The following is a 72,089-nucleotide window of genomic DNA, read 5'->3' on the forward strand; positions in this document are numbered from 1 at the left end:
ATCATGTATAGAATTTCATCAAAAAGTAACCTCCCCATTAGTAGTAGCTTTCTTTTAATAGTTACTGTTCTCCATAATCATCTTTCATTGGAAAAAGAATTTTGCTGCTCTTTACAAGTACCTTTGCTATGTAATTTCTCAAATTAATGAGTACACAAGACCTAGATCTACTTTATTATCTGTTCTAAGGTGATACCAAAGGCCTCCATCTGAAATATAAACACATGGTCTACAACAATCTCAACAATGCCTTAAATTAGATTGAAATATAATTGGTAAATAGTTAACAAAAACAAGAAAATATAGATTATATAACAATTAAAAATTAAGTCAATATGAGATCTGAGAGTATTTTTTTATTAAAGCTTTTTTTTATTTTCAAAACATATGCATGAATAATTTTTCAACATTAACCTTGGCAAAACCTTATGTTCCATTTTTTCCTTCCCCCATCCCCTTCCCTAGATGGTAAGTAATCCAATACATGTTAGACATGGTAGAAATATATGCTAAATCCAATATATGCATACATATTTATACAATTATCTTGCTGAACAAGAAAAATCAGATCAAATAGGAAAAAATGAGAAAAAAATAAAATGCAAGTAAACAACAACAAAAATAGTGAAAATGTTGTGTTGTGAACCATAATAAGTTCCTATACTTCTCTCTCTGAGTATAGATGGCTCTCTCCATCATAAGATCATTGGAACTAGTCTGAATCATCCCATTATTGAAGAGAGCCATGTCCATCATAATTGATCATTGTATAATCTTGCTGTTGCCATATATAATGATGAGAGAATTCTTATAATCTAGATTAGTGGCCCTAATTTCTGAGTTTGACACCACCACTCTATACTACCTTACTTGGTAATTTCATGAGCTTCCTAGGTTTAAATAACATTTCTATGCAGAAGACTTCCTGAAATATATGTCCCTGACCAACCCTGAGCATCACCTAATATATATTTAACATTTCAGACTGAATATTTTGTAGGTATCTCAAACCCACCAAATCCAAAATAGAATCATTATCTTTCCCCAAAAACCTTCTCCTCTTCCCAACTTTCCTGTTACTGTTGAACATATCTACTCAAGCTGCAAGGCTTACACTTTGCATCAAACTTAAATACCTCACTTTCATTCACCTTAAATATCCAAATTGTTGTCAAATGTCATTTTAAAATAATATATCTTTGGTATATCCTTTCTCTCTACTCATATAATCACCACCCCAATGCAGGGCTAATCACTCTTCAATTAGGCTGTTTCAGTAGCTATTTTTCCCTGGTTTCCCTGTCTCAGGTCTCTATTCATTCCAATCCAATTTTCACTCCAAAGTGATATTCCTAAAGTGCCTATGCAATTTACTCTATAGCCCTTTTTTTTTTAACATCCAGAATCAACTTTTTAAATTATCTATTTGGTATTTAAAACCCTCCAAAATCTTGATCCTTCTTACCATTTTTGTCATTTTACAGCTTATTCCCCTCCACAAACTCTACAAACTAACAACACTAACCTACTTTCTGTCACCGACATCTGACACTTCATCTCCATTCTCAGTGTCTTTTCCTTGGCTGTCTACCATGCCTGGAATGCTCTCCCTCCTCACCTCCACCAATTGTATTCCCTGACTTCCTCTAAGATTCAGATTAAATCCCATATTGTGAAGGACTTTCCTAGTTCTCCTTGAGATGACTTTCCATTTATATATCCTTTATCATGCATATAAAAAGTTATCTGCATGTTGTCTCTTCTATTAGAATGTGAGTTCTTTGAAGGCAGAAAACATTTTTTAACCTTTCTTTTAACGCTCATACTTAGTATAATGCTTGAAACATATCAAGTGCTAATAAATGCTTTTTAACTGATATATGTGAGGGTTGCCCACACTCATGATAGTGACCTATGGAACTACACAATCAATCAAGAAAATGGAGTTCTGGGGGTAGAGCCAAGATGGCAGAATAAAGTCCAGAAGCTGCTCTGGCTCTGCCAGTTTCCCTAAAAAACCACATGAAACCAAGCCACTGAACAGAGTCTGACAGAATGAAACCACTCTCCAGGTCAAGATAGACTGGAAAAAAAAACTTCAAGAAAAGTAGATCTCACTGAGGTAAAAAAGGTGTTCAGTCCAGATCAGTCAGACTCTGGGAAAGCTGATGAGAGAGTCTGAATCACAGCAAATCAGCAGCTAGGACCCTCAGTCCTAACTCAGTAGAGGAGTAAATCAATGGGGCAGTTTCCAATTCCCCAAGGTACAAGGTACAAGGTAGAGTGTACTCCAAGGCAAATTCTGGGAAACAAGGCTATTTCCTGAAAACAAAAACAAAAAACAGGCAAAGTGGACCCCTCCAAACAGAAGAGGTCCATGTGCTCAAAGCCAAGGCTCAGAGAGGCACAGGAAGTTGGGACAATAACCCTTTTACCCTGGGAGCAGAGATTCAAGTAAAGTAAAAAAAAAAAAAAAAAAAAAAAAAAAAAAAAAAAAAAAAAAGGAAAGAAAATTGTAGTGGGCTGAAACTCTCGAGTGGATGCACAGCCAAGCACTTGAAGCTATTGATTGGACAAGACTCTATGGGCATATGCTTTGAAAATGGCCCTTCCCACTATCCTGTGCTGGCTTGATGATTGGTGTATACAGAGAATTGTAGGAGGGAACTAGGGAGTGGAGCAAGACTAGCCAGAGTCACTTTGGCAGTATACAAGGAAGAAGGCAGTTGCAGAGATTCTGCTTCCATCCTGTTCACTTCTACTGCTAAAGACCAAGAATAAAGACCAAGGATTTTTGCTTATCCTGACTCTGGCTGATTCTAAGGTATCCTGGGTGCTAACACGGTCATCACAGAAATTGAGCAAAAACCAAAAAAGAACCTTGACCATAGAAAGCTACTATGGTGACAGGGTAGACCAAAACATAAACTCAGATGAGGACAGAATATCCACAGTAGAAATCTCAAAGAGTGATATGAATTGGTCACAAGCCCAAAAGAGGCTTTTTGGCAGTGTCCATAGAAGACTTCAAAAGGCAAATGAGAAAAATAAGAAGTATCTATAAGAGAGCCAAAAGTTTGGAAAAGAAAGGGGGGAAAATTGTCTGAAGGAAATACTCCTTAAGAAGTAGAATAAACCAAATGGAAAAAGAGATACAAAAGATAACTGAAGAAAAACACACATTAAAAACTAGAACAGAACATATGGAAGCTACTAATTTTGTAACACAGCAAGAATCAATCAATCAAACTAAAAAAGAATGAAAAAAAATTGGAAGAAAATGTGAAATACCTTACTGGCAAAACAGCCGCTCTGGAAAATAAATCAAGAAAAGACAAATTAGGGAGCAGAGCCAAGATGGCGGAGAAGACACATGCTTCATTCTAAGCTTCTCTTCTACCCTCACTACTAATTATCAAATTCAGCCTCAGAAATAGTGATTGACTGTTAAAATCCATGAATATTGGGAGTACAATAAATTACCAGCCTAAAATAATCTGGAAGATCACCAGAAAAGGTTTGCCCTGATTGGTGGGAGCAGGCCAATGCAGGCAAGGATGTAGAACACAGAAGCTAGCACACTGAGCAGACTGGGGAAGGGGCAGTATCTGCGGGTGGAAAATTTGCAGGGAGGACTCTACCACAGGTTGGATGCTCTGCTTTAGTTGCAAAGCAGTAGATCAGCAGAGAAGTGACACAAACACCAAAGGTAGAGTGTACTCCAAAAACCACGAAAATTTAACAGGATCTGACTACACCCACCCAGCATCAGAAGTGACTCAGCATGGACCACAGCACAGCTATGCAGCTGCATTCTGCAGCACAGGGCTTGTACCCAGGGCACTGACACTTCTGCACAGCAGAGGGACTCTGCCCAGGGCAGCCACAAATCTGCATAGCAGGGGAGAGGGGCTCTGCCTGAGACAATAGAACTTCCATAGCATAGCTGCACTTCCCAGGGCAGAGACACTTCAGGTACAGGACTTTTGCCAGACCACTTCCACAACTCGGCTGCTCTATGCAGCCTGTTTGCAGGACAGCTGCTGTCCATATATCTATCCCTGCTCTGCAGAGGAAGCTGGTAACCTCCTTACCCTGAAGGCAGACCCTAAGGGCTTTTAAAAAATGAGGGGAAAAGCCAAGCTTACTCTAATCATTGATACCTTCTATACAGAAAGAGAGCAGGTTTTCAACCCCAAGGAGACTAATAACAGACAGTCTCCAGATAAAACCCCAAAGGGGGATGTAACCTGATCCCCATCACACAAAGATCTCCTATAATAAATTATAAAAGCTCTTAAAAGAGAGTTAGAAGAAAAATGAGGAAAGAAAAGAGAAGCTCTACAAGAGAGTATGGAAAAGCATATAATTCACTAAAAGAAAAATTTGATAAAGTGGAAAAAGAAAACAACTTCCTGAAATGTGAATTGGAAAAAGGTAAAGAACTCCCAGGAAAGTAGGATTTGTGAATTGGAAAAAGAAAATAATCCAGTAAAAAAACTTTAGTGAAATGGAAAAAAATTCCATAGAGCAAAACAACTCATTTAAAAACTCAGTTGGACATATACAAAAAGAAGTAAAAAAAAAAAAAAAGCTAATGAAGAAAACAACACATTAAAAATCAGAATTGAACTAATAGAAATGAATGATTCATTGAGACATCAAGAATCAGTCAAGCAAAACCAAAGAATAAATAGGAAAAAATGTTAAATATCTGCTTGGAAAAACAACAGACCTGGAAAATAGATCTAAGAGAGATAATCTGAGGATTATTGGCCTGAAAATTATGATGAAAAAAAGAGCCTAGACACTATTTCACAGGAAATCACTAAAGAGAACTGTCCAGATGTAATAGAATCAGAATAATAATAGGCATTGAAAGAATTTATCAAATTCCTTCTGGAAAAGACCCTAAAATAAAAACTCCAAGGAATGTTGTGGCTAAATTTCAGAACGATCAAACTAAGGAAAAAAAATTACAAGTAGCCAGAAAAAAAAAAAAAAAAAACAATTCAAATACAGAGGAGCCACAATAAAGATCATTCAGGATCTAGCTGCTTCCACATTGAAGGATTGAAGGGCCTGGAATCTGATGTTTCAAAATGCAAAAGAACTTGAAATGCAGCCAAGAATAAACTACCCAGCTAAGCTGAGCATTTTCTTCCAAGGAAGAAGATGGACGTTTAATGAAACAGGTGAATTCCATTTGTTTCTAATAAAAAAAACCAGAGCTAAACAAAAAATTTGACCTCCAACTGTAGGACTCAAGAGAAATAGAAAAAGGTAAAAAGAACTCTTGAGAACTGTATTTCTATTATGGACATACATAAAGAGTGCATGTATAATTTGATTTTACTGATATAATATTTAAAAAAGGGAAGTAGAAGTGGAAAAGGGGATAGTATCAGAAAAATGGAAAAGGGGAGATAAAAAGAGGGAAACTACATCCCACAAAAAGGCAAAGGAAACCTATCATATCTGAGGGAATTTGGGGAAAGGGAGGAACATTGTGTGAATCTTATTCTGATCAGATTTGGCTCAAAGAAAAATTAATTGACATATTTGATTTATAGAGAAACTTCTCTCACCTTATTAAAAAGTGGGAGAGGAAAAGGGAGAAGGAAAAAGAGTAATAAAGGAAAGATATAAGAAAGGGGAAAAGACACAAAGCGGGTGGGAGGGATTCTAAAGAGGGAGAACTGTATGAGGTAAGTAGTGCCCATATGTTTAATACTGGGGAAGGGGAGAAAGAGGGTAAGAAAAAGAAAAGCATAAAATGGGGATAATAAGATGGCAGGAAATACAGAATTAGTCATTTTAACCACAAATGTGAATGGGATGAACTCTCCCATAAAGCAGAGGTGGATAACAGACTGGATCAAAAGCCAGAACCCTACAATATGTTGTTTACAGGAAACACATTTAAAGCAGGGAGATACATACAGAGTAAAGGTAAAAGGCTGGAGCAGAATCGATTATGCTTCAGGTGAAGTCAAAAAAGCAGGGGTAGCCATCCTTATCTCAGATCAAACAAAAGCAAAAACTAATCTAATTAAAAGAGATAAGGAAGGAAACTCTCTTGCTAAAGGGTAGCATAGACAATGAAGCAATATCAATAATAAACATATATGTACCAAGTGGTATAGTATCTAACTTCCTAAAGGAGAAATTAAGAGAGTTGCAAGAAGAAATAGACAGCAAAACTATAATAGTGGGAGATCTCAACTTTGCACTCTCAGAATTAGATAAATCAAACCACAAAACAAATAAGAAAGAAATTAAAGAGGTAAATAGAATATTAGAAAAGTTAGGTATGATAGATCTTTGGAGAAAACTGAATGGAGACAGAAAGGAGTCCACTTTCTTCTCAGCAGTTCATGGAACCTATACAAAAATTGACCATATATTAGGACATAAAGACCTCAAAATTAAAGGCAGAAAGGTAGAAATAGTAAATGCATTCTTTTCAGATCACAATACAATAAAAACTACATTCAACAAAAAGTTTGGGATAAGTAGACCAAAAAGTAATTGGAAATTAAATAATCTGATCCTAAAGAATGATTGGGTGAAACAGCAAATCATAGAAATAATTAATAATTTCACCCAAGAGAATGACAACAATGAGGAAACATACCAAAATATGTGGGATGTAGCCAAAGCGGTAATAAGAGGGAATTTTATATCCTTAGAGGCTTACTTGAATAAAACAGAGAAAGAAAAGATTAATGAATTGGGCTTGCAACTAAAAAAAACTAAAAAAAGACCAAATTAAAAACCCCCAATCAAATACTAAATTGGAAATTCTAAAATTAAAAGAAATTGATAAGATTGAAAGTAAAAAAAAAAAAAACTATTGAATTAATAAAATTAAGAGTTGGTTTTATGAAAAAAAACAATAATATAGATAAATCTTTGGTAAAACTGATTAGAAAAAGGAAAGAGGAAAATAATTTGTTAGTCTTAAAAATGAAAAGGGAGAACTTTCCACCAATGAAGAGGAAAGTAAAGCAATGATTAAGAGTTACTTTGCACAACTTTATGCCAATAAATTTGATAACCTAAGTGAAATGAATGACTATCTTCAAAAATGTAGGCTTCCCAGATTAATAGAGGAAAAAGTAAATTGCTTAAATAGTCCCATTTTAGAAAAAGAAATAGACAAGCTATTAATCAACCCCTTAAGAAAAAATCCCCAGGACAAGATGGATTTACATGTGAATTCTACCAAACATTTAAAGAACAATTAACTCCAATGTTATATAAACTATTTGAAAAATAGGGAATGAAGAACTCCTACCAAATTCCTTTTATGACACAGACATGGTACCAATACCTAAACCAGGTAGGTTGAAAACAGAGAAAGAAAATTATAAACCAAGCTCCCTAATGACTATTGGTGCTAAAATCTTAAATAAAATATTAGCAAAAGATTACAGAAAATCATCCCCACAATAATACACCATGACCAAGTGGGATTTATATCAGGAATCCAGGGCTGGTTCAATATTAGGAAAACTATTAGCATAATTGAATATATCAATGACCAAATTAATAAAAACCATATGATCGTCTCAATAGATGCAGAAAAAATATTTGATAAAATCCAACATCCATTCTTATTAAAAATAATTGAGAGTATAGGAATAAATGGACTTTTTCTTAAAATAATCAGTAGCATCAGTAAGCATCTTGTGTAATGGATATAAACTGGAACTATTCCCAATAAGATCAGGGTGAAACAAGATTGCCCATTATCACCATTACTATTCATTATTGTATTAGAAATGCTAACTTTGGCAATAAGAGTTGAGAAAGAGATTAAAGGAATTAGATTAGGTAATAAGAAAACCAAATTATCACTCTTTGCACATGATATGATGATATACTTAGCTTTTTAGTAGAATCTCTGGGGTTCTCTATTAGAAATAATTCACACTTTTAGCAAAGTTGCAGGATACAAAATAAACCCATATAAGTCATCAGCATTCTTATATATGACTAACAAAATCCAACAATTAGAGTTACAAAGAGAAATTCCATTTAAAGTAACTACTGATAGTATAAAATATTTAGGAATCTATCTGCCAAGGGAAAGTCAGGAACTATATGAGAAACTACAAAACACTTTCCACACAAATAAAGTCAGATCTAACCAATTGGAAAAATATTAAGTACTCTTGGATAGGTTGAGCAAATATAATAAAGATGACAATATTACCTAAACTAATCAATTTATTTAGTGATATACCAATCAGACTCCCAAAAAACTATTTTAATGACTTAGAAAAAAAATAACAACAAAATTCATCTGGAAAAACAAAAGGTCAAGATTTTCAAGGGATCTAATATAAAAAAAAAATCAAATGAAGGTGGCCTAGCTGTACCAGATCTAAAATTATATTATAAAGCAGTGGTTACCAAAACCATTTGGTATTAGCTAAGAAATAGACTAGTTGATCAGTGGAATAGGTTAGGTTCAAAGGACAAAATAATCAATAATTTTAATAATCTAGTGTTTGACAATCCCAAAGACCCCAGCTTTGGGGATAAGAATCCACTGTTTGACAAAAACTGCTGGGAAAATTGGAAATTAGTATGGCAGAAACTAGTCATTGACCTACACTTAACACCGTACAACAAGATAAGGTCAAAATGGGTTCATGATCTAGGCATAAAGAATGAGATTATAAATAAATTGGAAGAACATAGGATAGTTTACCTCTCAGACCTGTGGAGGAGGAAGGAATTTGTGACCAAAGAAGAACTAGAGATCATTATTGATCACAAAATAGAAAATTTTATTTATATAAAATTGAAAAGCTTTTATACAAACAAAACTAATGCAGACAAGTTTAGAAGGGGAAACAATAAACTGATATATTTCAATAAACTGATATTATATTTCCAAAATATATAGAGAATTGACTCTAATTTAAAAGAAATCAAGCCATTCTCCAATTGATAAATGGTCAAAGGATATGAACAGACAATTTTCAAATGAAGAAATTGTAACTATTTCTAGTCATATGAAAAGATGCTCCAAGTCATTATTAATCAGAGAAATGCATTTTTTTATTTTTTTATTATAGCTTTTTACTTATAAGATATATGCATGCGTAATTTTTCAGCATTGACAATTGCAAAACCTTTTGTTCCAATTTTTTCCCTCCTTCCCCCTACCTTCTCCCCCAGATGGCAGGTTGACCAATACATGTTAAATATGTTGAAGTATATGAAGTTATATGAAATACACATGTCCATACAATTATTTTGCTGAACCAAAAGAATTGGACTTGAAATAGTGTACAATTTTGCTCAAGAAAATTACAATAATGAAACAACATACCAAAACCTATAGGATGCAGCCAAAGCAATTCTTAGGGGAAAATTTTATATCTCTAAATAGTTACATACATAAAATAGAGAAAGAGGGGATCAATAAATTAGGTATGAAATAAGAAAAAGAACAAATTAAAGATTCCAAATTAAATGCCAAATTAGACATTTTGAAACTCAAAGGAGACAGTAATAAAAATGAAACTAAGAAAACTATTGAATTAATAAACAAAATTAAGAGTTGGTATTGTAAAATAATAATAATAATAATAATAATAATAACAAAATAGATAAACCTTTACTTAATTTGATCAGAAAAAAGGAAAGGAAAAAAACAAATTATCAGCATCTAAAATGAAAGAGGGGAACTTAACACCAATGAAAAAGAAATTAAAGAAATAATTAGATTTTTGCCCAACTCTATGTCAGCAAGTCTGAAAAATTAATTGACATGGATGAATATTTGCAAAAATATAAACTGCTCAGGTTAATAGAAGAGGAAATAAAATACTTAAATAGTCTCATTTTAGAAAAATCATCAATGAACTCCATAAGAAAAAATCTCCAGGACCAGATGGATTCACAAGTGAATTCTACCAAATATTTAAAGAACAATTAATTCCAATACTATGCAAATTATTTGGAAAAATAGGTAAAGAAGGAGTACTGCCAAATTCCTTCTCTGACACAAATATGGCACTGATATCTAAACTAGGAAGACCAAAACAGAGAAAAAAAAATTACAGACCAATCTCCCTAATACTGATGCAAAATTTTAAAATAAAAATCGGCAAAGAGATTACAGCAAGTTATCAGTAGGATAATGTACTATGACCAAGGGGGATTTATACTAGGAATGCAGGGCTGGTTCAATATCAGGAAAACTATTACCATAATCAATCATATTAATAACAAAACCAACAGAAATCATATGATAATCTCAATAAATGCAGAAAAACTTTGACAAAATACAGCATCCATTCCTATTAAAATTACTAGAAAGCATAGGGACAAAGAGAGCTTTAAAAAAAAAATAATAAGCAGTATCTATCTAAAACTACAAAAAGTATTTTTTGTAATGGAGAGAATTCTGCTGGATAAATTCCTAATAAGATCAGGGGTAAAATAAGGATGCCCATTATTACCACTATTATTCAACATTGTTCTAGAAATGTTGGCTTTAGCAATAAGACAAGAAAAAGAAATTAAAGGAATTAGAATAGTCAATAGGGTAATAAAACTATGATATACTTAGAGAATTTTAGAAAAATCATCCAAAAATCTACTGGAAATAATTCATAGCTTTAGCAAAGTTGCAGGTTATAAAATAAACCCACACAAATCATCAGCATTTTTATATATTACTAATAAAGCCCATTAGCAAGAGATAGAAGGAGAAATTTCATTTAAAATTACTATAGACAAAATAAATACTTGAGGGGTTTAGCTGTCAAGCCAAACCCAAGAACTATATGAGCACAATTGTAAAATACTTCTCACATAAATAGAATCAGATCTAAAAATTGGAAAAATATAAATTGTTCGTGACTAGGCTGAGCTAATATAATAAAAACAATAATTCTGCCTAAATTGGTCTACTTGTTCAGTGTCAAACTGCCAAACATTATTTTATAGAACTGGGGAAAAAAATGATCTGGAATAGAAAAAGGCCAAAAATATCAAGGAAATTAATTTTAAAAAAACATATAAAAATAATAGTTTAGCATTACCAAACCTAAAACTATATTATAAAGCAATGGTAATCAAAATCATTTGATACTGGCTAAGAAATAGAATGGTGAATCAGTGGAATAGATTATATATACATGACACAATAAGCAAATACACACGACAAAACAGCAATCTAGTATTTGATAAACCTTCACACTCTAGCTTCTAGAATAAATACTCATTATTTGACAAAAATTGCTGGGAAAATTGGAAAATAATTTATCAAAAACTCAACATAGATCTACATCTCATACCCCATACCAAAATAAGGTCAAAATGGAGATATGATTTGGGCATAAAGGGTGATACTATAAACAAAATAGGAGAACAAGTGATAATTCACCTATCAGATTTGGAAGAAGGGGGGAATTTATAACCAAAGAAGAACTAGAGAAAATCATTAAAGGCAAAATTGACAATTTTGATTACATTAAATTAAAAAGGTTTTGCACAAACAAAACCAACAGAAACAAGATTGAAAGGGAAGTAAATAGTTGGAGAAAATGTTTATAGGCAGCATTCATGATAAAGGTCTCATTTCTAAAATATATGACAACTGTCTCAAATTTATGAGAATACACATCATTCCCCAATTAATAAATGGTCAAAGGATATGAACAGACAATTTTCAAATGGTGAAATTAAAGCCATTTATAATTATATGAAAAAATGCTCTAAATCACTATTGATTATAGAAATACCACCTCAGATAGGCTAAGATGCCAGGAAAAAAATAATGATAAATGCTGGAGGGGGTGTGGGAAAACTGTGATGGTAATGCATTGTTGGTGATGCTGTGAAATGATCCAATCATTCTGGAGAGCAATCTGGAATTACGCCCAATGGGCTATAAAACTGTGCATACCCTTTGACCCAGCAGTGCCATTATTGTGTCTGTATTTCAAGGAAATCGTGAAGGAGGAAAAAAGACTCACATGTGCAAAAATGTTTGTAGCAGCTCTTTTGGGGGTAGTCAAGAATTGGAAAAGGAGTAGATGCTCATCAATTGGGGAATGGCTGAACAATTTGTGGTACATGAAGGTAATGGAATGTTATTGTTCTATAAAAATGAACAAATTGATTATAGCAAGGCCTGGAAAGATTTAAACAAACTGATACAGAGCAAAACAAGCAGATCCAAGAATACATTGTACACAATAACAGCAAGAATGTACAATCATCAACTATGAAAGGTTTGCTTCTTCTCAGTAGTTCAATGATCCAAAAGAATTCCAATAGACTTTGAACAGAGAATAGCATCTGCAACCAGAGAAAGAACTAAGGAGACTGGATGTAAATCAACATATGCTATGTTTACTTCTTTTTTCTGTTGTTTTTTTTTTTTTTAATTTCTCCCATGGTTTTTTTTTTCTTTTGGTCTGATTTTTTTCTCCCAATATAATTCATAAAATAACATGTATTAAAAATAAATAAAATAAAATAAAACAAGAAAACATTCCTGCAGCACTACTACAAAATCACTAGTATCCTCTACTGAAGCCATCATATACTATTTTTTATTGGACATCACAATCACATGGTCTCTACTTTATTGCCTATTGAGTCTCATTGTACGTATCCATTGGTCTCTAAGTTACAGTGTTTGCTGAGCCACTATCTTCTATCATCTGCTAGTCTTTTACCTCATTGAGGACACCTGTTGCTCTCTCATATCATCTACTAGGGATATGACAGCGAAATTCTCCTTATAAGGGAGAGCTAAACTATTTTTGTTCAAATAACCTAAAGCCATGACAGTTGGCAGTCTTCAAAAGTAAATAGACATCCTCTAAAACTGTCTTTTTGACTAGTTTTCTCCTACTATTTCTGTAGCAATGCCTAACCCTAAACAACTCTTACTTGGGGTTAGAAAATTCTCTTTAATTTCTCATACCCTTTTGTCTCCGCAAAGCACTTTAAAAACCCTAACCAAAAACAAAACCAAACAAACAAAAACACTCAAGAGCTGTGGGGGAATGGAAGAAGACCTCTTCTCCCACATTGCTTAGTGGCATATAAACTTGAAGCAACAACATTAAAGCCCTGCTATCTTTACCTAGTTATCTGCCATCATTTTAGATCTTGTTTTCTACATTTCTATCATCATTGTACATGCTTGCTGCAACAAAAATTCCATTCCTTGTTTAGCAACCATCCTTTTTAATCTCCCTACACTAGCTTTCTACTAGGTAGTATCTCAAGGACTTAGGGAAACATTGCAGATGTTCCACAAAAGCTAAGAGAAGTTGGTCCCTAGCATTGTAGTGAAAAGCACTGTGGATATGGGATTCAAAATTCAGGAGACCTAGATTAATTTCTTATTAGTTATATTGCCTTGGGGAAGTTATTTAAGTTCCAAAGAGCCTCTGTTCCTTCACCTGTCTAATGGGTATAATATTTTTTCTTTTTTTTTAATTTATTAGTTTGATTTTTTTTATTTTATTCCCATTATTTTTCCTTTCCTCCCTTCACTCCTCCCTAAGACATCAATCAATATGATATAGATTATACATGTATAATCATATTAAACATATTTCCACATTAATCATGTTGTGAAAAAAAGCATCAGAACAAAAGGGAAAAACCATAAGAAAAAAGAACAACAACAAAAAAAAAAAAAAAGAAAAATAGTATGAGTCAATCTACATTCAGATTCCACAGTTCTTTCCTCGATATGAGTAGCATTTTTTCATTTTAAGTCTATTAGAATTGTATTGGATCATTGTATTGCTGAGAATAGCTAAGTCTGTCTTAGTTGATCATCACACAATTTTGCTTTTACTGTGTATAATGTTTTCCAGGTTCTGTTCATGCAGGTTTTTTCAGTCTTTTCTGAAATCCATCTACTCATCATTTCTTATACAATAATTGTATTCCATGACATTCATTCCACAATTTGTTCAGCCATGCCCCAATTGATGGGCATTCTTTCAGTTTCTGATTCTAGAAAGAAAACAGCTATAAACATTTTTGTACATGTGGATCATTTTCTATTTTGTATGATCCTTTGGTGATACAGACCTAGTAAAGATATGGGTCAAAGGATATGTACAATTTTATACCCCTTCAGGCATAGTTTCAATGCTCTCTAGAATGGTTGAATCAGTTCACTACTCTACCAACAATTCATTAGTGTTCCAATTTTCTCTTATCCTTTCCAACATTTACCATTTTCCTTTTCTGTCTTCTTAGCCAATATGATGGGTATGAGATAATGCTCAGAGCTTTAATTTGCATTTCTCTAATTTACAGTGATTTAGAGCATTTTTTCATATGATTATAGATGGTTTTAATTTCTTCATCTGAAAACTGCCTCTTCAATGATATTAATTTCATTACTTACTTCATAAGATTGTTGTGAAAAAAGTTGTTTGTAAAACTTAAAGTGCTGTATAAATTTGAACCATTAATAATAATTATAATAGTAATAATAGTAATTTCAAGAAATATAATGGGAATTTAATCTTGTACTTATTTTCATATCACCTTCACTTCCTAATTATTTTCATATTACCTTCACTTCTTAATATATCCCTCACTCCTCCTCATCTTAAAAAATCATCCCTTTCAAGAAAAAGAAGGGGAAGGGGAAACAGTTGAACAAAAATAACCAAACCATCAGCTAAGTCTGATATTTTTGGAGGGCTGTACAGCTATAGTAACCCAGAGAAGAAGATACATTTGTATCTCTCTTCTTTGAGACCAAGTATGGCATTCTAATTTCACAACATTTAAGTTCTGACTTTTGATGTTGCTGTTTTTTTTATCTACATTTGCATAGTTATCATACATAATTGTTTTCCTGATTTATTCATACAACTTTCCATATTTTCTAAGTTCTTCAGAATCATCATTCTTATCATTGTAATAATATTGTATTATATTCATTTATACATTGCCAAATTGATGACCATCTACTTAATTTCTAGTTCATTAGTACCAGAAAAAGACAAACATAATGTTTTAAAGAACAAGATTTTTTTAAATATAAGTGAAAAAACACTTTCAAATTTCCAAAAGCAAAACACATTAACTTAAGTGACTGAAAAAAAGATATATAATAAATGCTAAACTTTATAGGAGTGGGGTAGGGGAAAGTAGGTAGAGATGGTTATGAAAATCTTAATCATGGGACTACAAATTACTATTTAGTGGTGGTAAACCACGGAGCATATGAACAGAATCAGCCAACCTCCTGTAATTACTGTAACTCATTCTTTCAGTGATGCTGAGTGGGAGATCAAATGGAGAAAGTTCTCCAAATGTCTATCGTCAATGGTTCCTATGTTGTTTGGTGGCCTAGGAGATGGAATATGGGTTGATAAGGAAACTTTCAAGAGGATAAAGGGATGAAAACTTTGCTCTAGGCAATAGTGGAAAATATTGGCTGGATTTCACATTTGACAAGTAAGTATGCAATATTGTATTATTAATTATCAGCTACTGATAGAGTCGTGAGTTTTAAGTTTTCAATTCATTCCTGTTACCATGATATTTGACCCAGAATATTACTGCTCTGCCACACTTTACTGAGCAGTGGTATTTCCTTGAATCATTTTTTTTTTCATCTGTATTCCAAACTTGAATTTTTTGTTATTATAATTCAGAGATAAATTATTTTAAAGCACATTTTGATCTTAATACAGTTTAATCACAGTTAAAAATGAAACTTTTCAAATAATCTATTTAAAGGAAAATATTAGTATTTTCTGATAAAAATAACAAAAATTCTATTCAAGATTATTTTGCTTTGAAAAATCAATGCAAAGTACCTAGGGGTAGCTTTCTGTTTGGCACAATAGTTTAAAAGGAAAGAACAACATCAGCTTTGTTGAAGAGAACACACTGAATTGAAGAGTCCCTCTGCTTCCATCAATCTCCGTCCCCAATATTCTACAGCAGGACAACATAGAAGGCCGCCTTAAGAAATTGTTGAAAGAATTAATCAGGCTCCATCCCCATGCTTCCTTTGGCTTTCTGGTTCCCAAGGCCAAGAAAATATAAGTCTCTACCTATAGCAGATATGCTCAGAGATTCTCCTAGAAACATAGGTTTCCCAGGAAAAACAAATTAGTAAAAAGAAAACAAAAAAAAGGAGGCTGGGTACATTTTGCTTTCTTTAAACTCATCCCCTGATTTCTATCTGGCCTTCTGCCTGATACATTTGTGGACATAGACCTTACTTAGTCATCACTAAGAAAAACTAAATGAGAAATACTCATGTGCTAATCACCAGCAAAATAATGCTACTGCCTTATAATTGTCCAGCATTTTTACACAACTCAAACTGTCTTTAAGGATGTTGCTTCACAATAAGGACCACAGAACAGGGATTATTGCCTTCCTTTCACAGATGATGAAACTGAGGCCCTGAGAACATCTGACTTTCTCAAAGCCATATATCTAATTAATTGGTTTATAAATTGGTTTAAATTCTAAGCCCTAGGGTTTTTTTTCCCTTAAATATTTTTGTTAATATCTTTTGTTTTGGTGTCATCCATATTTCTCAATTTGTTACTGCCCTTTCCTTCCAGAGAGTCATTTCTTGTAGCTAAAACTAAAAAGAGGAAAAAATAATTTAGGAATGCTAACCAGTATATTGAAAATGTCTAACATTATATGCTATGTTTTACATTTACAATCCATTCCCTATACAGAAAAGAAAGGAGGAGGGTATGGGTTGGAAGTACTTTTTTATATCTCTTCTTTGGGAAAATACTCAATCATTGCAATTTCTTAGCATTCAGTTTCAATTATTTGTTGTTCTTTCCATTTATATTGCTATAGGCATTATGTATAATTGTTTTCCTGAATCTTATTACTTTACTTTGTATCACTTCATATACCTTCCCATGCTTCTCTGAAGTCTTCAGTTGTTTTTTTAGGAACATTATTCCATTTACCTCCATGTACCATACCTTGTTTAATCATTCCCCCAAATAGATCAGCATTTACTTTGTTTCCAGTTCTTTGCTATTACAAAAAGTCCTACTATAGATCTTTTGTTGAATGTAGGAGTTTTCATTTTGCCCAGTATAGAGAAATATTTAGCAGTAGAATGTCCTCTCAGTTTCGGGGATGTTTCCTAATACATCCTTATTCCCTTTGGCATGAAAGACAAGTTAGGGTTACATGGGAATTCTCAATCCTTACAGATTATGCAATCAATTAATAAGGGAACCAGATTCAAGAATTAAGGTGATAGACTACCATCCAATATACACTTTTATGAAGTGCCTGCTGTGCCATGAGCAATGAAAAGCAAAGATAGTCCCTGCTTTCAAGAAGTTTACAATCTAAAAGGGAGGCATGTTAAATATATATATATATATAAAAGATAAATTGGAAATAACAGCAGGAAGACCCTAGAAAAAGAAGTTCAGGGAAAGCTTCCCATAGAAAGTGTGATTTTTAGTTGGAAATTGAAAGGAACCAGGGAAGCCAGAAGGTAGAAATGAAGTGGGAGAGCATTCCCAGCAGAGTGAAAATGCTTGTAGTCAGGAGTTGGAGTGTGATATTCAAAGAACAGCAATTGAGACTGCACCACATCAGACTGAAATTGATAGTTTGATCTCCATATAAGCCAATTAGGATGTCTTTGTTAAGAAGCTACAGTTACCCCAAGTCCAAAAAGTTAAATTCATTGGATTGTAAGCCTCACAAGGGTAGGAACTAAGTGTATCTCAATCAGCACTTAGTAGAGTGCTCTAGAAATATGAATTACCTAAAACAAAAATAATGGCCTGGAAAGAAAGTTAAGATGGCTTTGAACAATGTATCCTTATTAATAAAATACAAAGAGCTTCTCCAGGTGACAAGGGATTCAAAATAACTGCCTGAGGTGCAAAGATTATGTTTTAGTCTTTCCTCTAAGCAGTGAGAAGAAAGGCATATAGTCAATCAGTATCAGGTAACTGTAAACAACTTTAGCAAAAGAAACAAAGTAACAAAGGCTCAGTGCTATTAGTTTTTTTCAATATGATATAGGCTTCAAAGAAATTCAACATGGTGGAATAGAATAAAGACTTGGAATGGGAAGACAAAAAAAAAAAAAAAAAAAAAAAAAAGGTTCCCACCTAGACTCTGCCACTAATTAGATGTGTAGCTTTGGTCAAGTGAAGCTACTTTATAATCTCCTTATTTGCAAAATGAGGAAGTTGAATAGCTGGATACAGAGCTCCTTTTTTGTATTTAAGCAAAGGGTTTTTTGCTTTTCCCCTAGAATCACTCTGAATAGTTTGGTTGCTTGTAAATCAGAGATGAGGATTGGAAGCAGATACATGCCGATGTCCCTTCTCTGAGCCACCGTTGTCGTCTAGCTTTCTCCTCTCCCAGAGCCGTCCAATTATCAGCTAATCATCAGGTCAAAAAGAGAGCCACCAGATTGGCAGAGCAAGGCCCACTTGTGATACAATGCAAATTTGATTAATCGCCATATACTGAGACACCTCATCCATCATCACCTCTCAGAGCAACCAGAGAGAAAGGGAATAGGTCAATGAGTTCTTGGCTGAAAATGAGTGGAGGGTCCAGTCATTCAATAAGGTAAGATGCATACACATAGCCTGCAATGAACAAGGTCGGGACTGTGCAACATTAGGAATTCACTCCGGCTGCTCTGATTGGTAATTAAGTGACTCGTCTACTGGCGGACAGTCCTGCATGTTTCCCCAGGCATTTGTTAGTTCTTCGAAAACCACTACTGACAAAATGAGGTTTGCCCTTGGTACACAGATAATGAGACTGAGCTTGACAGGTGTGGCACGATTGGAGAATCTCTACATGAAGCTCATTCTGCTAGCCACTCTACAGTAAACAGACTCATTAGAACTTGCTGGTCCCTAGAGGCAAAGCATGTTTGACATTATTAATTGGCTTTTCTGTATAAGGAGTCAAATAGATGAAAAGGTTTATCAAGCTGAAATAATTAATTTTGCCTGAATTCGCTGACAGTTCAGTTCTCCTGTAAAAGACCATTTTAAGGTCTTTTTTTTTTTTTTTGAATTTCAAAGTTCAAAAGACATAATAGTGGTAAAAGTGAAGCTTTTTAGTAAATTATAATTAAAGGGAATTTAATTAACTTAGACCTGAGGAAGGAAAAAAAAAGAATTGCTATCTGTGTCTATACAGAGGTCTAGATGGTTGAACATATCATGGCTTAATAATGCATTAATTTTAATCTAATCAAAGTATAATAAAAGAGGTAATTATATGTTTAAAAAATTACCAGACTCCAATATTAGGATATTTAAACACTTAATATTCACACTGCTTAGAGTTACCAAAAGTTATAATTGTACACTCAAATTAAGCTTATTTAACTATGGGGGTTATATGCAAGAGGTTAATTGAATATATCATTGTAAGAATCCATGTTGAAACTATGATTTACTACAGAGTTCTCATTCCATGCCTGCAAAGCCTTTTTATTCCCTCTTTTTCCTTTGAGTTTTTCATTTTCCTTAAAAAATAATAACAACAAATGTTTTCCAAGTCTTATTATCTGATGCTTCTGTGACCACTTTTTTCTTTCCATTTGAAATTCCAAAAAGTTTTCTCTTCATCTACAAAGTTTACCATGGACATCATCGGCAAACCTTTTTGTAGCTCTGCACTGAAAATTTCAAATGAGAATTAAGAGACAATCAGGCAGATAATTTCCTTTTCCTTTCCCTCCCCCCCACTGGTGGCTCAGTGAAAAGAATCCTTGTTCTCCCAGACAGGTCATAATGCATTCAGATTGTGATGTCAGAATGGCCATTGTTTCTGTCAACTTCATTCACAAAATACTGAGAATTCCTTAGAAATGCATAGGATTACACAGCTGTTTTCTAGCAAAAAAAAAAAAAAAAAAAAAAAAAGCCATTTGGATACATCTGCTGATACTAATTTTTCTATCTAAAGATAGGCCAGCTTTTCTTAAATCCTTCTGATACTGGTATCAGAAGGGAGATAGGGCAAACATAGTACTATTCCCTGAACCTTTGTCATGTTGTTCTAACCTTCTGTCCACTTCATGTCCTACACAGAGGACACAACAGCAGGATGCCTGACCACTTTTTAGACCTAATGACAACAATCACACTTCTCAACACTTCATTTGTACCATTATAATCCAGAAATGCCTGTTAGAGTGCCCCAATTAGCTATCAGAGGAATGTATAAATCATTGCTTGTTAATTATTCTTTTTCTTCATTTGGAGCAGCAGGGGCCTTGGAAAATGAGCACATATCCTTGGGATCCACCTAACTTTAACATCACCTGAAAGCAAAGTCTTATAATGATTACCTCTTTAGAGTACACACTAAGTTATAAACCATGCTCCACTGTCTTTGAAAGTGACAAAACAAGACATTTTAGTAACTTGGCAGCATACCAATGCCCAAAGCATTAAGTTTTTCTTATATTTGAGAATAATCTTATTTTTTAAAGCATCCTTGTTGATGCTCTTTGTTGGGGAGAAGGGAAAAAGATGAAAAGGAATGGGAACAGGTAAAGATACCCTAAAAAGAGGAAGAGGATTTTTGAAAGGGAGTAAAAGTAAGAACAAGAAAAAATTCTTAAAAAAAAAAAATCTAAATAGTTAACCTTCTGGTAAATGCTACAACATTTAAATTAAAAAAAAAGCTTCCTCATTCCCCACCCAATCTCCAGCCCCCAATACCACCTCTGAATATCTGACTGTTCTAAGGTTTGTTTTTGTATTTTTTAAAATAGATTCTGGATAGACCTCTAGTTCTCTAGAACCACCTTTCCCTGAATTTATTGTTTATCACATTTCCTGATCCTGCATCATATTAGTTTTTTTTTAATTATCTACATAATATAGCACAGAGGATGTTATGTTTAAATAAACAGAAAAAATGATTGGCAGTGGGGTCCTCATGAGCCAAATTTTGGCCTCAGACCATCATCATTCACCAGCATGTTTTCTCATGAAGTCAATATGTCGTTCCATTCCAAACATGCTTAAAGAAAATATGAATTGATTTATTTGCAATTCTGAACAACTTATCAAATGGTAATGATCATCACTTGATAAATACATAGGTTGAAAATATGCTTTGCAATGCTTAGTCATTCTGCTGATGGAACTAATCATTCTGGGCTCCTCTGATCTCCCTCTGAGTTTCTGTTGTGTTTTGCTTTTCCTTTGTTAATTTCACTTGATAAGACTTACCAACCTAGAAGGCTTCTGTGTCAATGTGGTCAGTGAAGGAGGCTCCAAGGGGAGCACACATCTGCCCAGCACCTCCCTTCCATTCATTAACCCACCAGGGGCCAAGACTAATTAGATCAGGCTGCTCATTTTAAGCTGATAATTGATTTAGATAGGTTGCTCATTTAAAATAGAAGAAAAGCCTGCTAAACATTTGGTGCTTGAATTTTTTTTTCTTCTTTTCCTTGCAACTTTCAATTGCCTGTGTAATGTAGCATAAAATGTCGAGGTCTCCCCTTTCTCTCCTTTCTCCTTTTTAAAAAAAAAAAAGCCATAAAATTAATTACAATAAGTATGCATTGCACAGGGGCATGGGGTTAACTGATGATTCTAATGAGCAATCACTCCTTTGCAAAGGTCCACTGCCAAGGCTGCTTGTTTCCTATAGGAAACATTGCCGAGGAAGTTGAGTCCAAAGTATCCTGTCTAGTTTAAAATTTTTATCCTTTCTAAAGGTATTGGTTTTGAAATATTTTTTTTTCAAACCACTAGGTCTAAGATAGGCAGCCGCAGGAATGGTTTCTTGACTGACAAGGAAACAAGTATTTCATCCTTGGAGGAGAGGACTCCCAGATTGTGTGCAAAGTGGGCATTTTCCTTTCTGCTCAGAGTCCAGGATTACCACTGAGCCCCAGCAACCAGCCTTCAAATCTGCAGGACTTCTTCCTTATCAATGGGTCATTCATTACCAGCTTCACATTATATTGATTTATTTCAGGTGCTAATCAAAAAAGTTTAGACTGCTGTCCCATTTGGAAACTAAATCTCCCTGCTAGTTTACACTGTTCAGCTGCCTGTATCCTTGGGCCCACAATGAAAAGAGCTTTTGTGTGCAGCCTAGAGGGCGATAAAGGAAGCAGCTCTTGTCATTGGCTATTTAAATTTTACTGTTTAAAAAAAAATGTTCAAATGACTAGAGGAGATGGGATAGTGTATGGAGGATGTATACTACAGAGTCCTGAAAATAGTTTGAAAAGGAAGGAGGATAGTCTTCCTAAAGCACACAAAATTATATGGGTAGGTAATCATCTTCTATCAGAGCCTTTTAATCTACTTTCCTAATGGTCAAGAAAAATCAATCAGCTTAAGTTTACTTCCTGGGCTCGGTGATGGCTGCTCAGAGGTTGTAGTAGGGGTTATCACCTGTCCCCCAGCCTTTATTATCTACTCTTCTCTTCCTCCATTCATTTTTGATGTCTTGAAGAACCAGTTTTCTGGGGGTTGTGTCTGTGTTGGTGGCATAGCGTTTTCACAGTTATAAATTGCATTCTTTCTGCTTCTCCTACAAATTAGAACCAGAGATTTCGCCTTTCAGTTCATATGGGCCCAAGGCCTAGCTGCTTTGAAAAACTATTCAAGAGCACTTGCTAGTGGCTAAAGGCCAGTATCACACCTCCCCAGATTCCCACTAGTCAGCTTTTTTAGAAGTGGTTTAAGCCTTTCAGCTGATGGGGCACTTGCCCAAGAAATGACAACAAATGGAAAACATCCCTTTGTTAATTCCCTGGCCTGTGGTAAATAATTTTCACCATTAAGGAAGTACAGCTTTAGATGTTTATGTCCTGGGTAATTTTTTCAAAGCAATCCGTTGTGAAGTGTATTGAGTAAAACATTTCTAGTTTTAGGCACTAATGAAAAAAACATATCAGGGCTTCCCCAAATATCAGCCTTATTGCTCATCATTTCTAGATAGTCACCCAAGACAAGCATTATTAAGCATTCTCTATGTGCCAGGCACTGTGCTAAGTGCTGTATCTGATTGCTTAAAAGAGTTCCCTAAAGTATAAATAAAATAATGATATGAAACCTAATAAAAATTAGTACTGCCTACAAATAAGGCAGTAGTCCTTTTATTTAAAAAAAAAAATGGACTGAAATTTGTTTTCTTAGCTCATAGGATCATAGATTTAGAACAGGAAAAGATCTGAGATATTACCTAGTCTCTCTTTTACCAATAAGGAAACTGAGGCCCATAGAGATTAAAACTAGTTGACTAGTCATAGGTAATAATTTGATTACACAGTAGGATTTGAACTGATTTCCTCTGAACTGTTATGATTTCCAGTTTGTTTAAGGCAAAGTAGTTAGAACAATTCTTAAGTGACATGTCAATTCCCTATTTTAATAAATCTATCAAAACATAAATGGAATTTGGGGTGATGGTATTACAAAGAAAAAGCTGGCAACATTCACCTGAAGTCAATCCAGAAAGACCTATCTTTTATCCTTTTTATTCTCTTTTTCTTTAATTTTGTACTAAATCTGCAAATAGGCTGAGTCCTAATTAAGTATTTGAGCATCTTTCTTTTTATTTCTTTTTTCATCTTTTTTTTTTAACAATAATAATGGAATTTGTTTTGCATGGCAATATGCATGTATAAAGTCATGTAAGACAAATATATACATATATCTGTGTGTGTCTGTGTTTGTGTGTGTGTGTGTGTGTGTGTGTGTGTGTGTGTGTATGATGAGCCTAATTGTTCTTGCCTTCTCAACGGAATAGAGAATTTGACATTGAAAATAAAATAAAACTGAATTTTTAAAAAATGTTTAGGATGTTACATGTGACTTTATCAGTGTAGGAACTATCTCTTATCAAGCATTTTTGTGTGAGTTCGATGTTGTAATCTTGAGAGTTGCCTGACACTTAAAGGAATTATGTGACTTTTCCAAGAACGCACGGTAGCCACGAGAGGTAAATTTTGAACCAAAGTCTTCTTACATATAAGTCTGTCTATTATACATACCTGACTGCTTCTCTTTAAGCAGTTATTCCTACAAGAAATAGCACTATAGTCATAGTAAGCTCATCAGTGTCAGAATGTAATTTTTTTTTCAATTAAAAAAGTCTAATTTGGAACTTCATGTGTGTGTGTGTATATGGCAAATCCATTTCAAATACCAGTAATTTATTTTCTGGATTTTTTTTTTTTTACATATCAGTTTTACAGATTTAGATTTTGTATGGAGAATATAAGAATAAGATTTGCATAGCATGTTAAACTTTTCCAAATATGTTCACACATAAAATTTTAAAGGCCACATGATATAATAACTAAAAAGCTGAAAATAAGGAAACTCAGATTCTGGCCTTGCTTCTGACTGACACATACTATACAGGTTGTGTATTACTTTTCCCATTCCCAACCTCCTTTCACCCAAAACATTTTTAGGTGACCCTGGGCATATAGGTATATAAATCAAACACTTAATGATAATAAATCCAAATTTCATGATACCCACATTCAGTTATGAGATCCCATATGGGACAACTCTCTAAAATGGTTAATTACAGATCAATTGCTGCTTTGAACTTTTATAGGAAACACATTAGAACAAAGAAATTATATCTCTGGATATGTAAATATACATAGTGTATATGGAGATACAACTTATATAATAAATAGGAACTGTGTATGTACATTTATGTATAGCTATGTAAAATGCACACTTATATACATATCCCCTTCCCCACCTTCCCCGTTCCCAATGCCTTCTCTCTGAGATGATCCTATATACATCTCACATGTAGAGTTGTTTGCATGTTGTTTCCCCCATCAGAATGTAAGCTCCATGAGGATAGGGATTCAGCATTTCATATTTCTTTGTATGTCTTGCACTTAGTATGGTGCCTTGTTCATAGTAGATACTTAATAAATGCTTTCTGATAGACTAACACATGCCTTCAATGGTCAAAGGCAATGCTTTGAGCCATCATTATTGGTGGGTATAGTTGAAAAAGGAAATATGTCTGTCATCAATAATCCATCATGCATATACAAACTGGTCAATGGCTTGTGATTACAGCTGCTGTTTATAGCATTTACCATGGTTTCCAGTTTTTTTTCTTCACTTAAGAAGCACACTCTGCCTAAGTGAAATCAAACCTTCAATCTCTGATCAACATATACTAAGAGGGTTGGTCAGCAGGCCTTCTGCTTCCTAGGTATCTGCCAAAGGACCTATGTCTTATTGCTGTGTATGCCTCAGGGCATAAATCTTAAGGTGATCACTCAATACTTTCTTGTTATGAGTGACATCAAGAAGTTAAAGTAAAAGGGTCTGAGTCTACACTACTAAGAAAAAACCACCCAGGTAAGGTAAAAAAGAAAGCTATATTTTACAATATAGATTGAATCTTATCAAAAAAATAAAACAAAAACCCAACCCTAAAGATATCTGTATTATTTTTAAAAGATAATAGATAGTACCTATAAAGTAGGTAATGGATTCATGCATTCAAATATTTACTGGATCTCTCCTAGGTATAAGTCAAAAATAGATAATATGGGGATTATCTACCACATTTTTGATGGAAAGTGCTTACTAGAGACATTGTTTCCATCCAAGAAGATTATAAAAATGCCTTTTGTCACATAGCTCACAGTTACATGAGTAGTGTGAAAGCTGGGATGCTCCAAAACACAGGACAGGATATTAACTGAAGAAGTAAGAGAAAGATAGTGATAATGGGGCCACACGTCTTCAATATGGAATGCCTGGAAACACTTTTGTGCAAGTATTTGAAGTCCAAAAACAATAAAGATGGCTGAGAAGGTCTTTAATACACCTAAAGGAAAACTAAACCACTTATAGGACACAGAAAGGGAAAATGTTCAGTAGGTCTGTTTGATTTGGATTTTCTTTTCTTCTTGTTTTCTCAATAGTACTTTATTTTTCCAAATACATGTAAAGATAATTTTCAATATTTATTTTTTAAGACTTTGCATTCCAAATTTTTCTCTCTCCCTTGCCTTCCCCCTCTCCAAGACAACAAGCAATCTGATATAGGTTAAATATGTGCAATCCTTTTAAACATACTACCATGTTTGTAATGTTGGAATGAAAAATCACATAAGAAAGGGGAAAAAAAGGAAAACTGACAAACAATAACAAAATTGTTCATATCCTTTTTTTTTAAAAACAAATAAGTAAATATTGCAGAATTACAAAGACAACACAATTCCCCAAAGAAGAGTTATGAGAAGATACCTCCCCCATTCCTTTGCAATGTTAGAAGGTCAATGGATGTTGAATCTTGCATATATTGTCAAGCTTGACTTGTTCTTTTTCCAAAACCTCACTGTTCCACAGTGTTCCTCTTAGGCTCCCATCCCACACCCCAAATAAACATACAACTACCAGAGTTCTATGACTAGGACAAAAAATAAGACTCACTATTATTTCCAGCTTGTCTTTACATTCCTAGATGCTTAGTCATGTAATCTTTTGCTCTAACAATATTTTAAACTGGGAGTACTTTGTAATTCTGCAATATTAACTTAATTATTTAAAAAAGAAAGAAAGAAAATAAAAAAGTAAAGAGAAGAAAATGAGCCAAAGTCCAACTATAGAAAACCTGGATTAAGAGTGAAAAAAGTTGATTTCTGCCTCATGTTGACTCTGGGCAAGTCATTTTACTTCTAGACTACAGTTTTTTCACCTATAAAATGATAAAGTTGAATTAGGTCATTGCAAAAATCCCTTCCAATTCTAAAGAGATAATGGAAAGAACAAGGGTGTTCAGAGGACTGAGTTCAACTCCTGACTCTCCCTTTGAACATTTGGGGACTTTAGTGTCTCACCTGTAAAATATGAAGATTGGACCAGATTACCTGTGCTGTCCATTTCAGCTCTGATTGTGTGACTCCTGTTACCAAAATCTATGATACACTAGCCCTTCCTAAGGAGATTCTTACTATTAATAGCAAACAGTTCTCCAAAGAAAATAACTTTTATATTTCATCTTATACACCAGGTGAGCCCTAGTGCCAGACAAGGACCCCAGGAAATGAACAAGCAGTTATTAAATGCATACTACGTATCAGATACTGCATTAAGTGCATTTTGAATATTGCCTCACTTGACCCTCACAAGAACTCAGCAAGGTGGGTGCTATTATTATTCCCATTTTATAGTCGAGGAAACTGAGATAGACAGAAGCTAATTGGTTTGATCAGGGTTACAGATAATGTGTGTGGTGAGATTTGAACTCAGACCATTGTATCTGAGCCCAGCACTCTGCCTACTAGACACAAAATTATTTTTTTAATAACTTTTTATTGACAGAATCCATGCCAGGTTAATTTTTTACAACATTATCCCTTGCACTCACTTCTGTTCTGATTTTTCCCCTCCCTCCCTCCACCCTCTCCCCCAGATGCCAAGCAGTCCTATACATGTTAAATAGGTTACAGTATATCCTAGATACAATATATGTGTGTGCAGAACCGAATAGTTCTCTTGTTGCACAGGGAGAATTGGATTCAGAAGGTATAAATAACCCAGGAAGAAAAAAAAATGCAAGCAGTTTACATTTATTTCCCAGTGTTCTTTCTTTGGGTGTAGCTGCTTCTGTCCATCCTTGATCAATTGAAACTGAATTAGATCTTCTCTTTGTCAAAGAAATCCACTTCCATCAGAATACATCCTCATACAGCATCGTTGTTGAGGTATATGATGATCTCCTGGTTCTGCTCATTTCATTAGCATCAGCTCATGTAAGTCTCACCAATCCTCTCTGTATTCAACCTACTGGTCATTTCTTACAGAACAATAATATTCCATAACATTCATATACCACAATTTACTCAGCCATTCTCCAATTGATGGGCATCCATTCATTTTCCAGCTTCTAGCCACTACAAACAGGGCTGCCACAAACATTTTGGCACATACAGGTCCCTTTCCCTTCTTTAGTATCTCTTTGGGGTATAAGCCCAGTAGAAACTGCTGGAATCAAAGGGTATGCACATAGACACAAAATTATTGAACAGGGTTTAAATTCTGATATCATAGGAACAGTAGGAGCCCAGCAAAAGCAGATGAGCATACCTTCACTAGGGAAGGGATGGGATAGGATGAGGAATTAAATACAGAATGTGTTTAGGAAGCTTCAAAAGGAAAGTCTCAGAACCTAGTCAAAGAGTATTGACACAAGCCAAACTCCTTTGGAAGCCAATTTCTGAATGCCTGGGAGACAGCATCTCTCTCTAAAGGTTAGAGACCCAAACCAGGGTTACACAGACCCACCTTTGCCCCCCAACCTGTAGAATCATTCATTTAGCATGTTTCTTGGGGTACTGGGCAGGGAGGACTTCCTCAAATATCAACCTTACTGTTTGTCATTCCTAGATTACAGCTTCAGTCCTTTGAGTCTTACTGTCTTAAAAGTAAATCCTTTTGGAAAGAAGCATATTCACCATCATCATCTAATACTCAAGTCATTCTTTTTTAAATTATTTTTTCCCAAATACATGCAAAGATAGTTTTCAACATTCACCTTTATAAAGCCTTGAATTCCAAATTTTTCCTCTCCTCTGCTCCCCTTATTCCTCCCCAAAACAGAAACAATCTGTGCAATTCTTCTAAACTTATTTCAATATTTGTCAGGTTGTGCAAGAAAAATCAGATCAAAAGAGGAAAAGGAAAAAGTAAAAAAATCAAACAAACAATAGCAACAACAAGGTGAAAATATGCAATTTATTCTTTATCAGGAATTAGGAAAAAATGGGGTTTATGAAAGAAAGGTTGATGTGTTGGTTTATTTACTTATTTTGCTTATTTTTGTTTTTATTTCATTTTTAATCTTTGTTATAAGAGAAGATTCACTGAACAGGGGAGGTTAGTGGGGCTTATTTAAAAAATGAATATAATTTAAAACAGGGAGCTAGATGGATAATGGATAAAAATGTCAGATCTGGAGTTAGGAATATTCATCTTCCTGAGTTCAAATCTGACTTCAGATGCTTACTAGTTGTATAACTTTGGGCAAGTCTTTTATCTCTATTCAGTTTCCTCATTGGTAAAATGAGCTGGAGAAGTAAATGGCCAAAAGAACTCCAAATGACATTATGAAGAATAGGACACAACTGAAAATGACTCAACAAAAACAAAAATAATTTAAAAGCAAACCTCATCAATTAATACTTATAAATAAATTAAAATAAAAATCATAGGGCCAAGTACAGATCACTTGGTCATTACCTGCTAGCAAATGACATTAGTTTGTTAGTGATACTTTGAATTCAGGTATTCATCCAGTTCTGAATCTCCCAATTTTGTCTAGTAAACCACATCTCTCCACCTTATCTATAAAAATAGCATGAAATTATTTGCTGAATATACAGTGTAGAAATACTGTCAAAAAAGAAAATGCTGTTAACCTGACAAGATCAGTTCTTGATAATGCTACAGTGGTAGCTCTTTGTGATGTCTATTTACTCTTCTAATTTCATTAACCATTCCTTATAAATGCTATTTAGAATTCTGATAGGAAAAGAATCAAGCTCTATATTTTGACTCCATTCTCTTTCCTTTTTTTTTTTTTTTAAGACTGGGAAAACATATGTACTTCTGCTCTGCCAGTGGCATCTCTTTTGTTCTCCAATATCTTTTGAAGATCATATCTACTTTTTAGGATTCTTGAAATCATTTGCTTAGGCTCAGTGATTTGAATATATTGAATATAGTTGGTTGTTTTTTTACTATTTTTCTTCTTATTCTGGGTTTCACTTCCCTATTAGCCTTTTTTTAAGCCTTTAAACAAAGTCATATTCTTTGCAATCTAAAAAGAATTCTTCTTTAAAGACAATGTAGAAACTAAATAAAAATTAAATAATCCTGCCTTTCCCATCATCTATTATTATTCTCCCATACTCTCCAAGCTATATTCCTGTCCTTTAATGTATTTTTACCTTTTGGACTAACAGGAGTGCTAGTTGTTTCTCATACTCAATTTTGTACTTTCCACATCCAGGAATTCATGCATGTAATCAGCCATAGTTGGAATGGACTCTTTCCCTAAACAACATTTTGAATAGTACCTGAGACCTATTGCTTAATCAATACTTGTCTTGGAATGATCCCACTTCTCAAAGTCTTTCTCTTTCATGGACACTCAACCCAGGTGTTGTTTTTTCCATGAAGTCTTCCCTAAGCCCTCCAGTTGTGAATGGTTTTCCAATTTTCACATGATTTTGTATTTACTTATATACATGTTGCTTTTCCCCAAGGAATAGCTTCATTTTTTCAGCTTCCAAAGTCAAGCATGCCTTACACATATTAGGTACTTCATAAATGTTCGTTGAATTGAATTGTAAACACTATAGCACCTAAACCCATGTAACAAATTCAGTCAGTGCATAATTAACTTGGAGATTTAAGCAATATTACAATTATGTTGCAAAACAATACCAAGGGGCATACAGCTAGGTGGTACAGTGGATAGATTGACAGGATGGAAGTCAGGAAGATTCATCTTCCTCTGTTCAAGTCTGTGTGACCCTGGGCAAGTCACTTAACCCTATTTGCCTCAGTTTCTTTCTTTGTAAAATAAACTGGAGAAATAAATGACAAACTACTCCAGTATCTTTACCAAGAAAACCCTAAATGGGATCATGAAGAGTTGGATGCAACTGACATGACTGAACAACAAAAACCAAACCCCCTAATTTTGTATTCATTCTATGCTATGCTTAACAATCTATACTATTCGTATACTTAGCAATCTACACTAGTGCTTGATGCTAGAAGTACTAGGTGCTAAGTATAAGATACACTCCTTTTATATAAGGAAGTTAGAGTCTCATTTAGTTATCCTCTATTATTCATAGGACTAACAGTGTGATAAAATAGTATAAGATATGATTAAAGACTAAAAAAAAAAGTATTTCAGAAAATAAACAGTTGTTTCAAAGGCCCAGAAGGAATGAGTCAGAATGAATTATAGAGATAGAAGGATCATTACTTTTGATCTGGAACTAATGTTAAAACTAACATAATCCCATCCATTCATTTTACAGAGAGCTTCAGAGATTTGCCTAATGTCACATAGATAGTATACAATTGGGCTTGAGTTCTAATTTAAGTCCTCTGTCTCTATTTCAGATAATATGGCTGCCATATTATATAGCCACAAAAAGTAAAAACAGGATCAAGAGAGAGCAAATGACTTGCCCATAAGCATGGAGAAGAGAATGAAGCTGACCAGCTTTTCAAAGTTCTGCCTCTCTTAAAACCAATTTAGTTGCAAATCAAGACATCACCCTCATGATATCATTTGTCCTCTTGGAGAATATAGGATCAATAAAAACATCTATTTAGTAACAGAGATAGATCTAAAGCCCAGATCTCCTTATTTTCATAGGGCTCTATTATAACACTACTTTCTAATCATGTCAAACTTCAATTTCTCCTTGATAATATGATCATCTCACAGAAGACCAGGATTCGTTTACACCTGAATATAAAATTTAATTAGAGAGAAAAGGTGGACTCATAAAAGGATCATTTTCAATACATTCTCTCAAGTATATTAAAGATTAGGAAACTTCACAGGATGTTCAAGTTGGAAAACGCCTTATTATAACTCCTCACTTTACAAATAAGAACACTGACAAATAAGAACTGCCTCATAGAATAACAGCATATTAAAGGGGAAGGAAGTCCCCTTTGCATAGAAAATCAGAGAATAACCCACTTGAAAGAGGTATGAGGGACAGCCAACAGTTCTGTGGAGTATGAACACTACATAGGAACCTGGTATTATCTGGGCTCTGCTCACATTTGCCTCATCTCAGGTAACTCTAGGGTTAGTCATTGAAAAAAAAAAAAAACTATTACTTTCTGCTTATAGGTTTCCCTGTCTCTGTTACTATATAGGAGTATAATTATCATTCATCTCTCTTGCATTGTGAAAAATTCAAATGGGATTAGTGTCTGCCACTTTCTCCTGTCCTTTAGACTATTCTAGAGCAGGGATATGTTTCCGATCTTTCTAAAGGGATCAAATCTTCTTTCCCACTGTCTATCTGTCCTAGTATTAATCACACAAAGATTAGCAGTACAAAAAATTTCATTTTATCAAAGAGAATAAAGTGATAGCAATGAAAATATAGTAAAAAATGGTGAGGGACAGGGAGCAGAATAGTTTGTTTGGATAGGAGGAAACCAGCAATTTGAACTACTAATTGCGATGACAGAATCAATTTTTCCTCATTTGCTTCTTCCTCCTAGTCAGAAAGGAAATTTAAAAAGTCTGGTCCATTATGTGTTTAACAAAGCTGTTCTCTCAGAACAGAGATGAGGGGACCTGAAGTATCTGCATTATCTTCTCCACTGATACACACCTAGTTCTTGGCAATGTCCTTGGTGCCCCCGCAACACTAGATTTTTCCATCCTTGAACAACATCCTGGAAAATCTCAGAATTCAGAGGGCTTCAGAACTGGAAGAGAAAGGAATCCTATCCCATAACTTGTCCATCTAACCCAACTCAACCCCATGTTTCCTCAAAGCTCTCAAGATAGAAGGCAAACTTGCTTTTCATCTGGCTTCCTCTTCTACCCAGGGTTCTCTTTCAAAAGTGTTCCATGTTCTGCAAACTAGTGAATCCTGGGAAAGAGTACTTGCCTTTAGCCAGTTTCAAAAGTTAGAATGTCTTATGGTAGCACTTGTAATACAAATGCTTCAGGGTCTCTACATTTAGGGTTGGAAAGAATCTTAAAGGTCATCTAGTTCAACCCTCATTTTACCTATGATGAACCAGAGGACCAACCAGAGAAATTAAGCAACTTGTCCAAAATCATTCAGCTTCTAAGTGGCGGTCAAGATTGGGAGTCAGGTCCTAGGAATCCAAGTTCTGTATTTTTCCCCTGTAACTTTTTATGGTCCTTTTGTTTATGGGGCTCACACTCACTTATTTTGAAAGAGATTAGCAGCTGGTTGTTTTATGAGTTGATTAATATTGCTTTATTACCTTATAAATAATTATTGGGGCCACTAATTTGTTTGCTATATGCAAATCACCTAGGTGAGCATATTAAAGATGAGATTGGACAGGTATCAAATATAATTCAGAATGAGCCAGGAAAGATTTTGATGATTGATTGGAGCAGTAAATAGAAAATGAACAACAAGATGGATTGATGTAAAGGCAGAGATTTTGAATCAGTTCTGGCTGCAAGCAAAATAGAAAACTCTGTCAATGTGCTGCCCAGAAAAGTGGCAAGCTCAGCAAGTAGGAACTATCATCAGGAGACTGAGAAAGTGGGAGGAACTTTGTCTGGGAGACTTCGTCCATTTAAGGAATAGATGTATTTTCTTTTGGAAGAAGCTTACAAAAAAGAAATGGACTGTGGAGACAATTAAGATGATTCAGTGACCTGGGAACAGTGCTGTCAAAAAACATTCTGGCTTTGTTGGAAATGATCCGATTTTTGTACTATGTTCTCTCTATTGAGACTTCTGCCAACTGGTTCGTACTTCTTATTAGAGATGGACTTGCTATATGAAGCTTCTTTTCTTGTGCTTAAGAATTTGTTCATGCCATACCCTCTACTAAAAATACTTCCCTACTTCCATCCTCCTAACTGGCTACTTACAATCCATACCAAAAAAAAAAAAAAAAAAAAAACTCAAAGTCCAAGTTCCTTAATATATATATTAGGAAACTGAGAACCAAAGTAATATAATGGCTTCTTCAAGGATTTATAAATCTAGAGTGGAAATTAGCCCACAACTGTCATTTTACAATTGAGAAAACTAAGTCAAGGTCATATGCTAGTAAGAGAACAAATTGGGATGCAAACCCAAGTACTCTAGGTTCAACTTCATTATTTTTTATCATGTTATATCTTTTCTGTCTCTAGTCCTGTGCTAAGTACCAGGAACAGAATACAGATGTTTTTGCTTACTCTCAAGAAATTTAACAAATTAGGAATTCATGGAAATTCATAGATCATTAGATGACTTCTAACATCATTTAGTTTCTTCTAGGCCTAGGGATAAGATATCCATACTTTAGGGAAACTATCTTTTTTCCCCCTGAGGCAATTGGGGTTAAATGATTTGCCCAAGGTCACACAACTAGGAAATGTAGTTGGACTTTTGAAACTATCTTCTTTTCAATAAGGGTACTCTCTTCAAAAGTAGTCGGCAGCCCATCCATACCTTCTTAGCATGTGTTAATCATATCAAGTTTCCATTGAATTCTCCACCAAACTTTCCAAACACCTTTCCCAAGCTCTTTTAAAAATGTGTGAGAAGTAATGCATCACTTGAACTGTCTATCTATATCTGAAAGTCACACATCTAGTTCATTATCATTTTCTGTCTTACATAGAATCATAGATTTAGAATTGGATAAAAAGCCATCAAGTCCAAACTCTTCTTTTTACAGTGAAGAAAAGCAAGTCTGAAAAAGGTTAAGTGAAGTACTTGTCCAGGGTCATACAGCTCATAAGTATCTGAATCAGGGGATTGATTAGTCTGGGATTTCACACTTTTAATACAATGCTATATACAAACATCAGCCTTATTGTGCCACAGTTCCCTTTTGATGTCCTGACCTCATTTCCCCATTGTCCTATTTAGTTACTCTGCCTCAGGTTATAATCTTTCCCTCTTAATGTTTGATGAGATAAAGGTCTACCTCAGTTGCTCTGCCCCAAAACCCCTGGCTATAATTTTTCCCTCTTAAATGGTTGATGAGATAAAGGTTTTATATCTTTAGGTTGTAATCAAATAAAGATTTATCCATTTTAGACATCATTAGAATATCAGTAACCTCTCCAGTACCTCCCTCCATTGTGTCATCCTAGGTGCCTCCCCCTCATTAGGTTATTCCCATCCAGGTACCTCCCCCATTATGTCATTCTTGTTATCCTATAAAAAAGCTTGCTCTCTGATACTTAGTGCTGGATTCTTCGAGAGGATAGTCTCATCCAGCCCTGGGACCAAGATCTATTTGGTCTCAGTATCTCTCTCCATTTAATAAACTATTAAATTGGTTTCTAATTTCTGTCTTGCTCAGTTTCTCCAGCATTACATCTGGAATCCATCTTTTATTTGAACTCCTGAAAATTTCACCTCTCACATCTTCAATTTCCTTATTTCCAAAATGGAAGGTTATACTGAACCAGCTCTAGAGTTCTAATGATCTTTATTGAGCATTGTAGTTCAGATTTTGAGAGAGATAGATGGACATAAGGCATGAGACATAGTCTCTGCCTACAAAGAGTTTATGGACACATCAGAGAGAAAATGTTTACATGCAAAATGTCATAAAAGAGCACAATATTGAGATTATATACTAAAATGTAGACAATCAGTACAATGAGATTTCAGTGAGAAGTCATTGTGATCTGGTGTCATTGTGATCTGGTGAAATTGAAAAAATCTTTGTAGAGGAAGTATAGCTTGGGAAGAGAGATGGGATTTGAATAAAGAGCAAGCATTTAAGGTGGGGAAAATGGGATGTGCAGAGGTGAGAATGCACTTATAAGCACATAATGTCATGCATATGTTTGGCACTTTACACATTATATCCAATTGAGCCTCACAACATCTCTCTGAGGTGGGCAGAATGCTATTGTCCTCATTTTTATGGATGATGAACCTTTAACACAGTGTCAAGAACTTAACTCAAGATCACGTAGGTCAGTGACGGAACCAGTATGTGAACCTTGGTCTTCTACTCTTAAGAGTGACCAATTAGCTCTTTCAAAACAAATATGTGCTATCCAACCAGCGGATACCTACTTCATGAAAACTGTGTGACCCAAGGGGAAAAATACAGGATTTGAAGTCAGAGAATATGAAGTCAAATCATACCTCTGATACTCACTATCTGTGTGACCTTAGTCAAATACCTCAAGGATTCAGTTTCCTACAATGTAAAATGAAAGAACTGACATAAAGTAATTCTGAAGTCCACCTCAAAGTCTATTACCCTATGATGTTAAAAAGGAAATGTAATTCAATGATAGAAAGAAAAATTTAGCTCACTTTAGCTTACTAAAGTAAAACAAAAAGAGAATAAAGGAAGTTAATCAAATGGCCACAAATAGATGTAATGCCTACATGCATGCATGCATATATGCATACATGTATACCTACACATGTGTGTATATAAAATATATATTTCAAATACTTTAGTCTTTGGGTGTTTTTTTTTTTTTTGCTAAATTTGAAGATTGGCTAGACAAACAAATGTGTGTGTGTGTGTGTGTGTGTGTGTGTGAAAGAGAGAGAGAGACAGACAGACAGACATATGCCTTCTGTTCCATTGAGGCAAATTTGCTAAGCATCACTATGATCACAGTGATCTGCAATTTAGGTATTTACAGAATTATTTCTGCATGCCTAAATCAGTGAGAATGGTCTAGTTTTTAGTTTTATTCTACTTGGAGTCATTAATTGATTCCATGAAAAGATGATGCTAAGTGAAAGAATGTAACAGGGGAAAGCAGTTTCACAGGAATGATGTTATAGATGAGTGATTGGCCAAATGACTTTAGAAGGCTTTTATAATTTCATGGGTATGATATGTTAACATAATGTAATTGTAATAAGTTTGATACAATCTTATTTGGAGGGTGCCTGTGCAAAGAATCAAATTAAATGTCAAGGAATAGTCTGTTATTTCCTTTTAAATTTTTGTTTCTCATTTCATTTATTGGAATTGTCCTAGCAACCCAGTGCCATTTGCCTTCAATGAGGCATACCCTTTTTTTCAATACACTTTTCCTCCTTTCAAGGTACCCCTCTCAAGACCCTACCTTTCCTGCCATACTCAGTGCCCTCATGTGGTCAGAAGCTACTTCTCTCAAGAACAAAAGCATCTGGAAATTTCATTCATTGGCAACAACGAAAGGTAGTATTCCTTCCAAGAGGATTTGTATTTTTTTTTATTATAGCTTTTTATTTACAAGATATATGCATAGGTAATTTTTCAGCACTGACAGTTGCAAATCCTTTTGTTCCAACTTTTTCCCTTCTTCCCCCTACCCCTTCCCTCAGCAGGTTGACCAAGACATGTTAAATATGTTAAAGTATAAGTTAAATACAATATATGCATACATGTCCAAACAGTTATTGTGCTGTATAAAAAGAGTCAGACTTTGAAATAGTGTACAATTAGCCTGTGAAGGAAATCAAAAATACAGATGGACAAAAATAGAGGGATTGGGAATACTATATAGTGGTTCATAGTCATCTCCCAGAGTTCTTTTCCTGGGTGTACCTGGTTCAGTTCATTACTCCTCTATTGGAACTGATTAGGTTCATCTCATTGTTGAAGAGGGCCACGCCAATCAGAATTGATCATCATATAGTATTGTTGTTGAAGTATATAATAATCTTCTGGTCCTGCTCATTTCACTCAGCATCAGTTCATGTAAGTCTCTCCAGGCCTTTCTGAAATCATACTGCTGGCCATTTCTTATAGAGCAATAATATTCCATAATATTCATATACCACAATTTATTCAACCATTCTCCAATTGATGGGCATCCTCTCAGTTTCCAGTTTCTGGCCACTACAAAGAGACCTGCCACAAACATTCTTCTGCATACAGGTCCCTTTCCCTTCTTTAAAATCTCTTTGGGATATAAGCCCAGTAGTAACACTGCTGGATCAAAGGGTATGCACAGTTTGATAGCTTTTTGAGCATAGTTCCAAATTGCTCTCCAGAAGGGCTGGATGTATTCACAATTCCACCAACAATGTGTTAGTATCCCAGTTTTCCCACATCCCCTCCAACATTCCACGTTATCTTTCCCTGTCACTCTAGCCAATCTGAAAGGTGTGTAGTGGTAGCTCAGAGTTTTCTTAACTTGCATTTCTCTGATTAATAATGACTTGGAACATCTTTTCATATGGCTAGAAATAGTTTCAATTTCTTCGTCTGAAAATTGTTCGTATCCTTTGATCATTTATCAATTGGAGAATGGCTTGATTTCTTATAGATTAGAGTCAATTTCTATATATTTTATAGTAAAAGGTTCTGATAAAGGCCTCATTATTTTGGAAATGAGGCCTTTATCAGAACCTTTTACTATAAAAATGTTTTCCCAGTTTAGTGCTTCCCTTCTAATCTTGTCTGCCTTAGTTTTGTTTGTACAAAAACTTCAATTTTATGTAATCAAATTTTTCTATTTTGTGATCAATAATGATCTCTAGTTCTTCTTTAGTCATAAATTCCTTCCTCTTCCACAGGTCTGAGACATAAACTATCCTATGCTCTTCCAATTTATTTATATTCTCATTCTTTATGCCTAGGTCATGAACCCATTTTGACCTTATCTTGGTGTATGGTGTTAAGTGTGGATCAATGCCTAGTTTCTGCCATATTAATTTCCAGTTTTCCCAGGAAATTTTGTCAAACAGTGAGTTCTTATCCCAAAAGCTGGGGTCTTTGGGTTTGTCAAACACCAAATTATTAAAGTTATTGGCTGTTTTGTCCTTTGAACCTAACCAATACCAAATGATTTTGATAGCCACTGCTTTATAATATAATTTTAGATCTGGTACAGCTAGGCCACCTTCATTTGATTTTTTTTTTTCATTAATCCCCTTGAAATTCTTGACCTTTTCTTCTTCCATATGAACTTTGTTGTTATTTTTTCTAGGTTATTAAAATAGTTTTTTGGGAGTCTGATTGGTAGAGTGCTAAATAGATTAGTTTAGGTAGTATTGTCATCTTTATTATATTTGATCACCCAATCCAAGAGCATTTAATATTTTTCCAATTGGTTAGATCTGACTTTATTTGTGTGGAAAGAGTTTTGTAGTTTTGATCATATAGTTTCTAATTATCTCTTGGCAGATAGATTCCTAAATATTTTATACTATCAGTAGTTACTTTAAATGGAATTTCTCTTTGTAACTCTGACTGTTGGATTTTGTTAGTGATATATAAGAACGCTGATGACTTATGTGGGTTTATTTTGTATCTTGCAATTTTGCTAAAGGTGTGGATTATTTCTAATAGCTTTTTAGTAGAATCTCTGGGGTTCTGTAAGTATACCATCATATCATCAGCAAAGAGTGATAATTTGGTTTCCTCATTACCTGCTCTAATTCCTTTAATTTCTTTCTCAGCTTTTATTGCCAATGCTAGCATTTCTAATACAATATTGAATAGTAACGGCGATAGTGGGCAAGCTTGTTTTACTCTATTGGGAATGGTTCTAGTTTATCCCCATTACATATGATGCTTACTGATGATTTTAAATAGATGCTACTGATTATTTTAAGGAAAAGACCATTTATTCCTATACTCTCAAGTGTTTTTAATAGGAATGGATGTTGGATTTTATCAAATGCTCTTTCTGCAGCTATTGAAATGATCATATGGTTTTTGTTAATTTGGTTATTAATATGGTCAATTATACTAATAGCTTTCCTAATATTGAACCAGCCCTGGATTCCTGGTATAAATCCTACTTGATCATGGTGTATTATCTTGGGGATGATTTTCTGTAGTCTTTTTGGTAATATCTTGGTTAAGATTTTAGCATCAACTCCAAGTCATTATTAATCAGAGAAATGCAAATTAAGACAACTCTGAGATACCACTACACACCTGTAAGATTGGCTAGAATGACAGAGAAAGATAATGCAGAATGTTGGAGGGGATGTGGGAAAACAGGGACACTAATACATTGTTGGTGGAATTGTGAATACATCCAGCCTTTCTGGAGAGCAATTTGGAGCTATGTTCAAAAAGTTATCCAACTGTGCATACCCTTTGATCCAGCAGTGTTTCTACTGGGTTTATATCCCAAAGAAATCTTAAAGAAGGGAAAGGGACCTGTTTGTGGCAGGTCTCTTTGTAGTGGCCAGAAACTGGAAACTGAGTGGATGCCCATCAATTGGAGAATAGCTGAATAAATTGTGGTATATGAATATTATGGAATGATATTGCTCTGTAAGAAATGACCAGCAGTATGATTTCAGAAAGGCTTGGAGAGACTTACATGAACTGATGCTGAGTGAAATGAGCAGGACCAGAAGATCATTATATACTTCAACAACAATACTATATGATGATCAATTCTGATGGACGTGGCCCTCTTCAACAATGAGATGAACCAAATCAGTTCCAATAGAGCAGTAATGAACTGAACCAGGTACACCCAGGAAAAGAACTCTGAGAGATGACTATGAACCACTACATAGAATTCCCAATCCCTCTATTTTTGTCTGCCTGCATTTTTTATTTCCTTAACAGGCTAATAGTACATTATTTCAAAGTCCAATTCTTTTTGTACAGCAAAATGACTGTTTGGACATGTATACTTATATTGTATTTAATTTATACTTTAACATATTTAACATGTATTGGTCAACCTGCCATCTGGAAGAGAGGATGGGGGGAAAGAAGGGAAAAAATTGGAACAAAAGGTTTGGCAATTGTCAATGTTGTAAAATTACCCATGCATATAACTTGTAAATAAAAAGCTATAAAAAAAATATTATGAGATAACAATAACAACAAAAAAAATCTTATCGTTAAAAAATGATTTTAGCAGCAATATTCATTAGGGAAATTGATCTATAATTTTCTTTCTCTATTTTCAACCTACCAGGTTTAGGTATCAGTACCATGTCTGTGTCATAAAAGGAATTTGGTGGGAGTCCTTCATTCCTTATTTTTTCAAATGGTTTATATAGCATTGGGGCTAATTGTTCTTTAAATGTTTGGTAGAATTCACATGTAAATCCATATGGTCGTGGGGATTTTTTCTTAGGGAGTTGATTAATAGCTTGTTCTATTTCTTTTTCTGAAATGGGACTATTTAAGCAATTTACTTCCTCCTCTGTTAATTTGAGAAGCCTATATTTTTTGGAGGTAGTCATCCATTTCACTTAGGTTATCAAATTTATTGGCATAAAGTTGGGCAAAATAGCTCCTTATTATTGCTCTAATTTCCTCTTCATTGGTGGAAAGTTCCCCCTTTTTATTTTTAAGACTAACAATTTGATTTTCCTCTTTCTTTTTTCTAATCAGATTTACCAAAGGTTTATCTATTTTATTGTTTTTTTCATAAAACCAGTTCTTAGTTTTATTTATTAATTCAATTGGTTTTTTACTTTCAATATTATTAATTTCTCCTTTTAATTTTAGAATTTCAAGTTTAATATTTGATTGGGGGGGTTTTAATTTGGTTTTTTTCTAGCTTTTAAAGTTGCAAGCCCAATCCATTGATCTTCTCTTTCTCTATTTTATTCAAGTAAGCCTCTAAAGATATAAAATTTCCCCTTATTACCGCTTTGGCTTCATCCCACAAATTTTGGTATGATGTCTCATCATTGTCATTATCTTGAGTGAAATTATTAATTGTGTCTATAATTTGCTGTTTCACCCAATCATTCTTTAAGATGAGATTATTTAGTTTCCAATTACTTTTTGGTCTATTTACCCCTAACTTTTTGTTGAATATAGTTTTTATTGCATCGTGATCTGAGAAGAAAGCATTTACTATTTCTGCCTTCCTGCATTTAATTTTGAGGTCTTTATGTCCTAATATATGGTCATTTTTTTTTTGTATAGGTCCCACGAACTGCTGAGAAGAAAGTATACTCCTTTCTATCGCCATTCAGTTTTCTCCAAAGATCTATCATATCTAATTTTTCTAATATTCTATTTACCTCTTTAATTTCTTTCTTATTTATTTTGTGGTTTGATTTATCTAATTCTGAGAGTGCAAGATTGAGATCTCCCACTATTATAGTTATGCTGTCTCTTTCTTCTATACCACTTGGTACATATATGTTTAGTATTGATATTGCTTCATTGTCTATAGTACCCTTTATCAAGATATAGTTTCCTTACTTATCTCTTTTAATTAGATCAATTTTTGCTTTTGCTTAATCTGAGATAAGGATGGTTACTCTTGTTTTTTTTTTTTTCACTTCACCTGGAGCATAATAAATTCTGCTCCAGTCTTTTATCTTTACTCAATATGTATCTCCCTGTTTTAAATGTGTTTCCTGTAAACAACATATTGTAGGGTTCTGACTTTTGATCCAGTCTGCTATCTGCCTCAGCTTTATGGGAGAGTTCATCCCATTCACATTTATGGTTAAAATGACTAATTCTGTATTTCCTGCCATCATAATATCCCCAGATTATGCTTTTCTTTTTCTTGCCCTCTCCCCTTATCCTTTTCCCTAGTATTAAATTTATGGGTGCCACTTGCCTCATGCAACTCTATCTCTTTTGGATCCCTCCCCCCTCCTTTTGAATCTCTTCCCCTTTCTTGTACCCTTCCCTTATTACTCTTTTTCCTTTTCCCTTTTCCCCTCCCACTTTTTAATGAGGTGAGAGAAGATTCTCTGTAAAACAAATATATCAATTATTTTCTCTTTGAGTCAACTTTGATGAGAGTAAGATTCACACAATGTTCCTCCCCCTCTCTAAGTTCCCTCAGATATGATAGGTTTCCTTTGCTCTATCATGGGATGTAGTTTACCTCTTTTTATCTGCCCTTTTCCCTTTTTCTGACCCTATCCCCTTTGCATGTCTACTTCCCTTTTTTATGTTATATCAGTAAAATCAAATTATACATGTGGTCTTTATGTATATCCCTAACAGAAATACAGTTCTCAAGAGTGAGGATTTGTATTTTAAAACAATTAACTCACAAAAACCAATGCGTAAGCTAAAGAAATGGCTTTTTATTAGTAAAATATCAGTCATCATAGCAGGTTAACAGAGAAGACATTTTTGGAAAGAGTGGAAAAAATCTCCCAAATCATGCCCTGAGAGCAAACACTCTAGGAAAGACCAATCTTGTTCTATACAATTCAGTGATAGTTATATAAATGGTGCTTTGTTCCAATGTGTCATTTATATAGCAAATCTAAATAAAGTCCATCATATCACTGAAGACATATGTCTTAGGGCTAGCCCCAAATACAAATTCAATTTCTGGAGCTATTGAATCAATGATGTACATGATGATGATGATGATGATGACGACAACGACGACAACGACCATGATAGCATTCCCTTTACTAGCACTAGAAAAGGATACTAAATGTAACTCTCCATGTCCCTGCCTATAAAGATACATCAAGGTTAATAACAACAGTCTATGAGGGAATAAATGATCCTTCAAAACTGACGTTAAAATTCTTTTTTGATACTGGTATATATAAGATTCTCCAAAAGGACATTTATTTAATCTATCCCTATTCCAAGAACCCATGACAATGGTTAATCATGATCTGTTCTTTAAATAATTAATACTTTGAAGCCTAATCAACCTCCTCAGCATCTGACGCCTGGGCAAAACTAATAATGTCAAATAGGACATTCTGCCCCTTGATCTTAATTCTGTTATGCCCACAATAGGATTTAGATCATATTTTATGCGTAACAGTAAATAACCCAGACTTAAGTTCCAAGAATTAGTAAATAAAATAGACAGGGGAAAGGCAACGCAAGGCATACTCTTAATAAAGAACAGGGGGAGTAATTAGATGAAACACAACAACCACCAAGTCAGAGCATTTGTATTGTCATGATATCATAAACTGGTCAGAAGGTTACAAGTGAATGAAGGGCTAGTCAAAGATAGCATCAAAAGGACAGCAACTAGGAACAGAGAATTAGTCACCAGCACCAAAAGAATGAGATACATGATGATGATGATGATGATGATGATGATGATGAAGATGCCGGCAAGGACCACGATAGCAATCCCTACCCCTAATAATGTTTAAATAAGAGTTATAAGAGAGTTCACAAAGGGCAAGCAATTGATAAAATTGAAGCTGGTCAGTATTATATTGACAATCAAAAACTACTAACTTTTTCAGAAAAGCCCTTTTTAGCTTGCTTCCAGATCTGAAAATGGGTCTTTTGAAGGCCAAGCCTACCTGAATCTCATTCAAACCCTCCAGAACATTGATACAGATCCTTTAATCCAGTTGTATGGGGTATTAAAAGAGCTTTGACACTGGAGTTAATTGCTAATTAACTTGGTTGATTCCCCCCAATTTAGGAAATTCAACATCAATAAATAATTCAGTGTCTGCCCCATCAGTACTGTTAAATCTTAATTGCCCACACAGAAAGTATTCAAACACACCTCTTTCTCTTTCTGAAATATTTATTTTTAAATTTAACTTTATTATTATTATTTTAAATTTTCAGTGGTATTTTATTTTCTAAATACATGTAAAGATAGCCTTCAACATTTGTTTTTGTAAGACTTTGTGTTCCAAATTTTTCTTTCTCCTTCCCTATCCTCCCTCCTTTCCAAGACAGGAAGCTGCTATGGCTTAAATATGTGCAATTCTTTTAAGCATATTTCCATATTTGTCATGATTTGCAAGAAAATTCATGACAAAAGGGAAAAAAAAACATGAGAAAGAATAAACAAAAAGTGAAAATACTATGCTTTGAAATACACATACTCAGTCTTCATAGTTCTCTCTGTGGATTTGGATGGTATTTTCCATTCCAAGTCTACTAGAATTGCCTTGAATCACCACATTATTGACAATAGCCAAGATCATCACAGAGCTTGACTTTATTTTTTATCAATATACAAAAATCTACTTTCTCTTTTTTCCATCTATTCTGCTCCATGGGTGGGGGGGGGGAGAACTTCTGACAACTATACATATTCAAACAGTAAGAAAAAATTCTCTCATTAACCATGTCCAAAAAAAATGTCTCATTCTGCAGACACCATTTTTTTTTTCACAAGCAAGTTAGTATGTTTCATTAATTGTCCTTTGGAAATATAATTAATCATGACATTGATCAGTTTCTAAGTCTTTTAAAGGTGTTGTTTTTACAATGTTGTTAATGTATAAATTATTTTCTTGGTTATGGCTACTTCATTCTGCATCAGGCCATACAGTTCTTCCAAGTTTTTCTGAAATTCTTTTCAACACTTCTTATATGGAAGGAATGGGAATAAGTTATTTATTAAGCATTCATAAAATGCCAGGCACTGTGCTAAATGCTTATTATACTCATTTTAGAACTGAGGAAATATTTGTGTGTGTGTGTGTGTGTGTCATTGTGTGTTTGTGTCTGTATCTGTGTGCAGATTCCTTCTTATAAGGACCAATAACAACAGCCTGATACAAGAATAAACAGTTGAACAACTCAGAAATGTTATTCTTTCTTCTTGATGCAAGTTTATGTAATGTTCCTCCAAAAGACACTAACCTATTTATATTCTGATTTTCTATGACTAAGAGATTTGCATTTGAAATCATCAATGTATGTGACTTAGGTAGCTTTTTAGGTCCCAGTACCTAAGCAAAACAAATAAAATATCTGGCACTTTAAGAGAAACCATGCTATGTAATGGCTAGAGAATCAGGAAGACAAGAATTCTAATCCCTTTTCTGATAATTGATCGCTTAATATCTCTGAATCTCAGTTAACCCATCCATAAAATAAAGATAATCATACTATCTATCTCATAGGACTATTTGTGAGGATCAACTAATCAGCTATATATATATATATATATATATATATATATATATATATGATAGCTATTAAAATGAAACATTAATGTGCTATATAGAAATGAGTACTCATTATTTTATTAACCTGTGTTGTGAAGGAAATACCCATACCAATGAGACTATAGCTTTTTGAAGAACAGTACAAAATAAGTATATTTTCTGAGACTTGTCTACAATGGTGAGAACCATGGAATTTGATTTTTCTATGGGTTATTTTCAATGAATACACTTTTAAGAGAAGGAGCCACATATCTGATTGTTCCAATCCTGACATGACTTTATTCTGACATACAGAAACCAACTCATCAATCTACGTTCTCAAGTTCTGAGAGAGCCAAAAAAGGACGGTCATAAAATATAAAGAAAGATAGCCTTATGGCTACTATGATTATGTCAGCCCACAGAATAAATGGAACCTTATCCTCTGGGGAAACCCAAGTGGACTTAACCACACTTTCAAAGAAATTCTTCTTTTATCTTATACCAGAGGGACTAAGCATTCATGGTCCAGTCCCATGTTGAACAGAGATAATGCATCTACAAAAGTGATTCCCTTTTATTTCCAGCAACAACTTTTAGCTACAAAACAGATTGGGTTTGGATTAAGCAACAAGAGTGACTGACTGTCAACACAGTGAAGCGAGCTGCCTAATCTACTCAACTGCACATCTCAGACTTGGAAAAACTCCCGTGGAGCACTTGGAACTGTCAAGAATATTTTCTTCTGACGTGAAAACCCAATTTCCCCCCTTTCAAAGGGAAGTCGTAATACACCAGTCTGCTCAAAATGGGAAGCCTGCAGCATCCCAGAAGAATGACTTCACCATGGATAAAAATAAAACAGCTAAGCTGGTCAGTCTCCTTAACAGCCCCAGATGGGAGCTAGATTTTCCAGTCTACTTCCACTTTTCCATCCCTGCCCTTAGCTCTTGCCTCACCATTCTCTAAGGTTTAATGGGCAGAGCAAGGGAGGCAGAGACAAAGACAGAGACAGAGATAAAGAGAGATTTGCATAAATATATACCTAACCATATACATATATATATGCATATATATATATATATACACATACATATAGCCTATTTTGACCATTGAATTTCAAAGAATGCCTTTTTTACTTATATAGTTACGTGTGTATAGATATATTTAGATATATATATATATATTTAGACATAGACATATATATATTCATATGTCTGTGTGTGTGTGTGTGTGTGCGCGCATGGGCGCTTAATTATTTTCCTCAGGGTGGCTTACCAATCCCTTTAAGAAAAAAAAAAATTTCAAGCCAAAAATAATAAACCCAACATTAGCTGGGTTCACAAACTTTTTCGGTGTTGGAAATACATGTCAGTTTCCCAAAGCACTGAAATCATCAAAAGGGATTTGAAAGGATAATGCTTATGACTGAGTGTAATGTTGCCATATAAGGAGAGTTACCTACTACTAGGGTACTAGTACTAGAGTACTAGGATGAGAAAATCACTCTGCCTTTACCTTTAAGTACTCCTAAGTAGTGGGATAATAGTGGAGAAAGTGCTATATTTGGTCAGAAGATTTGTGTTTGAATCCTTGCTCTGGGTACTTATAATTTAATATGAGAAACTTGGGCTAAATTAATTCCAAGATCCTTTGAGCTCCAAATCTATGAACCAATGACATTATGAATCTTTGGAATTAATGAAATGCTTACAAAAAAGAGAAGGTGTATGGACTCATAATATAACATCATGCAGGATACCAATATTAGGATCTACTTTTCTGATGAGCCTCATGAACATCCACAATGGTATTTCTTTGTCATTGGAACTTTTGATTGTGTCTCCCTATAGAAAGAATGAATATACTTCCTTGAGGATGGCCTTTACTACTGAGGACTACTCTTGGGGCAAAATAGTTGGCTGGCACTCTTTATAACTTAAACTCTTATGGGAGGGACTTTGTGTTGAGTGATAAAAATTAACTACCATCCACTTTTTCTTTTTTTTCCAACTTTCTTCTGGAAAGGTCCATAGTAGATAGTGACAGGGAGAAGAGAGGGAGAAAGCTTTCCCACAAAAGCCATTAAATGAATGTCTTACATTCAAAGTACATGTGTTCACCAAACTGTCCCAAGAAAAGAATTCCTGAATAATATTTTCCCCCTAAAAGAAGGAGGATTGCTTGGGTAGTGTTAGCCTCAGGGGTGACCCACAGGTATGGACTTTAAGATCTAGGATTCTCTGAGAGAAGGCTAAGTTTCTAAGTGTTATAATTCTTGTCAACAGAAAAAGATCATACATTTGGCTGCAGTGCTGAGAAAAGCCGTAGCAAGAGACTAAATCCACAATAGGGAATGTCACAAGACCTGGCCTTCATATTCCATTGTTACAAGTCAGAATTTGTGAATCCTTTAAGAAAAGAGGATGCAGATTTAGCATCCCACAAGTATGTTTCCCTTCCATAGCAGTCTAAACTCCCTTTTTGAGATAAATCCAATCTATTTTATGATGTTCCAATCTGGAGGATTCCTGCAGGGAGAAAAGAGAATCACATTGATTATAGATTATTGCTATTCAATTATGAGCTTTCTATATTGTTAAAGATGTTGTGAATCCTAAGCAGTTTTTTTTTAAATAGGAAGAAAGGTTTCAGATATACCAAACTATCAAAACCAGCATTTTTTATAGTAGCAAAGCATTAGAAATAAACTTTATGTCCATCAGTTGAACAATGGCTAAATGAACTGGGGTATACTGATGTAATCAAGTATGCTTGTTTTACTAGACAATACGTTTGAAGAATACAGTAAAAGAAAAAGAAGGTATATATACTGACACTAATCTATTGCCAAGACTTTTCAATTCTGCCTTCATAGTATTTCTCAAACAGCCTCCTCCTCTCTACTCACCTACTCAGGGGGAGGCAGGCCCCTCAGTAACTCACTCCAAGATTACTTCAATAGTCTTCCAATTGGTGTCTCTGTCCCAAGTCTCTCTCTTTTCAGTCCATCCCCTACTCAGCTGTCAAAGTGCTTTTCCTAAAGCACAAATATGACTATTTCTCTCTCCCATTTAATAAATTCTAATAATTCCCAATTATTTTCAGGATCAAACATAAAATCTCTTTCATTTAAAATCTTTCACAATCTAGCTGTTCCCACCTTTTCTTTACCCTACCCTACATACTTTTTGATCCTGCTATAATAGCCTTCTTGCTGTTCCTTGAATACAGTACTCCATTTCCTATACTTTTTCATTACTTGTTTTCCCAAACTTGGAGTACTTTCTCTCTTCAGCTTTGCTAAATGGCTTCCCTAGCTTCTGTCAAGAATCATTTAAATCCATGACTACAAAAATGCAAATGGAAGGAATAAAAAATAGACACCAAACACTCTGTAATGTTAATGACCAAACTTAAAACTAAAGAAAGGATAAGATAATGTTCTTCCCTCTCTGCAGATATAGGGATACAAGGATAGAATATTGTATAAACTGCTGGATGACTTTTGTTGAGATGCTTCTTTTTTCTCTTTTCAATTTTTTGTATGATTCTCTGGATAGGGAATGGGGGATGAATATTTGTGAATTGGGGTTGATATTAAAAACAAAACAAAAAGACAAACAACAAAAAAAAAAAAAAAGAAAGAAACACATTACCTTCATCTCTAATGTACCTTTAAAAGTTCTTTTACTATGATTCTATTATTTCTTATATTTTAAATCAATTCATGACTTCACTTGATAGTTAATAACACACTGGAGGACTGGGCAAAGCTAGAGATTATTTTCCCCATATTATAGATTTAAAAAAAAAAATTGAGGTCCCAGAGAGATTTAATGGCTTGTCTCCAGGATATATAGTTAGTTTGCTGTAGAATGGTAATTGAACCTTCTAATAGAACTGTGCTCTTCTTTTTCTATACAAAAATTCTAGTAATCTTCGAATATCTCTCAATTTTCTTACAAATAAAATCAAAATGCCTTAACCAACTCTTAAAGGTCATTGACAATACAGACCCATTCAATATCTCAAAAATGACATTCTATTCTTTTTCCTAAATTTTCTGCTCCAACCAGACTGGTCTGTTCATATATGTATGCATTCTGACATTGGCATTTTAGCTCATATCTTTTACTCTAGACTCCATATTTCCTTTTCACTTCTATACTCTAAGTTTTACCCAACCCATAAACATTAGCTCAAGTTCAATTCCCTCCATTAACCCTTCTTCGACTGTCTTATTCCTGGATGATTATTGTCTCCTCACTATTTAGAGATTATATCTTAAAATCTCTTTATAACTTTAGCACCAGATAGAGTAATTTGTAGGAGTTTATGGACAATTATTTATTAGGACAAAGGACCTTAAGGACTGCAACAATTTGTACTAGATTGGGAGTTAAAAGACCTGACTTTTGGTATCATTTCTGCCACTAACTTAGTATATCATTGTGAGCAAGTTACTTCATTTCTCTATTTCCGTTTTTTTCATCAATAAATAAAAGTAGTGGTTTAGATAGTTCATATTGTAATTCCATCCTACCTGTCAATAGAAAATGCTCAATTTCTTTTTTATTTTTATCTCTGGCTTCCTTCTACCTTTTTTATTTTTATCTCTGGCTTCTTTCTACTTAAATTTATTTATTCACTACCGACCCCACCCCCACCCACTTTCTCCCTTCAAACATTTTACTTCATTTCATAGAACTAGAGGGGACCTTGATTTGCTTCAAGTGGTCATTATGTTGTAGTTAATCCAATAATGTAAATTAGTTTCCATGTGTTGGATTTGCTGACCTCATTTTATAAAAATAGTTGATTCTTTTTTTTTTTTTTTTTACAACTTCTTATCCTAATCAGTTTCTTTTAGGGAAGGAAAAAACTAGGTTTTTCAGAATTCTAAGAAATATTGATTTATGGATTAGAACAGACTTTATTTTTCTTGTAAACTTGGGTGGAAAATTGATCAGTTACAAACCTGCTAGAAATCTTATGGTTTTGTGAGATATATTATTGTATTTTGAGATTATCGGATACTGCAAAAGATTTTTTGTTATATTTTTTCCATGGTAATAAGTTTTCCTGTCAAGTCTCAATTTTTTACCCTTGTTAGATAAAGTAAGGGAAAACTATTAGAAAGTAAAAACCAAAAAAAGAACAAATTATTCCAGTTACAGAAGGCCACCTGAACCTGGGCTCTTTTTGGTTATAACCATGACAGCAATAGCTAATATGGAGAAGTATGATGATGTGATCACTTAACTTTGCTAGGGCTCAGTTTTCTTATCTGTAAGTTGTGAGGGATGAAATAAATAATATCTAAGGTCTCTATGTTCCTATTACTGCACAGCTTGGAGCTTAGGGTGTGGGCTGGGGAAATTGACACTATTTGATTTTATTATTATAGGACATGGAGTCTCAAAAGCCTTTTCCAGGGGAGAAGTCCTGAGACTCAGAGGGTATATGGAGCTCAATAAGAAAAAGACAATGGTACTGACAGTGGATGGGAACAAGGGAGTATTACAGTCCTAACAATGAATTGGATACACTCAAGACTAGAAATAAGAACCTTCTGGGAAGATAACAGTGGAATTCAAGGTTTCAAAAAAGAAAGAGAAAGACTGGAAGGAGAGTCCAGGCTGCCTGCCAACATGGCTGAACCTGGCTCCAAAAAAAAAAAAGGAAAGATGACATTTAGCCAATATGTTTCCAAAGGGACAGTACAGAGCAAAGACATAGGTTTCCTAAGGAAAAGATGTCCAGGTAACTTTCCTACCTCTCACAAGGTAGAGAAGTCAATTCATCAAGAAAGATATTTCTAACACTGAAAGCATATAGCAGAAGTATTTTGAAACCAAACAGGAAAAAAAAAGTATAGGTCAAAGTTGAAAGAGAAAGAGCTTCCAAAAAGCAAGAACTTTAAAATAAGTAAGCAAAAGGCTGAAATTAAGCATGATGTTTGAGTTAGATAATCCAAAACTCAAAGGGAACAATTCTTGGAGAAATCAGTGAAGTAAGGTTCTTTCTCACTTAATGGGTTCCAGTGAGGATTCTCTTGAGACTAAGATTAGTAAGTAAAGAAGAGGTTAATTGAAGAATCTGAAAAAAAGTCACTTTTAGTTCTAGGAAAGGAAAAAAAGAATTTGAAACTCAAAATTTAAAAAGAAAAAAGTGCTAAAATAAATTATAAATTTAAAATTATACACACACACACACGTGTGTGTGTGTATGTATGTATTCTCCCAACCCAGTACTCTTTCTGTGAGAATCCCTAGAATTCATAGAGGGCTTTTTGAAGAAAATCCTTACCTGAATCTCCTGAATGAGAAAGCATTATGGTAGCAATTACACATATGAAACCATGCAAAGCATATTTTCATATTAGCCATATGTCAAAAAAGCAAGAAAAATAAAGTGAGAAAATTATACTTCATTTTCTATTCACAGTTCATCAGTTCTCTCTTTTCTATCATGAATCCTTTGGGACTGCCTTAGATCATTGTACTGATCAGAGAAGTCAAGTCTTTCATGGTCAATGATTATGACAACATTGCTATTACTATCAGTGATCTCCCATTTCTTTTTACTTCACTTTGCATCAATTCATACAAGTCTTGCCATGATTTTCTGAAATAATTCCCTCATCATTTCTTACAGCATAATAGTACTCCATGACAGTCATATGTCATAACTTGTTTAGCCATTCCTCAATTGATGAGCATCCCTTCAATTTCCAATTCTTTGCTACAATAAAAAAAGAGCTGCTATAAATGTTTTTGTACATATAGGTTCTTTTTCTTTTTCATTGATCTTTTTAGGAGACAGACCTGATGATGTTATTGCTGAATTCAAGAGTGTGCAACAGTTTTATAGACTCTGGGCTAGTTCCAAATTATTTTCCAGAATGGTTGGACCACTTCACAACTCCACCAGGAATACATTAGTGTACTTATTTTTCCCTCATCTTTGCTAACATTGTCAGTTGTGATAGGTAAATAAAAGGTGGTACTTCAGATATGTTTTAATTTGTAATCAATAATGATTTAAAGCAATTTTATAAAACTATAGATAGCTTTGAAATTTTCTTCTGAGAACTGTCTGTTCTTATCCTTTGACCATATAGTAATTGAGAAATAGTTCTTATTTTTATAAATTTGAATGAGCTCTGTACTTATTATATATTTGAGAAATTAGGTCTTTATCACAGAAAATTGCTGTAGAAACTTTTCAAATTACAACCTTGTTTGTGGTCCCATTTCACAAAATGTAGTCTTTTAATTAGAACTATTTTTGCTTTTTTCTTTATTTGAAATCCTAATTACTATCCCTGCTTGTTTTTTATTTCAGCTAAAATATATTAAATTCTTTAACCCTGTGTGTATTTCTGTTTCATATGTCTCTTATAAAAACAACAAAATGTATCATTTATTCCATTCACATTGACAAATATGATTACTGTGTATCCCCTCGATCCCATTATCTCCTCTCCCTCCCTCTCTCTCTCTCTCTCTCTCTCTCTCTCTCTCTCTCTCTCTCTCTTTCTCCCTTCTCTGTTTTATTTTTTCCCTTCTCGAAATTCTATTTTGCTTTTAACCACTACCTCCCTTAATCTGCCCTCTTCTTTGTTATCCCTTCCGTTCTCTCATTTCCTTCCCCTCCTATTTCTCTATTGGACAAACCACAACTGAGTGCATGCGTGTGTGTGTGTGTGTGTGTGTGTGTGTGTATTCTTCCTTGTGTGTGTGTGTGTGTGTGTGTGTGTGTATGTGTATTCTTTTTATGGAACCAGTTCTAATAAGAGTAAGGTTCAAACTCTGATCCCCCACCCCCATTGAAAAAGGTCTTCTTTTCATGTCTCTAAAGACTCTAATTTTTTCCCCATTTTACCTCTTCTTTCCTCTTTCTTCCAGTACATCCCTTGTTCTCCCCCCTTTTACTTTTTTTGGAAATCATTTGAACATAATCAATTCACATTTATGCCCTGTGTCTATATAAAGTCCTTTTAGCTGTCCTAATAATGATGAAATTCTTAAGAGTTACATGTATCACTTTCCCATATCAGAATATAAATAGTTTAATTTTGTCAAGTCCCTTATGATTATTCTTACATGTTTATCTTTTTATGCTACTTTTAAGTTTTCTGCATGATTGTCAAATTTTTTTGTATTTCATTAGAAATGTCTGAAAGTCCTCTATTTCATTAAATATTCATTGTTCCTACATAGGATTACATTTAGTTTTGTTGGGTATATAATTTTTTTTGTGGTAATCCTAACTCCTTTGCTCTCTATAATATCATATTCCAAGTCTTCTGCTCCTTTAATGTAGAAACTATTAAATTTTGTGTGCTCTTGATTATGGCTTCATGTTATTTAAATCTGGCTGTTTGAAGTAGTTTCTCTTTGACCTAGAAGCTCTGGAATTTTAATTACTAAGAGGGTTTTTTTAAAAGTCTCTTTAAGTAGGTGACTGATGGATTCTTTCAATTTCTATTTTACCTTCTTGTTCTAGAATATCAAGACAATTTCCCTTGATAATTTCTTGAAAGATGATGTCTAGACTTTCTCTTTTTTTTCTATCATGGTTTTCAAGTAATACATTAATTCTTAAATTATTTCTCTTCAATCTATTTTTGGTCAGCAGTTTTTCCAATGAAATGTTTCACATTTTCTCTCATTTTGTTTCTGTTTTCTTGCTTCTTAATATCTCATAAAGTCATTAGCTTCCACTTTTCCAATTTTAATTTTTAAGGAATATTTTTCAGGGGCAGGACAAGGAAATCATACTTTTATCCTCTGTGTGAAAACTCAAGTTGAGGGATGCGTTAGCTTTAAAATAAATAAACAGATTATATGTTTCCAATTTTTACCTCCATTTCTGAAATTTTCAACCTCCCCTTTGCCAAAAGCACACCATGCTTTACACACATTCACAATTGTAATAAAGAAAAACTATTAAGCATAAACTACATAAAGAAATTTCTGTAATAGCCATATCTGAAAATAAATGCAAAATTCTGCCTTCTGGAATCCTGCCTATTCTCTTAGAAAGAGATTTCATTTTTTAGTCTTTGGAATCATTATTTGTTTTAAGAATTTTTTTCTCCTATTTGATCTATTCTGCTTTTTAAGTTCTTTTCTTTAGTGAATTTTTAAATACTTTTTTTTCTATTTAACCAATTCAGTAATTTAAGGAATTTTTGTCTTCAGTGGATTTTTATGCCTCTTTTACCATTTGGCCAATTCTGGTTTTTAAGTTGTTATTTTCTTCAGTATTTTGTGCCTCTTTTCCTAAGCCATTTATTCTCTTTTCACATTTTTTCTTGCATCAATCATATTTTCTTTCATTTTTTTCTTCTATTACTCTTGTTAACTCTTCCAGAAATTCTTGTTGGGCTTGAGTCCAATTAGCATTTTTGAAATTATTTTTGTAACTTTTCTCAGTGTTGTCCCCTTCTGAGTTTATTTTTGGATCTTCCCTGGTACTGTAGGAGCTTTACATGGTCAAAGTCTTTGTTGTTGTTGCTGTTGGTTCATTTTCCCACCCTATTTCATGACACCTAAATTTTTGGCTGGACTGCTTACTGAGAACTGACCCAAGCAGTGGAACAACTGAACCTTAGAAATATTTTTTTAAAAATAGGAGAACTTCAGCCAGAGAGAAGAAAAGAGGATTCAAAAAGGCTAGGTATAATTTCTTTTAAGTGTTCACATTAACTAAAGAGATCTGCATAAAATGTACCCCCTATATTTCCTACAATAACTTAAGATGCATCATTGTAGAGTTAAAAAAAAAAAAAAGGCATTGAACTGGGTGTCAACAAATCTTTCAGGAACTTTTCTGTATTGAGATAACACAAGTAGAGGTGAAATTAGCTGAAAATTCTTGTTATGTTAGATATTCATTTGCTTTTTTTTTTTTTTTTAGAAATAGACTATTTTCACAAATGTAAATATGTTGTAATATATTTCTCTTTAGCACTTAATATTAAACTATTCAAAATGCCTAAAATAAGATTGATATGCTATTTCTGAAGATTTAGGAGGAAAGAGAAAAATACCTGAATATTGGTTTATATGGCTCCAAAAGATGAGCTTGTATCAGCCAAAAAACAATAGGAAGTACCATCATGCCAAGTTCTTCTGGAGCTCAACAGGTGGAAGAAAAGGAAAGTGACCTAGTCCTTCTGCCATTACAAAAACTGAGAATGTTTCTTGGTCAGGCAATGATCAGATGAGATTATTTAAGGTGAGTGAATTATAGGAATAAAACAAATGGATCCTTCAAGTCAAAAGGCCAGAGTTCTAGTTCTGGCATTTAGTCTTGCCACTGAGACATTTTATAAATTTCAATACTTCCCTTGATCTCTGTTTTCCTCAGTTTCCTCGAGATATTGGGAGATGCAAATTAAATACTAGTTACAATCTAACAGTAGGGTAGTGGTGTTTTTTCATACATTGTTTTTTACCTTCTGAAATGACAGACAGCATCTCAACATCTATAACCTATAAATTTTCCACTGCTTCACTGGAAGAAATTCTCAGCATTTTCTGTCTCACACTTGTTCTTTTTTTTAAACACTAGATTTTTCAGCCATGAATGGACATAAAAAGATGCCAATCACACAGGGTAATGAAAAGTCCATTTTACCATTGTGACAGCAGAGTCATTGTGATACCCATTGTGAGGTGCCTCGTTCGGGCTCATTTACCCTCTATGTATGATATATCTGTTTTATATTAAAAGTTTAGACTCGTCGACCAAGATTGCACCTAATACACTGGAATTGTATTGCCATTATCATCTATTAAATCTGCAATGACATTATGAATATCTGTGTAAGAAATAATGAAGAGATAAATGTGGAATAAGAGATCTTGGCATCCCTTCACTCTGCTTTTGGACATCAAATAACATTGGCAGTAAAAACCAGTTTCTCAGTCAGCTAATGGAGATGGGATTTTTGTCAATGAAGAGCTCAGAGAAGAGAGGAATGTGAGCTGAATTTTATAAGCAATATAGACAGCAGCTGAAACAATAATTGAATAAAAGTGAAAGCCTTCTCTCCCCACCCCCATACCATCCCACATCTAGAAAATTCTAGGTTATTTCCTTTCACTTCACAGCATTCACCCTTCATAGAGGGTGGTGATGTGTTCTTGTTTGAAGTGGTTATTCCACAGCTGGATTTACTGATGGATCCAATAAAGATGCTCTTTTAGGAGAAAAACCAATGCAAAACATGCCGGGTGCAGATTGTGGGGGTAGTACTTGAGTTCAAGAATCATAAAGCATTGCCCTCCCCCAGCTCCAAGGCTTGAGATAGGAAGGAAAGAGCCTCTCTTCATCTTCCCCAGCCTGCGTCATGGTATACCAGTGGAAGGAGCATTTGAACCAGAAGCTATAGGAAACCTCTTGACATGTTCTGTGTCAAGATAGTTTGGTGACAAATAAAATTGGTTGAAAAAAAAATCATGGCTGACCAGTGATGGTTATTTGTACTATCTGGAAAGGATACTTGGAATTTACTTGGGGTTCTGCCACTAAATAATAGTGTCATTTTAAGCAGGCCATTTCTCCTTTTGAAGGTTTGGTTTCCTATAAAATTAGGGGATTTAACTAAATCAGCACTTCTTAAATTGTATTCTATGGAACCTTGGTGTCCCAGGAAATTTTAAATGTTATTGCTATTTTCTCCTTTAATATGTTAAAAGTGGAATTATGTATATATCAAAACCAATTGGGGATTATAAAAATAAGTCTAATTTTTTTCTACTTCAGTCAAAGTTTTCCCAACCTCTCTTTTATTCTATGAGTCATCCATTCCCTTTTGTTTTATGAGAGCAGGAAAGCTCTGTAGATTGTAAATGAGAAGTTGAACAACACTTCCCCAAGACAAAAATTCCATTTTTAATGTCAGTGTGGTCATGATAATAAATTATGTCTCTGAATCACATAATAATAATAATAATAACTATCATTTGTAGTCCCTTAAATTTTGTGATATTTTATACACATTACCTCATTTGAGTAGTTTGACTATTATCATCCTTAATTTACTCATTGGGTAAACTGAGGTCAGAAAGATTAAATGGATCATCTAACATCCCAAAGAAAGTGTCAGAACTGAGACATGAAACAATGTGTTTCCACTACCTATTTCAGCACTCTAATCACTATGCCACTTCATCAGAGAAGAACAGAAATTGTGAGTGATGTAAAGGACAATGGAGAGATATTTATATGGAGTGCCATTTTACCATTAGACCATGAGTGAAATCCTACCTCTGATACTTTCTAACTAAGTCATTATAAGCAAGTTACTTAGCCTCTCTGAGTCTTAGTTTCTTAATTTGTAAAATGAATGGGATGGGCCTCTAAGATAACTTCCAGCTTTAAATTTATGATTCTATGAAGATGGGAGGAAAAAACTTGTCCATGAAACATGATTGGAAAATGAAATGAAACAGCGACATAGAGAAATAGTCTACATGCTGTACTAGTACTTATAAAGAATGAAGACCCAGAGGAAGGCCTCTCTCTATTGAGATCTTCTATTGAGAATCCATAAGAACATATAAATGAAAATCATTCCTAATTAGAAGGGATGGTAAGACTGGTACTGGAACCTGTGCAGAAACACCTTGGTATAGTACCACTTTTGATGGTGAAGAGAGTGTTTGAGATGAATTTGGTTCCAAAACACCAAAGGAAACAAGATAGAAAGTGTGCACAAAGTTCCTTATTGGACTTAAATTAGCTAATTTCCCATCCCAAGATGGTAAAAAAAAAAAAAAAAAAAAAAGTCTGGAGTAACTTATAGGTTATAGATCCCTAGCATAAGATAAATGGGGCTAAACACACTATTTGTTTGCTTGATTCTCTAATGACCACAAATTCTTGCCCTTTATTGAAATTAAGGAGGAGTATGGAGGAATGAAATATAGAGAAGCTGATCCTATTAGCATGGAAAGAGGAACAAAACAAATTAATAAATCCTTGGTTTCCTAGGGGGGGTTAAATTATTTTTTTAATAATCTGTTTTGCATTTGATGTTTTGACAGCCTTAGAGCTTTCATGATGCCTTTTTTCCTTTTGTTATATAAACTTAGACTTTAACTGGGGGAATTGATGCACAGAAAGCCAACCAAAATATTTGAGAGAGACCCAAGATTGAACCTGTGTTCTGTGAGTCCAACGCATTAGTAACAAACTGTAGAGTTTAACTAGAAAATGACTCCTCCTTACTATTTTCATCTTTTTCTATTGGGATTTGTGTTGTTTTCATGTGATTTTTCCCTTTTGTTCTGATCTTTCTTCCCCAACATAATGCATATGGAAAATGTTAAAAATTGATTGTATATGTATCACTTATATCAGTTTGCTTGTTGGTTTGGGGAGGAAGGAGGTAAATAAGGGAGGGACAAAAAGTGGAACTCAAAATTTAGAAAAATGGATGTCAAAAACCAGCTTTACCTATAATTAGAAAAATATATACTATCAAAATATTTTTTATCAGTCTCTTAGAGCAAGAACTCTTTGAAAAGCAAACAGGTGATTTCCTGAAAAGATATCCACAAGCATAGCCATTGTTATCAGTTTAGAACCAAACTGACAAAATTATAATGAAGATAAAATTTCTCTTTGGTACTATCCTTTTCCTCTCTCTGTCACCATCTTGCAACTCTTAGAGCCAGTTGCAATCCACAAGATCCTTATACAGGAGTCTTCCTCTTATGAGCTATAATTTTCATTAAGGTATTCACTTTAATGGTTTAAAATATTTCCCCATCTGAAAAAAGAGAAAAGAAAATACACCACTCTTTCTTTTCAAAGATGTAAGCCAGGTATTTAGGCCATTATGTCATCAGACTCAACTGATACTTTAGTGTTGCTGAATTGATGTTTTTTCTCTTTACTATTTTTCCTTATAAGGGATAGCTGACCGTAGAGGAATAGGAATATATAGAGATAGAAATTAAGGTTATATACAAACAAAAGACATCAATTTTTTTAAATTATTCTATTTAGTTGTATTGGAGGGCTTTTAAAAATGCTTAAACCAACAGGACTTTATTTGCTCTCACACAAAAGAAGGTACTCTGGGCATAAGAATACAAAAATAGGAGAAACTAAGGCACAGACATAACTGGGGAAGTTGATAGGACTTCTGGCAGGATTGTCTTCAGGCCATCCTTGGATTTGGCATGCTCAATTTTCCAACTTTCTATCCCTCTTCTTACTCAAGATAATGAATGACTGGATTTCTGTCATCTCCATTAAGGCAGGCAAAAAAACAAAACAAAACAAAAATATATATATATATATATATATATATTTGATTTTTATAGGAAGATTCTTGTTTATACTTGTTGGGTTAATTTGGCCCCAGGCTTCACAAGCTGGGACATGAATGTTTCTAGAAAAGAGCAGGATAAAGAATTATTAGGTAGAGACAGCTAGGTGGCACAGTAAAATAGAGCACCAGCCCTGAAGTCATGAGTTCCTGAGTTCAAATCTGACCTCAAACACTTAACTTCCTAGTTGTATGACCCTGGGCAAGTCACTTAACCCCAATTGCCTCACAATAAATAAACAAATAAATAAAAATTAGGTGAAGTTAATAGAGAATTAGCAAGGACCAGAAAATGACCAGCACTTATTGCTTATTGAATTGTTTTACTTCTCAAAGACACATATTTCTCACCTAAAAACTGAGGAGATATAACTGAATGATTTTTCAAGTTCCTTTCCATCCTAAGATTCTGTGTTCTGACCATAAAGTTTTTCATTAATTAAATAGTAAATAAGACCATATAGATTGATCAGTATTACCCCAAAATCACAGAGTTATATGTGAAAAAATGAATGACTGATAGTTTTGGGAATGGCTGATAGATTTGAAGACAGAAAGAAGCCAGGGATCTCCAGAACCCAAAACAAACAGAGGCTTCTATATTTAAGTACAAGTGTAGGACTTTCTTTCTGTGAACAATCCCTAAACCACCAAAGTGGAACATGAAAGGAATGTATTATCAGTTATAATCATGCTGTTTCTTGGTTTTGATTAACTTGGGAGTTGCACTCTCAACTTGGGAATGTACTTTCTGGAGGTAATGGTGTTGGGAAGTATCCATTGTATCAAAACAAAACATATCATATCAAATGAACAGATTTGCTTCACATATAGCAGAGTAGAGAACAGATAATATTGCCTTCATCACAAATGGTAAATCATTAATTAGTTGAAATAAGAACTCTGGAGAGTTCCTAAGTGCATGCCTCCATGCCTTTGCATGAGCTGTTTTTCTTGCCTGGAATGCATTCCTTCCTCCTCTCTGCCTCAGATTATCCTTCTTTTCCTTCAAGAAGCAGTTTAAGCATCAAATTTTATATTAAGCTTTTATCCTTGCTGCTAGTGCTTTCCCAACTCCCTCATACTTAACTATTTTATGTTTATTCATATATATATTCAAATAAATGCAAAAGTACACTTGAATCTATTCATATTTATTTATATACTTGGCATAGTATAAGCTCTTTGCAAACAGATAATGTTTCAGTCAATCAACAAGCTTTTATGAAGCAATTACTGAGTGTCAGACACTATTCTAAGGACTAGGGATACAAAGAATGGAAAAAAATCAATCCCTGCCCTCACTGAGACTATCTTGATAGTTTTTCTCATCATGTGTCTTTATCTCAGATTTCTTGCTCTCTTGAGAAGGGGGGAGGAGGGAGGAGAGGGAGAAAATTTTGGAACACAAGGTTTTGAAAAGATGAATGATGAAAACTATCTTTGTACATATTTGGAAAAATAAAATACTAATTTTTTTTAAAAATAGGATCTCAAAACGTTGCAACTCTAACAAGAGATTGATAGTTCTCATCCTCCTAGGTCAATGCTCAGATTCAATCCCCCAGAGCTTCTAGTCCTCCAGGAAAAAAGGAAACCAGTGAGACAACAGAGGTGATCCTTCTTTCCAAAATACCCAAAAGCCAGCTTGATGGAAAATTTTTAGGGTGAACAGTCACACCTCAGAAAATTAGCAAATGCTACAAATCATGGTTTATTGATTTGATCATATTTATTAGACTCAAGAAAGTGGTATAGACATGTAAATAAATAGATTGAACACAAATGTATTTTGCATACATTTTTCCTCAGAGAGTTGGTTGTTAAACATTTATGGATATATTCCTTGATGTGCCTATTTGAGAACTGTAAAAGATACTCCCAGCCAAGCCCAGGAAGCACCAAACTCATAAACATCAGAGATAAGGCTCAGACCAAAATACACTATGGGTTCTTTGTGGGTTCATATCTTGGAATAACTTTTCATCAACCTGCTCAGAGCTATATAGCCTAAAGAAATAATTGGCATTCAGGGGATGGGGCAGGAGTTTCCTGCCATAATAATAATAAGCAATAGATGAGGTTTTCTCACTGCTTGGAAATGTTTATCAACACATATCAATGTTGTGGCACTGTTGCTGGGATACCTGCATGTTGCTCTCATATTTCAAGGTCATTATACAACACCAGGGCTTCAATCTACAGAGCATGAAGCATGATTGTGAATGGTCAGCACATCAATAATCCTTTCTTCTATTCACCAAGATGACTTTTCAATTCCTCCATCCATCATTAGCTTTTGGGGAGAGAACTCAGTTTAAAAAATCAGAATTGGAAGAAGTGTCTAGAGATAAGCATGGGATTTCCTCTGGCCAAAGTGTCAAGAATGGAAGCTGGAAGGCTCAACAACACAGGATTTCTAGAACCAAACACAGTCTGATGTGGGGGTGCCTAGCAATACCAAAAATTAAAGATGAACAAAAGATTATGAGTATGACTAGGTAGGCTGGACTTGAAGAATCAAAGAATTAACAATATCGGGAAACCAGGAAACCTGCCCTCAGACACCCTTAGAGAATAAGAAACTACTCAAAAGGAGTGATATATATATATATATATATATATATATATGTACATACTTTCAATCTTGTAATACAGAATCATAATCCAAACCTTTGTTGTTCTGTGTATCACAAACTTTGGACAGCATATAAGAGAACACACAAGACTTAGCAAAGAATACACACAGCATAGGAAAACATAGAAATAGAGGAAAGACCAGGAATGGTAGACCATCCTCTTTAAAACACAAAAATGATATTCATACACACACACACACACACACACAAAACCTTGATGCTCTGCTGTGAAAAAATATCTCTTATTCTCCTTCATTCTCAGATGATCAACTCTGCTACAGTAATAAAAGGAAACAATCTACATCAGCCCCAGAGGTTTGGCTCTTACTGTTTTTATCTGCTCGCTGCAGGCAGTTTCAGAGTAGGAAAGAGTTTGAATTCCTCATTAGGGATTACTCGTAACAATAGCTACCAAATTTTGTGGTAACAAAGAACTGGAAACAAAGTAGGTGCCCATCAGTTGGGCAATGACTGAATAAATTGTGGTACATAAATGTAACAGAATGTTACAGAGCCATAAAAAGCAACAAATATGAAGAATTCTGAAAAGCAGGGGAAGACTTATATGAACTAAAGCAGAATGAAGAACCAGAAAAATAATATGCAGAATTACAACATAAATGGAAAGAAAAATAAAAACTTAATGCTGTTAATAAAGCAGATTAAATTTAAATGTAAATTTTCCATACCTTTCCCCCCAGAGAATTGGTTGGTAAATCTTTATAGACACAATTCTAGATATGCCTAACTCAGTAATAGTATCCTCAGTTAGAGCCAGGAAGCACCCAACTCACAAAAATCAGAGAGCCAGAACAAAAGACACTCTAGGTTCTTTATTGGCTCATACTTCATCGTTAACCCATCCAGATGATCAACTGTAGCCCTAAAAAAGACTTAAGAAACAGTATTTTCTGCCTAACTTTATAGAGATGAGAGATTATAGATATGGAATATTGTATATATCTGGGACATGGGTTGATTTTGCTGAAGTGCTTTTTTTTCTTTTTAAGTCTTTCTGATAAGAAATTAATTGGATAGTCGAACAGGGAAAGATATTCAGAAATAAAAATTATTTAAAATAAAGACATAAATAAAAGTAAATTCTTTTTAATGATGCTTCAATTAAAAATTACAGATGAGAGGCAATAGTAAGAATCTAGGAAGCCACACAGTAGAAGTCCGTAGTCCAGGTAAGGATCCTGGGCAACTCAATCATATAAAATATCTAGGACACAGGTAGAGCACACTATTGGATAGAACTGAATTTAATTTAATTCAAAAGACATGTATTAAATGCTTACAATTTTCACTGTGCTAAGACTAGGAAAAGAAAAATATAAACTAAGCAGTCCTTGCTTTTAAGCAGTTTATATTCTGCTAGTGGAAACAACATATAGACAAGTAAATCAACACAAAGTATTTACAGATCAATACAAGGTAATTTCAAGGAGACAGTGTCACTTACTGGGGGTAGGAGAGTTTAGGAAAGGGCTACAATATTAAATAGTATCTCGACTGTGTCTTTAAGGAAGGAACCCAGGAACATTTCAATTGATTCTGAAACAAAAGCAATCAGACCTAGGAATTCCCCATAATTCATAATTCCTTCCAGGATAAGAATAGGAGGCACATCTAGTCAAAGCCAAGTACGTAGAGGCAGAAAGCAGGACAATTTCTTATATCAGCCTTGGCTACCCTGTGTGTTGAAAGTACTCAACTTTCACAATCGTGGACATAACTGAGGGCCACTGAAAACCTTCCTGATGACAGATCAGTTAGGAAGGAATTCAGATGTGTTCTATCCCAACCTAAACTAAGCAATAATTTCCCTTGTAGCAACTGTTGAGGCAGAGAGAAAAAAACATTTCTGATGAAGTCATATGACCAGAATTCAAATTTGAGTCCTAACACCTTCCAACTCAGCAAGTCATTTAACTTCTGTCTGCCTCAACTGTAAAATGGGAATTATAAAAATTACTTCTCAAAATTGTTGTGAAAATAAAATGAGGTAAAATGTTTTTAAAAAAGCATTTAGCAAAGTGGCTGACATACGGTGGGTGCTATATAAATAATTATTCCTTCTTCTCTTCCCTTCCTTCCCTTTCTAACTTTTAGAACCAAGCAGACAACTTTGAACTCCTTATCTAATATGAGAATGCTTCTTATGCTTGACAAACAGATGGACAGAAGGAATAGGCAGACAGCCTTAAAAGATGTGGTTTTCTGTTCCCATAAATTATAGGATGTCTTTAAATTCCAATGACTGGAGATATTCTGTGAAGACTTTTGTAGTCTCTATAGAAAATGGACTAAAAACACTCTAAAGTTAAACCCATCAAGACAGTAAGACAGTTTTGACTTTGTTGTTAATACTTTACATGCTGTCAAGTTGAGAATTTTAAAACACAGATGTGACACAATTATTTCCCTGCTCAAGAAGCCCCAGTAACTTCTTCCTACCTCTATGATAAAGACATTTTCTTGTTTGCTTTCTTTCCCTTGAGAAGTAAGTTTCCTTGATTTTACACAGAAATTACATTTCATAATGAGTGTGATGATTTTAGAAGAACCTAAAAAAACTTAGGTGAACTGATGCTGAGTGAAATGAGCAGAAGCAAAAAAACATTGTATATAGTTACAGCATTGATGTGTTTTGATCAACTATGATTGACAGCTCCATTCAGTGATACAGAGTTCCATGACAACTCCAAAGGACTCATGATAGAAAATGCTATCTACCTCTAGATAAAAGAACTGTCTGAATCTGATTGAAGCATGTTATTTTCACTTTCTTAGGTTTTTTGTGTTTTTTGGATTTGTTTTGTTTCTTCTTTCATAACATGACTAATATGAAAATGTGTTTTATCTAATTCCATTGTATAAGCTATATCAGATTGCTTGCTGTCTTGGGGAACGGGAAGAGTAGGTAGAAAAAATTTGGAATTCAAAATATTATTTAAAAATGAATGCTGAAAATTGTCTTTATATGTAATTGGAAAAATACTATTTACATTAAAAAGATAAATAAATAAGAAAAAAGAAATTTCATTTCTGAAAAAAAAAAAAATTCCTGGCATTTCCATGCACATTACTGAAAATGTGACCCTGAGCTTTACAAAATGTAACTCAGGTGAAAAAACAACACAATTTATAACATACTTTTCACATTCTGTCTGTCACCAGTCTACTTTTCCAGCTTTATTGAACATTACTTTCACATACTCTATATTTTGGCCAAACTGTCCTGCTTGCCAGGACAAATACAATATTTCATCTTCTGTCTCTGTACCTTTGGATGGATGCACCACCATATCTTAGGTGTGTTCCTTACTTGTTTCTTCCTCATAGAATCCATTTGATCTTCCTTCAAAGAATTCAACTTTAGTGATATGTTCTGAAAGAGGTCTTTACAAAAACTTTCAGTTGCTAGTAGCCTCCTCTGGAAATTACCTTGTATATCATATTCATCTACATTTCTAAGCACATGTTATTTCCCCTTGAACAGAAGCTCCTTTAGGACAGGGACTGTTCATTTTATCTTTATATTCCTAGTGTCTAATATACTATGTGGAGCATAAATATTTAACAAATACTTAAACACTTAAATATTTTTAATGGTGTGTAGGTCATATTTTAGGTTTTTTGTGGGTTAAATATGTCCACATAGTGGGTCAGTTTTAATGTGGCAGGAGGTTGTGGCCAGAAAATGGCCATTCTGTTCTCCCCAAAAAGAATGCATAGTAGAGTATAACTGTTATCTTCTCTCTTAAACATTATTCATTTAGGGGATGTAATTTTTAGATTCAAGCTAAACTCTTGGTCACAATTTTAAATGAGAAAGTACCCTGAGCTCTATATCTGAGACTTGACTCCTTTACTACCAATGCCAGTTCCACAATGGATACATGTAGCAAATAGCAAGGAAACTATCCAAATCAATAGCAAAGTTAAAGAAAATATATATTGGAAAACCTATACTAGACAGCCAAAAGAAAAACAGCTCTTCCATTAGGACTGAGGTAACTCAGATCAGATAAGAAAGAATACAAAATCTTCCCCAAGGGGAAATTTCCAAAAAGCTCTAATGTAGTAATCTAGGGAGAGGAATATGACAAAAATTGCCAGCTTCTCTCATGGTAGTTTCTTCCCAAAGACTTTGCCTTCAAAGACATGAAGAGAAGTTGAAATAATGCATGCTTTCTCTGGAAACTAGAAGTTAGAAGAGCCTAGAATCTTTCTTTTCTCTTAATGTCACCAACTTTAGCCTACTCCTCATGTAAGCTTAGGGCATTGAATAATCATGTTCTATCAATAAGGAGAGAGAGCCATATGACTGGCCCTTTGAGCCAAGACTTATCCTTGTTAAATTTAATAAAATTTAGCTTCATGGACTAAACTTTCAAGAAGTATAATTACCTCATCAAAACTTGGTGTTGAAATTGAGGCACATATAATCAAGTAGTAGTATTCCTTTAGTCTGATCTATAGACTAAACATTTAACAGAATTTCTTGAGGAAAAAAATAGCTTACATTTGGACTCATCATTTTTCATAAAAATTACATCATTTTTAAAAAGTTATCAAATGATGTTATCAAACCCTAAACTTAAATAATATACAAGTAGAACAAGCTTTTAATGAAAAAAGCGCTCAATTCAATTTAGTAACCTTTTCACTGATTTTTACTGTTCACAACTTAATTTAAACATTATTAGATTGAATTTTTTAATCAACTCCTAGATTAAATTGACATTTAATTATTGCTTTATAACTCACCTTGATTCTTTACTCCTCAACCAGTGGTTAATTGAGTCAGGATTTCATGTCAGTTTGATTTTGATGCCCTTCCAGCATTTTGGCCTCAATTTCTGGTATTATCTACTAAGCCAATGTGAACTATTTCCCTGCTTAAAATATTGAAGATAACTAAAGAGATGGCTTCTGTAGGAATAAAGATGTTTACTGATCCCACAGAACACAAAATATGTGAGCTGGAAAGGATCTTAGAGATGAAGATAATTTTATAGATGAGAATAAGGATAATAGAAACAGAGCTATTTGCTCAAGGTGAAACAGCTAGTAAATAGCACAATAAGAATGAAAATCAAGATTGCTCATTTTAAATTTCACATTCTTTCTATTATGCCAACCATTACATCTCCATCTGACTCACTTTTATTCTATTCACACAACAAAATGAAAAGAGATGACAAACCATATAAGAAAACAATGATGTACAGAATTAAAGAAGATGATCAAATTTCTCAAAATAATCTTATGACCAATCCTTCTCATTCAAAAGGCTGTAGCCTTCCACTTTCTTCTGAAAGAAGAACAAGAAAGGCTTTCTCCCTTCCACCTGGTATCTGTAGCTTCTAACTAATTTGAGTTTGTGTTCAGTCATTTCAATCATGTCCAGTCTCTCATGAGATACTGGAGTACTTTGCTATTTCCTTCTCTAGTTTATTTTACAGATAAAGAAAATAAGGGAAACAAGGTTGAATGCTTTGCCCAGCTTCACATAGCTAGTAAGTATCTAAGGCTGTGTGTGAATTCAGGTCTTTCTGACTCCAATCCAGTACTCTATCCAATGAGTCACCTAGATGACTAGTTAATTAGAGATTTTACTTTAAATATCTATTCCAAAGTCCCCTTAGAAATGGAGCCATATCTCCCTTACCTATATCTTTCAAAACTTATCTTTTCCAAAAAGAACTTGATTCCTTTTCCAGAAGGTAAATCTTTACAATTGTATTCTTTTTTTTTCCAAAAGAAAATTCACTAAAGTTTTAAAGCAAAGAGTAAAAGGAATTTTGTGAGGGCAAACATTACCGCTGATGCAACAACCTGTCTTCCAATAGATGAGGTCCTGACAGAAAGCTGGACAACAAAATGTGATCAATGCTACCCCATGTTTCATTTGGTCATAACCATTGACAATCTTGGGAAACTGTAGAGGCATATTCTCCATATGTTTCTGTACCTTAAAATTATTCCCCTAAATATGCCTTCAAAAGAATCATCTAGGAAATACAAATTATTCATTTAATAGAACAATTAGCAGATGAATATCTAATCTTTGAAGATTATATCAAAAGAAAATCCTATCTGCCATTACAGATAATGTCCAACAGTCCAACAAATAGGCCAAACCAAAAGAGTTAGGGCCAAAACTAATAAACCAGTGTAGAAGATGGCAAAGCTAAAACAAATGCAATATGGCTTCCTAAGTCTAATTCTGGGACCAAATAGTTGGGAAGACAATGAGGGAAGTGACAGTGGAACAAAGTGCCACAGTACATGCTCATAATAATAAAGAAGATGCAGAAAAAAAATTTTAATTAAAAAAAAGATGCAGAGATTTATGGTTGGAGACAGTCAAACAGTCAAATCTCCTATTGGTGATATTAAAAGAAATACATAATAGGAAATTGAAACCATTTACCAGAGAAACCATGAGAAGGAAAAGTCACTTGTTAGCAATGAAACAAAGGATCCAGAAGATTTTAAATGAAATCAAGGGAAATATGGGTTTTTTTTTAATACAAAAAGCATCATTTTCCCACTAGTTATTGGATTCCATGATCCCTGAGGAAGAATAGAAGCCAGATCCTTGGGACAATTTCAACCTGATTGAGAGAGCATTGTTAGGAACCATTCTAATGCTGGCAAGAAGACAGACTCTGTGAGCCATCCTGGCTTTTCTACCTCTGATGTTGAAGACCCTGCAATTTAAATTCATTTACTTTTGGCAAAACCCATCTGTGTTTCTGTAAGGAAGGAGAAAGAGTAGGAGAGATGAGGGGGAAAAGGAATGAGAGAGAGAGAAAAAGAAAAGGAGAGAGAGAGATCCAGAAAGCTTATTGCATGTCAGCTCACTCTGAAAAATCACATTTTTAGGAGTGTAAATGAATCAGAAACATATGGATGAAATTTCTGTGCCTAATGCAACCAACCTCTTGTTTCTCAAGTGATGCCCTTGTACTAAATGGTTGGAATGTCAGCATTGGTGCCAGAATTGAGAGAGAATGTGCAAATTCAAATTGGAGTTGGATCCTGCTGCTACTACTACTTCCACCATTATCAGGGACTGACAAGGAAGAGAATGGTCTCCTAATCCCAGCTGCTCAACAAATTTCCAATTAGTACAAATTTTTAATACCTGTTATTTCTGATAATATAAGCTTTAAGACTCTAAGTCTGTCTCCTCTGTGTGCATGTGTCTCTGCCTTTGTCTCTCTCTACATGTCTGTCTGTGTGCCTGGGTCTATCTGTCCTTCTGTCTCTCTTGATCTCTGTTTTCATTTCTGGCTCTTTCTGGCTCTCTTTCCAGCTCTGATTATCCTTGTTTCTGTCTCTCTCTCTTTCCGTCTCATTCTTTCCCTCTCTCTCTTCTTTCTTCCCTCCCTTCCCCTACTCCCCAGCAATAAATCTTGTGATTGGATATATGGATATGGATACATGAGAAGCTGTAAAATAAAAGAACAAATTTGGTTCTGAAGGATTCATTTAGTTCCACAAAATCATCCTATTGGAATAATAAATAGTATTTGCTAGCTTGTTTATTAGAAAGAGAAAAAAAGTCAAGCTCATACTTAAGTTGAATTTATTCAGAAAACTAGAAGGATCTAGTTATACCATATTCTTGTGAGAATAGTTTGAGAACTAGAAAAGGCATCACTTTTTTGAGAAGCATTTTAAATTGTTGGAAGAGAGATAGACAATCCTCCCTAATTCCCTTTCCTTCCTATAACTGAATCAAATCTCACTTTCAAAAATGTACTTTCTGCTGCAGTTAGTTAAAAAAAAAAACATTCAGAGCTCTAAATCGATGATCCTATGATGTACAAGTGTCAAGGGTAGCTAGGTAGTGCAGTGGCTAGAGCAAGGGACATAGAGTCAAATCTGAGACCTAAGTTCAAATATGATCTCTGACTTTTACTAGCTGAATAACTGGGCAAATCATTTAAACCTCTGCCTACCTCAGTTTCTTCAACTGTAAAATGAAGATAACAATAGTACTATTGTCACTAGTTACTAACTAGTAACTAACCTTTCAGAGTAGTGGCAGGAATCAAATGACATCAAGTTTGTTAAGTGTTTGGTAAGTTCCCTGACAAGTAGGAGTTACTTAATAAATGCTTGTTCTCTTTCCTTTTCCTTTTCCTTTCTTGTTATAATCTCAAGATATGATGTTTTATAGATTTTCTATGAACTCAAGGTCTTTCCTCAAATCTTTCTTCTATATCTTTGACCCTAGTATTTGGACTAGGCTGGTTTGGAGTAACATTTTATTGATGTCCATAACTAGAGAGCATTCTCTTGAAATTATGCTTCAAGGGATTTTCTTGGCATTTCTCATACCCTTCCCACTTAGGATCAGTCTATTACACCTCCCCTTTCTCAGTAGCTTCTTGGATATCTTCCATATTTCATAACTGGAAGAGAAACAGAGAATTTCCTCCATTAATGCTCTTGGTACCCTCCCCTTTATTTTAACTATTCACTTGATATGCCTGGTTAAGTGTATATTCTGTTTCCTGTTCTAGAGAAATAAACTGGAACCTTCTTTCCTGTCTGTGGACTTTATAAAGAAAAACAAATGTAGAATCATATGTGATGGCAAAAATGGAGTATAGGTTAGCTCTAGAGAAAAGACCCTAATAATTTTGACACTCAAGCTGTTGCAGCCTAAAAGTGCCTGGCTAAGCTTCTAGAAGTTTAATAGAGAGACTACAGAGATGATCTGGTCATTCTGCCAGAGTCATAAATAGATCAAGGAGAGCTGGGTTTTAACCCAAGATGTCAAAATTTTAAGGGAACTATTAAGGAAACTGATACCACTTATACCTCCTTTCAATAGGAAGAAGCAAATTATCTTAGCACCTAATGAACAAGAATAATTAGTTAAAATAGAAAGTTATACTCCAGGTAAGTGGCTCTCTCTTCAGGTCTACTTTGCCCTCTCCTTTTGTGATGGATTCCTCAGCAGCAACATCCTCACATCTCTACTCAAGGGATAGAGATTTCTCTCTAAGATATTTTTTTCCCCTACTCCAACTTGCCAGCCTTGGTGCATTTTTGTTGGTCTAACCCTGGGCATCAGACTCTAGTAATAATTTTGCTTTCTTACACCTGTCTGCCACTCCATCAGTCTATTTTACAAACTATAATCCAAGTTAATCATCCTAAAGCACTGCTTTGCATGGAAACAAAAGAATGTTGTATATAGTATAATGATATTTAAGTACAACTTCTAGCAACTAAGTCATTTTGACTATTATAAATACTCACATTAACTACAAAAAGACCTATGAAGGAAGCTGCTATCTGAATCCAAAGGGAAAAAATGATAAAGCGAAGTATGTGTAGAATGACTTTACATATGTGTATGTGTCTGTGTCTAATGATAGTTATTTCTAGGGGGGAAAGGAATGAAGAATGGGAAAAAGAAATAAAAAGTTACTTGATAACTTTATTATATATTTAAAAATATATATAATATATAAATATTATATATATAAATATATATATATGG

The sequence above is a fragment of the Sarcophilus harrisii genome, chromosome 3, assembly GCF_902635505.1.
Source record: "Sarcophilus harrisii chromosome 3, mSarHar1.11, whole genome shotgun sequence".
In the NCBI taxonomy this organism is placed as follows: Eukaryota; Metazoa; Chordata; class Mammalia; order Dasyuromorphia; family Dasyuridae; genus Sarcophilus; species Sarcophilus harrisii.